Raw genomic sequence first — 72,089 nt, forward strand, 5'->3', positions numbered from 1 at the left:
AAAGTCACACTATAGCACGTCGTCCGAAAAGTGGTCAAAAAGTCATACTATAGCATGTTGTCCAAAATGTGTCCAAAAAGTCATACTATAGCATGTCGTCCAAAAAGTGGTCAAAAAGTCATACTATAGCACGTCGTCTGAAAAGTGGTCAAAAAGTCATACTATAGCATGTTGTCCAAAATGTGTCCAAAAAGTCATACTATAGCATGTCGTCCGAAAAGTGGTCAAAAAGTCATACTATAGCATGTCGTCCAAAAAGTGGTCAAAAAGTCATACTATAGCATGTCGTCCGAAAAGTGGTCAAAAAGTCATACTATAGCATGTTGTCCAAAATGTGGTCAAAAAGTCATACTATAGCATGTCGTCCAAAAAGTGGTCAAAAAGTCATACTATAAGTGGTCAAAAAGTCATACTATAGCATGTCGTCCAAAAAGTCGTCAAAAAGTTATACTATAGCACTTCATCTAAAATATGATGAAAGAGTCACACTATAGCATGTCATCCAAAAAGTGGTTAAAAAGTCATAATATAGCATGTCGTCCAAAAAGTTGTCAAAAAGTCATACTATAGCATGTCGTCCAAAAAGTGGAAAGTCATCATATAGCAATTTATTTTCATATTGTGAACGACATACTTTCGTCTGACTTTTTATGAATTTTTGGAATATGACCGACACCATACTACCAGAATAATACGTTGTCATCAGTTTCTTATGATTTGCTAAACTTCAATGAAGAAGCTGTACTAAAGACGAACCCAAAATAGCAGGCAGATTTCCAAATGTTCAAGGCATGCTCAAGAACAAAAGCAACATCTGCATTTTACTGAAACGTACGTTGCTGTCAGTTTTAATTGGAGGATACCTTATTACGAACTTCAGAAACATTTCTTAAATGATAAAAAAGAATGCCCGCAAGGCTGAACGTTTCCGCCAAACTTTCTCGTATTGCTGTGCATAGTCTGGGCGTGAAGGGAGCAGTTGCAAATTTGCAAACAGCAGAACGCGGTGAGGAATAGAGCAGTGCAGGTGAGGAGAGGGGAGATAAAAAAAAAAAAAAAAAAGCTGACAACGTTAATATGGAACCAAAAGGAGGGTGCAACCTGGCAGTCACTCAAATCCTGCACCTGCACCTTTATAAAACAAGCTCTCCGGTGTGCTTCTCCGGCTCCCTCTCTCTCTGACTCTCTCTTTTTGCTTCCCTTCATTTCTCTCTCTTTCTCCCTCCTTCTCCCTTTCCTTTCCGTGTGCTGTGGCTTGGGGCGGTGTCATTTTCGGCATGTTTTCTCTACACCGTGCATACACCGTGCACTCTCTGTGTGTGTTAATTGCGGCCATCCTTCGGGAAGGGAGAACGATGAGGAGGAACCTGTTTGAGTGCAGCCGTGCCAGGTTCTGCGGTACGACTCAGCGTGGAGCTGCAGACACCTGGTCCGCCTGAAGGGCAAGAGGAAGGTAGACTTGCCTTTTCTCTTCTCCCTTCTTCTGCCCTCCCCTCGCTTTCTATTCGACCTCTCTCTCTCTCTCTCTCTTTCTTCCGCTCACTCACTTTCACACGTACTCGCTCTGTCTCCGCTCTCCTCGAGCTCGGAGAAAACAGCTGCTGTACAGCCGGCGCACTGGGCGTCGCACCTTTACGAAGCCCAACCTGTGCCATCAATCATGGCACACTACTTACCGCAGTTTGTATGGATGCAAGTGTGCTACAAAGGGAGAAACTTAAAGCTTTGTGGGTCAATGACTTTGAAACAATTCATCCAGAAGGCCTGGGGCCACCATGCCGGCTGAAAATGCTTCGTAAATTACAACAATACATCATTCGCCATTCCTCAGTAACTCCTGATCCAAAGTTACGCACTCTGGAGCAGCCACCGCCCTCTGAGCCGATGGGCCAGATTGTTGGTTTCACTTAAAGGACAATTCTGGTTTATTAGTCAAGTTGTCTCGGTGGTGTTAAACTTTACTTACTTTGGTTGAGCAAAAAGTTAAAGTGAGTTCACCTAAAATGCAAGTAATAATCCCTCTGCATCCTCAGAGCTCAGGAATTACAGAAATAGTGGTTTGCTTTGTTGCCGAGAGTTACATAAGCAGATTAATGCTGTGTTTGTTTTTGCTTTTGAAGGGGTTATCAGCCAAAACATTTGTTGTACTTCTGGATAAAAAAAAAAATTGTCTTGTTTTTATTTTGTTTTTGTTTAACAAATTAAACAAATGAGACATAATGTGTTGCTGGTAGGTGAATTTTGTTACATCTGAACAGAGCCAGGTACCTGGGCAGAGATATGTATTTGTACATGTATATCTCCCTAACAAACATTCACCAGAACCCCCAAAAACATAAGCGGAATTGTTTCCCAGAAAATATTTGCAGAGCGTTTTTCTGGGAATGTGGATGAAACGTCCCCTAACAAACATTTGCAGAATGATTCCCGGGGAATGTTCCACGGAGCGTTCCGCAACGGACTGTCAAACTATTCTTTAGCAAGGTGAGCACAATTTTTATCGTAACTAAAGTTAACAACGGTAAATTTGCAAACAGAAAATCCAAGTTGCAATTAACTTGAATTAAACTTGAAGCAGATAACAGCAAATACGGATGACTGTTGATTGGTGGTTGATCAGTTTTACCTTCTTATATTCTCTTGATGCAAAACAGTATTTCAGTGTAGTATACACACACACACACACACACACACACACGGAGATTTATAGTTGATGTTACATCTGTAAAATAATCTTATCTAACATCAGGCTGATAATTGGACTGGATACAACTGGATTGTGATCTGTGCCTGTCACCACAGTGTGGTGCTCCTTGGCCTTTCCGCTCAACTTTGACATTCACCGTCAGCTTTGTGGCCATATGTGCACATGGTGGTTGAGTGATGAAAAAGTTGCCCGTTTTCATATTCAAGTCTGACATATTGAAAAATGGAAAGATGCTCGTGGAGCGCTTGTGGGCAAAGACAGTGACATACGGACACAGTTTCTCTCTCCCTCTCTCATACACATGCGCACACAACTCTTGGTCAGCAGCACAGATGAGTTCTGGGAAAACAAGCAGCTGCAGGAGGAGGAAAGGACCATAAGGCTGGACGGCTTGCCAAATTTCATCATCTATTATGGATTGCCTGAGATGCACACTCTACTGCAACCAGGGGCATGTCTCAGATTCACATGCAATCATAAATCTGCGTGTACGTATGTACTTTCACATGCAAACCTTTAGATTTACCGTGGTGCTGCATTTCAAACCCCTAAACCCTTTGCAAACTGAAGTTGCGGTACTACACTGACAACATAATGTGCGACAGGATGTCACCTCATTTATAATAATCTCCTAAGTAAAGTTCTAGTCTTGGAGTTTACGAGCAAAGCCAATCTAATTTCTGTCACCAGAACAAGTGATTGGCAAATGACTCCAATTCTACACAGGGCCTTGAAGTGAAAATGAATCATTTCATTCAGCAAATGCAACACAGAATACATGTCCAGAAACACAACTATAACTAAAGGACCACTTCACGCAAAGAAATAGAACAAACACCCACAATTGTGATCGTGCCAGATGTTAGGAAACCAAGACAATTTGGCGACGAGTGTGCGACTCGTGGATAAAGTTGTTGCACTTCTACAGTGACAACAAGCCAAATGAGAAAATACATGAGAAAAAAGATAGGTGGGAACTGTTGACTGAGAAGACCAGAGTCGAGAGAAGACCGTTATCACTATGGATGGGGTACTTATAATGCTCTCCTGCAAACGTTATAATCACTGACAGACGCTAACTTCTGCTAATATGTAACTCAAAGCCTGTTTTACTAATCTTCACATCACAGTTACTTTTATCTGTTCTAATATTTCTGTTATGCTGTTTGTGCTACTGCAACTCAGCTCGTCTTACTGCTAACTTTCAATTTGTCCACATCGTCTGTTGCATTGGTTATTGTTGCTATGTACCAATCAGTGAAAGGAATTTGATTACTTTAAGCCGTGAATTGTATTGCATTAAATATGCTGGAGTTTATGATTAACTGCTTTATAGTTAATGTGTCTGATTCTCCTGCTGGATGTCAGGTGTATTGCTGTGTCAATTCACTGGATGGTCCGTACAATGGTAGCCGAATGGCAACATAATGTCTGGTGCCCAGTCCTCATGCAGAAGATGCTGGCGAGATAGTGTATTATCTTCGTACCTAACGTGCCACATGACACCCACATGGCAGCCGGAGCCCATGCAGTCCACATGTAGTCGATTCTATGGAACAGATATGATCAAACTCGGTATCTAATATGGTTTTGTACTGTACTGATCTCTGTCTATAGTTGCTCTGTGGGATGGAGTCAGATCCTAAACACAAAAACAATCAATTTAATATATATATCTGTTTTAAAAATAAGTAGTGTATCAAATAAATGAGTTAAATCAAAATTCGCTCCCTGTACAGTTGTCATGAACAGGGAAATTAGCTACAGAGACCCAAACCGGGTTTTTTTGTTTGCAGTGACTGAAAGGACTCGATACCAAACGTTAATCACTTTTAATTTTCTAAATCGTCCAGAACAAGTGGTCGCTTTTTGATTTAGAACTGATTTAAAGCATCTTATCTGCACATTTGTACGGCATCGACCCTTTGACTCGTACTGACGTTTTCTAAAACACTGATATATATATATATATATATATATATATATATATATATATAGTTCTTTCTTCCCCATTGTAAGCAAGTCAGGAAAGATTGCTGGCAATTTTTTTAATGGTATAAAGTTTTATTTGCTTGGCTCTTCGACATTTGAGTCAGTTGTACGTTGAGGTGTGTAGTAGATTCCTTGTGTGTCTCAACAACGCACTTGCTCATACTGTGGTTACATTTTATCAAGTGGTCTTGGCATTCTTGGGCCCATCTTCAGGAAGGGAAATGGGAGAACTTATTGTTGAGCATGTTTGTGTATATTTTCAGAGGGAACACTTTGGCAGGCACCATTACCGCCCAGCAGTAAATTGCCTTGTAAATTACAGTGCCGGGGTAATAAAGCCAGATTTGTATATCACCGGGAGTGGAGACTGTGTCTGTCTTGTAAATTTAATTAAACAGCAGGTGCAAAATCAGGTCATATGGCTTTGATGTGCCCCATGTGAGAATGACAACCAGACAAAGATTCTAATACGAGCAGCATTTACATATTTTTGCATGTGGCGGGCGGCTTGTACGGAGGTAGGGGGAGCCTCGCCTATCACCTTGTACTGTATTACATTTCTCCCAAATTAAAGAGGATTTAAATTAGCTGTCACCTTCAATTTTAATAGATCTACAGCAAAATAAATGGTTAAGCTCTTCAAAAAACAGTCTCTTGTTTGTTTAGAGTGCTCATAAACGCTGCCATTATCAACAAGCGGTGAAGACTGAAACACTTTCAGACTAATTGGCTCTTATTGCCTGTCTACTGTACATTGCACAACATCAGCACTAACCTGTTAGGATGCAATTAAAGTACTTCTCAAGAACTTGAGTTATAAAAAAAAAAAAAAAAAAAAATCTGTGGTGATTTTCTAGCCAACTAGAATTGTGTTTTAATATAGATCTCCTTCAGCTTGATGTGCACTGAAGCCAAAAATCATCCTCTTAGGACTGTGCTTGACCCGTGACACTGTCAACGTGGCATCTGGGCTCTAGAGGGCCCTTCCCCTTTACATCGCTTTGAGCTCTCTGCCAGAGAGCCTACGAACATGTCAGCGGCATCAGTTGACCTGTCTGCAACACCTTTGCGTGTTCCCTTTCCGTTTTTTGTGTGTGTTGTTGTTTGGAGGAAGTGGTTGATAATTACCACCTAGGATGTAGCCATCTGTGCCGCCCTTTCACGGCCTGTTAAGCTCGCTTTTCAGAAAGTTTACTGTTGACAGAGGGCACGCGAGAGGAGCGAACGCCAGAGCGTGTTAAAAAGACTGCACACTCAAGCAATATTAAAAGCAGCGCTAAGGAGCTGATTTACAGGCAGACGGTGGAGAAGGAAGCAAAGGAGGAGGTGCTAAAGTGGGGAGGGGGTACGAGGAGGAATTGTCAAAGGGTGGGTACTCTTATTATTAAACTTGCATCGAGAATAGTAATCCTGGAAATTTACATGAAGTGAGCATTTAAATGGAGTCAAGTTCACAATCCCTTCCTTGCTTTCGTCCCAGCGTGCACACTTTCCCTCTTGTTCCAGCTCTGTAAGTTTTCATCAGACCCGTCCATCACTCACAGCTGCCTATTGTCATCAGCCATGAGGGACACCTGTGTTTCCCCAATAAGGCAGCAGTTATCATCAAGCTGTCGGATATCTGTCACTGTGGCAGGTTCTATGTGGAAACCTTCGCTGTCAAAACCTGTCAAATTTCACTGAGTCTTTAATGAGAAAAAGCCAAGTTGAAACCACAGGCACAGACGTACGTACGTGTGCGAGCGTGCGTGCGCGTGCGTGTGTGTGCGTGTGCGTGTGTGTGTGAGTGAGTGCTGGCTGAGGGAACAGGTGCATGGCTGGAAGCTGTGGTGGTGGTAACAGCAGTAGGGGCTCAGTAGAGTACGTCATCTCTAATAGCTGGCGATACCAGTCCCACTAATCAAACACACATCAACTGCCAGTGAGTAAAAGACACATGACTGACATTACATAAGGAGCAGTGGGCTGGAAATTGATCCAACTCCATTTCACAAACTTAATGTTCAAATCACAGATGATTTTTTTTTTTTTTTCTTGTAGCCTCAGGCGTTTAAAAAAAAAAAAAAAAATCCTTTCTGAACTGAAAAAAAGTTTCTTGCTCAACCAAATGTGAACAGCTCTCCTTACACCTGTCCTAATCAGCTCGAGTCTGTTTGTATTTAACAAACATTCATTTTCAAACAGAATCCCTAAGGTTTTTCTCCTCACTGTTCTCGGGCACGTCATCATGACAGAAAACGGAGTTTGTTAAACTCCCCTGCGGCCCTCAGCGAACCGTCCTCCTCGCCCGGCAGGCCCTTCGGAGGCCAGGTGAGGAGGATCAGGTGAATGACCCCAGGGCAAACATTTTTCCCAGATAAAGATCGAGAGAACGGAGGGAGGGCGGGGAACGAGACGGGGGGGAAAGCAGTTGTAGAGGAAGAAATGGAACGAGGTAGATGAGTTTAGGCACAAGTCCCAAGTGTGGCAAGCAGAACTGAAGGTAAACGGAGAGGAGGTGTTGGTGACACATGAAGAGTGGCAGAAAGAGAGATGGCGGTGTGCAATCCAAACTGTCATTGGCACTGACAGTTGGCTTCATGCAGGAGTTTCTTGCGTAAATCAACAAAAGAGTAGCAGGATAGTATTTAACAATCTGCCATACAGGATTAGTCCTGGCAAAGTTTAAATAGTGTTTACTGAAAAAAAGTTACCTTTTTACATTTTCATTTCAGATTGAAATGAATTCATTTTTGAAAACCCACTTGTACCGCTTGTTTTTACAGGAATCGTTCAACTTTTTGGGAGTCGAGTTCATTGTATTTCCGAGTTTGAAGACAATATCGATACCTCACATGTCAGCAGCCAATTAGCTCAGCAAAAGGACAGCAAGCTCGGATCTGTCCAAGGGTTTGTTTAGTGCACACAAAATTCTACAAGTAGAAACAAGTTGCGGGTTTAAAGGGAGCAACAACAGTGACTTTCTAGAGTTTATGGTTGCTTGGCGATCTCGCCGTGATGACTAGAATCCCAGAAGACACTGTGGGCTTTTTTGTGTGCAAATTACATAAATGAGAAATAACGTGCTGACGAGTGAGCCGGTACGCTTTAAAAGTTCTGATCAGAGTGAGGCTAGCCGTTTCCCATTTCCAGCCTCTGTGCTAAGCTATGGTGACCGTCTCCTGGCTGTACCCACAGACATTCTCGTCTAACTCTCGGCAAGAAAGCCAATGTGTTTGCCAAAATGCCACGTTATTCCTTTCATCTGATCATATTTTGAATCATTCCAGATGTCCAGTATGTACTTTACCCGACTGCTACTCGCTGGAACTGAACTTTTTCTCATCACAGTTGAGGGAACTGATTTCTAGAATATCAACAAATAAAATGTACAAAATGTTTTGTCGATCTGACAGGCCAGAGTCCATCTTGCTAAACCACGGGAAGCTAATGAGAGCTAATAGGTGCCATAGGCTTTAGGGACAATGAGCAGCACAACTCCATGCTGGGATAAAATACATCAGAGGCGGGACTCTGTCATCTTATGTCAATCTCTGGCTGATGTACAATGGCCCCTGGTCACAATTAGAGTCCTGTATGCTGTGTGCAAGTATAAGTGAATGCACATGCCTAATATTAACCCTTCACCCCCATTGAGAGCTGCTAGGGAGCTCTTCAGTCTTAATGTCAACATGTATTTACTCCATTCTTTCCTCAGTGGGAGGGAGGGAGGGGGGGGGATCGCTGCCCGTCAGCGTGACATGTCAGCGTGACATGTTACGACTGGGCAAGGAGCCTCGACAGTAAGCATCAAAGCTCAGTGGGACAGAAAATCATATATAGTTGTATAGCACACTGAAGAGTTTCCTTTCCACAGTGACACGTTGCAAAAAAACCAAAACAAATGAAATGTTGAACCACATGAATGTGAATGAATCCCAGATCTAGTCAACCCGAATTGATTTGAACATTTGTGGCAGCCTTGTGCAGAAAATATAAGAATAGATCTACATTTATGTAAAGTTGCCGTGTACAATTATTGACAAACAAGATGTGCTGTTTTTTTCTTTTACAGCACTCTAGTTCCCTCTTCTGGTAAGCAGATTTACTATTAACATAACTGTATAATATTACTTTGAACGCTACAATGGAGTTCTAATGTTGTACGTAGTACACATGTGACTTCACCTTAATGCTTCGTGCTTGGATGTGTCTCACTACGCAACATGACTCACACGAGCCATTAGTTTACACTCGATGATGACGACAACAGTTACAGTATAGCTAACTTCATGAACGTGTTTTTTTTTTTTTTAAGGCAGAATACTGCCTGACTTCCAGGAAATAAGGCTTTTTTTTTTTTTTGTCTCTGTCAATAACGTCTCATGAACTATAGATCAGTGGTTCCCTATCTCTCCACAAGAGGTCACGAGCTCAATGTCAGGGGTCATGTGATAATTCCAAGGGTAGGAATAAAATTTACACAAATAAAAATCGTTACAAATCCTGAATAGTTTTTATCCTGCGGGACTAAAAAAATATGGATAAATAAAACAATCCAATGGGGGAAAAGTCCTGTTGACGGATGTGCTCGCAGTTCAAAGACCTGAAATGTTGATTCATGGGTTGGCAGTCACTGGACTAAACATATTCTTAGCACGCTTACTTCGTCCCCGCTCTGAACATTTAACCGTTTCCAGGTATTTTACACAAAAGTTATATTCACTTAAAAAAAAAAAAAAAAGCCTATATAACTTTATAACTAAAATTTCCGATACTTCCGTGCAGTGATGTTTTAGTATAAAGAGTGAAAGGTTAAGCGTTTGTAGATTGCTTTGCAAGTACCGGGCATCAGAGGAGAGGATGCTGATGGGGAGCAGGAGGGCGACTTGGCAGCAGGGTGTTGGAAGGTAAAGCCAGAGCAGACCAGTCCGATGGGCCTGCAGCCAGCACACGTGTGATGGCAGAATGTTGCGTCTGTACAGAGCAGGTGCAAAGGCCTCGTCTCTTCTCCTCATATCCATTCCTCCTCTCAACGCTGGAGCTTGGCTTTCCGTCTCCGGTTTCTCCGAGGTTCAGCTCTTTTGTCTTCCAGGTGAGCCATTCTCTCCCCCCCCCCCCCGTCTTCCTGTCCATCTCCATCCCCGCGCCTCCCGGCTGGCAACGCTCTCCCTGCATCATACTTCATTTGCTCCAGATAACACATCAGCTTCAGCACCCATCCACAAACCCTGTCGCCATGGTGCCCACAGATGGCAACTTCCTGTGGTCCTGCCCGGTGATTGGTGGAGAGACTTCCAAACAGAGAACAGCTGGTGAGGGATGATATATCACCAAGCGTTTGCACTTTCATTTTCAGGGTTGTCTTGTTAATGCTCCCAATCCAGCATCTGGCAGGAAATAGACACAAAGGCAGAGCGAGGGGGAGAACAACCTGTTCTTTGGCAGACCTTAACAAAAGGCTGACACATGTCTGATGAGCACAAAGAGCTGCAGCGGAACAGACAGAGCTGCCGTGAATATGAAGGAAAGATGCCTGATGCAAGTTAAACAAAGGCTAGATGAGAGGATGTGAATATTTCTTTCAAAAGGTCACTGTTAAAAAAGGATAAAAAAAAATAAAACAGCATTCAAAATGTCACTTTATGATTCAAGTTATTAATCTGTCCATATAGGAAGACCAGAACAGTTTCAAAAAAGATAGTTTTAGGATTGGTGACAAAATCTATTTTCATTTTAGATTTTATGATGGCACGTTGTTTGCTCGACTCTTGTTTGGTCATATTTAGTCATCTTAATAGCATAAATGCAAGACAATTATTATAACTTTATTCTTCACGGCTAATCTTTTTCCAATTTAAAATGTATGATTTCTGTTTTCAACTGATTTGATAGTCTTTTACTACTGGATGTCTCCCCGTCACAAGGACAGATACAGGAGATCATTCCTGCCGACCGCAATAAGTCTGTACAATAACTCACCTCTGGCAAAATCCATCACACAACAATAACACTGTTGTCTGTGTTTCTTGGTTGTTTGTATATAATATATATATAATATATACTGTACTGTATATACTGTGCATTTTATATTTTATATTTTTTTACTGATATTTTATTGCTTTTTATTTTTATTATTATCTTATTGCTTCCTGTATGCTGCTGTAGCGGAAAAAAATAATTCCCCTTGGGGATTAATAAAGTAACTATCTACCGACCTACCGTTGATGAAAATGAGCAATATTAACTTTGAACACCAGATGGAGCCATTTCACATCTTGGAGGTACGTTAAGAGATGCAGAATTGTACTCGAAATTTTGGTGTGAATAAAATAAGAAAACAGAATCACAAAAAACAACAACCTTTAATACCTGGTGTCACAGTGTTAGTGGAGCTGTAGATATACCGAGATGCCAAGTCTAAAGTTGTACAGAACTGATTCAAATAAGCCATTTCACAATGCTGATATCTCCGTTATCACCCAGGTCAGTTCACATTCAATTACTGACATAGTTTACCAACTCTAAACACAGAAGCCTTTTGTCCAGACAGCAATTGCTCTGATGATAATCCACTAACCGAAGTGACTGATAACTGTTGTTAATGGTAATTAATTGACCAATCAGGCATGAAGAATCCCTCTCTTTAAACGGATAATACAAATACAGAAAATATGATGTAACACGGGTGTAAAAAAAAAAAGAAAGAAAAAGAAAATCTACAAAAAAGTAGCAGACACATGAAGCCCACCGACTGAAATGTAGGAAGGCTGACCAACATTGTATATCATATGGCTGAACAACCGAACGTAATTTTTAAACAAAGGAAGAGAGAGAGAGAGAAAAAAGAAAACTGGATGACGAGTTTGTCAATGCTACCATTCCAAAGATCTTTAGAAGCTACAATATTGTAATAGTTAACATGTACAAGTCAGAAAAGTTCATGCAGCTTCATCCATTGACACAACAAGTTATAAAATATAAATTGCTGCTTGTAACCAAACTTGATCTTAGGATAGTTGCAAAGAAGATTTTGGAAAATAAAACTACACCTGGCTTAAAAGCCAAATATTAGAACTCAAATCATTGTATTCCCCCCGACACCTGTGTAAAGTGGTTCTACTCATAGGCCTTCATGTCCAGCTCTGAAAAACAAGCAATGAGAAGTTGAAGTGATTGTAGTGTTTGCTGTTTGGCCCTTTTGTTTGTTGCATAATATATTAACTACCTGTTCAGCGGTGCCAGTAAACATAATTAAAGACAAATGCACTGTAGTAAAAAAAATAAATGTGGCCATAATTTGTTGGTTTGTGCCTGCTGAGGACTTTTTGTGTTCAAATGAATATTTTTTTTTTTTTTTTTCTAAGCTGGTAATATCCAACCCCCGACCAATCAAAATTGTGGAAACGCTTGAACAAACTACAGTTGCAATCATATGTATTGACTTTTCTATTGAGTTGACATTGATTTTTAGCTGCTAAACTCCTCCATTAAACACAGCAGGCACCATTACCACACACGTCACAGATCATATCAAGAAGTAAAACAATGAAACCCATATACAGTGCAGCGCTTACGCAAAGAAGCATTAGAATATTTTCCACCCTGTAAAAACTGTTAATACGTTACAAATACATGGTCAAAATGCACATACGTTAGACAGCTCAGTTTCCTTATCCCTTCCAGGAAATCTGCTTGGCACGATTGTCATAAAAACAACGAAAGCTTCGGGGATTCAACTATTTGTAGGGACGGAACTACACTTCAGAAGGTAGAAAATCAAACCGGCTTTGATATCAAACTATCATGCTCATACAGTCGGTGAGGTCGGTGAACGCAACACAAGCTACAGGTAAAATTTAAGGCTACTAATAATGGTTAGTATACTGAATATCAGAGCTGAATTTGTGAAGGAGTTATCGATGATGGCTACTGTTTAGCTTAGATTAGCTACTCCTGTTAACCACTGAACACCTTTTCTTTTTTTTGGTAACTGGAGCCACATGTCTAATGAGATGCTACATGAACCCTGGTGGACCGTATCAGAAGGGAAGGGATAAAGTAAATGGCTTTTTTTTTTTTTTTTTTTTTTTTTTAAACATTGGAATGGCTACGCGTGGTAGCAAAACTTAAATCTGTTTATTCTGACATGATGACAGGTTGATAAGACAGACCTCACACAGGTAAACGTTTAGAAATAATATGTTTTACCTTGTTTATTTTTTACTGACTGAACAAGGAAGGACTGGTTTTGTGAAAATGTAAAAAAAAAAAAAAGGAGCTTCAGATTCTCCGGGAACCCAAAGACATTAACGAATGAAAAATGGCCAAACTCTGTCCTGCAAACCGTTACAAATAGGTAAAAGACAAATAAATAACAGCCACAAATGATGACAATAAAACGGATCTTTTCTGAATAATTCCCTGATTAAATTAAAGCCATGATATGCACTTGTATTTTAACATTCTGCAGCTCTCACTACATGACCCTTCTCATGACGTACAGTTAATTATGACCAATTGAAAACCTAAGAATGGTAATGTACAAACTTGCATAGATAAAGTGATATAGTAGAGAGCAGCTCACTGTTTATGTGCCCAAAAGTGGAACATTCTTTTATATTTACGCTATAAGCTTTTTTTTTTTTTCTACCGTCCCTGCAAGGAATAGCTGCTTGTTGTTGGAGGTGTAACTACCAACCTTACAAAACATCGACACTCGGAACACTAACATATGCAAGTTTGCAATTTTGGGTCAGCAGGTATTTTGTTAGGTCTCAAAAAGTGGCAGATCTGATTTGAGCCCTTAAGCTTCAGATCCTTCATGTTGATGGTTGGACGGATGTTGATCAGCTCTCCTGCTCGAAGAGGCTTAGAAAATACAGGCCCTAGATCACAGAGAACATCATTGTAGGACTTCTTTTTTTTTTTTTTTACTTTTTTTTTTTTTTGCAGTATGGCTATTAACAGAGCGTTAAATGGACGACATCATAGAATCATCTGGATATAAAGGGCTTCTCTGACTGTCTGTAATGCTTTAAAAATGCCTTTAAACATGCTTTCCCTGGGATTATTTGGATTTGACTTTTTACTTTTTTTTTTTTGTTTTTTTAATGCACAGGGGGGAAATGCCTGATTTTGGCTATTCTCAATTTAAGGCTATTAATTTCTATTTGGCTGAACCACCACCTAGGGACTGAGAATTACAGGAGTGACATCTCTTTTGGTGAAGTATTAAAATGCTTCCACAACATGTGGATACAAAGTCCTTTGATGGACTTCAAATGACTGATTAAACTTAAAGGGGACCACCACCGTATCTGTAAATAATCAGCAAATCAATATCCATGGAGGCGTTTCAAAGAAAATCCATTCGAGGCAGTACCAAAATGAGGAACAAAATAATATTCTGGTATAAAACATGAGCTCATAGTTAACCAAACGAGTCACCGTTGTCATTTTGCCCCAAAAAAAACAACAATAAAAAGATTAAAGTGGCAATCCCCTTTAATACGTCTGCCTAACAGTTGGAAAACACTCAAAAGTACAACACATAGACACTACTCTGAGCACAGTTCTATTGAAAGCGCAAGATTATAAAACATTGACATCATCAAGAGGACGTGCTGTACATCGAGTCGAGAGTGACAGTAGCCTCACATCTCTACCTCAGTCGCGAACATGACAAGAGAAGTCATGTTCTGTGTGCAAATCGAGTGAGCACCAAACATGCGTGGCGTAACTCTCTTATGCTACTGACTGAATCTGTAGAGCTACATCGAGTGTGGTGGTGTGTGTGTGTGTGTGTGGGACGGGACGGGGACGGGGCGGGGGGGAAGCTTTTGTTGCGTATACGACAAACCAACAAAACAGAGCGGTAAAGTAAAAGTTCCTTCTCGGGTGGCTCCTGCATGACGTTGTCCATAGAAGAGGGAAAAAAAGCATTTCTTAGCGCTTTTTTTTTTTTTTTTTTTCCTCCTTTGCTTGTAATGACCCGCCAAAAACACGACCGTCACCCACAGCCGGAAGTGCCGCACTCATCCGAAACGTCCCCAAACCAACCATGTCTTACAAACACGGACGCGGGGGTCCCTCGGCAAGTCTGACCTCCACTGACCTTTGACCCCGCACCTCTCCTCAGACCAACCAGTACAGTCGCTGTTCTGCCACGCCTCCCCCCCCACCCACCCACCCCCCATGCAGAGCAATGGATCCTAAAGCGGGCTGGGGCTGGTAGAGGCTCAGCCCCCCCCCAAAAAAATGAAGCTCTCGAAGCTGGTGGGAGGAAAAGAATGTAAAGGGGTGAAAAGGACATTAAAAAGATGGCCCATCCGTGAAGCGGCTCTCCGCTCCAACTCTGGCGGCGGGTTTAGGTTGGCAACGGGTCGTCGTCGCCTTTGCTGCACTTGCACTTGCAGCAGAGGACGATGGGAGTGGCCAAAAGGAGGAAGGGGGAGGCGACGAGCAGGAGCAGGCCGAAGCCAGCGAAGATCCCCACAACCTGCGGGGGGGGGGGTTACAGAACCGGAAAATAATAAACACTTCAAATGTAGAACAAGCAGTTACGCGTTAGGTGTAGTGATGTTACATTTTAGGCAGACTACTTAACACAGAATCATCCTGTAGAGCACAGCAAAAAAACAACAACCAAAAAACACACACAAAAGAACTCTTTTTACATTGTAAGTTACCAAATTAGTTATTCTTTAATATTGTACCTATTGGGAGGCAGGGTAAACAGCACACATTTGACTGTTAGGTCCAAATCTAACAGTCACATTTGTGCTGTTTCCCACCCAAGGCGTGGCCTTAAATTCTTCCAACACATTGCAATAATACAAGTTGGCCAGCAGATGCCACCCAATGCCTTAAAACAACAAACGGCACAGTTGGTTTGAAACAGGCTTCAGAGAACTTGGTTTTCCTCCAGCACATAAACAAGGTTTTCTTTTTCTGACTCCCTCTCAAGGCAGCAACATGACGTCACAATAATTTGGCAGATACAGCATCCCTTTGTCAATTTGGGAGAAAACGAAAGTGTACCGAAAATACGGGAGGAGACGGACAAACAGTCGAGATGAAACACAACGCAGATCAAAAAGATTGTGAAACACCTTCTGGAAACTACAGGGAGTGGGAAAAAAAAAAGTTGTACTGCACTGTGCAATATAAAAAGAACTGAATACTTTTTATTTGACATCTGGCAAATATCCTATGTATTATTTGCCTTCTCAAACAAGGTACTTTTTTTTTTTTTCCGTTAAATAGTGAAACTGCTCCAAGCAAAGTCCCACATCTTCACATCACACAATCGTACAATTCTCAAATCAAGTGTCAAAAGGATGGTTACATTACAGCAGCACCACTCTGTGGTAAAGTTACATAACTTGATCGTAAATGCATTTGTGATTTGGGAAATGAACGCAGGACGTTTTAAATACCAACACACCCTCACTGTCTTTAAAAACACGTGGTGCTTTGCAAAACAAACTGGAAAGATTTTCCTATTATTTCCATGCACTCATTTTAGCATGGCAGGCGACTTGATTCACCACAAGGGGGCGGCAGACACCAGCAAATTCCAAGCCATCAAAATGGAATATATAACAAGCAGTCACATGCAACAGTGACTTATAATAGCACAGTAATTTTCCTCTTGTTTTCAGGGCAACGAGACGTGTTTTGGGGGGAAAAATCAGTTTCAAGCAGATTTTTGCTTGTTATAAAAAAAAAAGATAACTACAAAAAAAAAAAGCAGTGCTACATTACACATTGTTATTTTTACATTTATCAAACAGGCTGTTCTGCAAAGGGCCGCACAGTTTGTGATGCGCCATTTGGTCTTTTTAAACACGTCCTGACTGTGCTTTCTTGTTCAGGGTAAAACCTTCCTTCTGATAAGTGTGAATCTGGTGGAAACATAGACCCCGATGTCATCACATAAGGATGGGGGGGGGGGGGGGCATGTTCTTTGCAGGATAGGTTTGCCCTGGTACATCTTGTATTTATGAGGACGTGAGAGGGAGGCTTTTTACATGAAAAAGAGCACAAAAAAAAGGGGGGGGGGTGAAGTGAGGAGAGCATGGAAGGCACAAAAACACACAGAGCAGTGAAGCTATAGCTGGCTTCCACCAGCTGAACTCAACTCATATGACTCAACCTGCCCACGAGGCAACAGATGTCAAAGTGTGTGCTAATGCTAACAAAACAACTGACATAATAAATATGATACAACAAACGGACGTGCCACCCCATGTTACCTTAAAGTAACAAAGGACCTCGGGTGTCTAAGCCTTTCTTTTTCAAGTGAAGGTGTACGCAACAGCCCCAGTTGACAACATCAGGACACTGACCCGGAGACGACACTTGTCTCTGAAGCCGTCCTTCTCCTATTGCGCCGTCAAGATAACACTAGCCCGTCACTTAAATGCAAGTGTGAGCCAAAAGAGAGAAAAGGGGGGGGGTGGGGGGGGAGGCAGAGGCAGAAGCAGCGAGCACGTGCACGGCCACATGCAGCAGCATGGCTAAGAAAGGGGAGGGGAGGAGGGGAGGGGGGGGGGGTGCCGAGGGCGACACGCAGTTGGGAAGGTGGGCGTTCTCACCTGTGTTCTGTGCCAGATAACAGACGCCCTGGAGTGGCCCAGTTTGTTTCGACAGGGGCCTTTGTCATAGTGGATCAGGAGAAAGTCATCCTGGCACACACACACACACACACACACACACACACACACACACACACACACACACACACACACACACACACACACACACACACACACACACACACACACACACACACACACACACACAAATTTGACCATTAGCAGTCTGAAAGACACGGCCGGCGGTTCTGAGAAAATTGTTTTATGGACGACCTGCGTGGTCCGTTGGTCTGTGCCGCTCACACAATTAAGATTATATAAGGCGGCGCGGCGCATAAGTCGGCCTGATCCAAATTCAGCTGAGGCTGCCATTTTCATCTGTCTCGTGATGAATTTTAAACGAAAGAAAATAAATCTTATTCCTTCCTTATCAAATCCCGAGGTTAAGCTACACTTTCCTGATAATGAAAGATATTTCTGTCGCACGGAGACAAAATGATGTCCAAAATGATCACACTGCGAACGCACTATTGTAATGTTAAACCGGAGAGATTTTCAGAGTTGGAATAAATGTGTGAATCCCTGTCTTTTTTTTTTTTTTTTTTTGCAGTGAATATCAAGGGGAAAGAAATAATAACATCTAACTCACATCCAAGGACTCCAGGCAGTACCAGCAGAAGGCATGTTTGCAGTTCTTGCACATCATCTGTGCACAGCCCTCGTCCCTCTCGATGTAAACTTTACATTTAGGACAGCGCTTGATTGGTGCATCGTCCTCTTCGTTCTTATAGAAAGAGCTGGGAAGAAGTAGAGAGACATGATTTAGGTAGTTTTTTTTAATTTTATTTTTTCAGATTCCAGATGACATAAATCCAAAATCATTTAATGTTTTTTTTTTTTTTTTTTTTTGGGGGGGGGGGGCAGAACAAGACAGTGCATAGCAGGAGTTCAGGAGCCAATAATTGTTTTAAAACTAATTCACTAAATGGCCTTGAACTCCCTCCCAGCCTTTTCCCTCCCGTTGGTGTCACTTTGTGTGTATCCACTTTTTCCTATTTCTTTCTTCAAAGTGCCACTTTTCACTGAAGTGAGCAGGAATCCGTCATTCTGGGCATCATCCTAAAGACGGCAAACAAGCCCGTTGATTTTCAGAACAGTTATCCACGAACTGATCATCCCGAGTCTTTAAGCGGAGTCCAGCACATTCTGAACACCTCCACCGCTCCTTTCAGCTGCTCTGAATTTACTGAAGAGGGAAGAAGAGAGATTTTTTTTTTTTTTTTCTCTGCATGTAGACCATTACTTGTGTTTGTCTGTTGTAAATTAAGAAAAGGCTCCAGTGGTTGGTAGACTGTTGACAAATACATCTGTCTGGGGAGAAAAACAAAAACCTGACAGGCGGAGAGAGTGTGAACTTTTAGCACAAGTATAGCCTTTTCGATCAGATATAGAAGAGGAGGAATTCAAAGGAGGAAGTTTGACATTGTGCCAGTCATCTACCTCAAAGTACTGACAAACAAACAGGGTGCAAAGCATATTCAGAATCAAGCTTTCAGAGACATCCTCACAGTGAAGGAGCGTAGTTCAAGCACCAAGGCTTTTCACAACGAACGGACCTTTTAATCCTCTGAAAATCCTGTATGGCCTCTGAGCAAGGCCCTGAACCTGTGCAGGTAGAAGACGGCTCCGCGGAGCTAATGACATGTCCGGAGTAAGAGGATATCATAAAGAAATGGGTCAACTGCGTACGTCTCCGAGCGGCCCTCTCCGACCCTCACTGGCAGATCCTGTGTCCTTGAAATGAATAATGAACCCGTCTCAGCCTGCTTTACTGCAGTTTAGTTTCAGCAGATTGGTTCATATCTACTTATTAATATGTGCATGACCCCTGGCTGATGCTCAGATGGCTGCAAAAGGACCCACTGAAGGCATCCTGCCGCGTCACCTCTATGTCAGATGAGCTGACGTGGAGGCTGCTACGACTACAGTTGCGGTAAAATTGAGGGAGCAAACCTGTTGGGAGCTAAATAATCTGGATATTTTGCTGACAAAATGCATTTTTAACTGAAGATGCAAATACCTAGGAAGACTTTCAATAATATTTGTGTAATAGTTAAAAAAAAATACACATTTTAAGTTAGCTAATAATCACTTCTACAATATTTAATAACTATAATCACATGTTTATTTTAAGAACAAAATTGAAAATGTCAAAAATAAAGTCAAAACATTGAGTGTTTTCAGTATTAGTGCTAGGCTTATAAAATGTTGACTTTCTTCTCAAAATAGTATTTCAGTTTTAGCCTCTGTTGTTTCCTCCAGTGACCCTAATAGTCCTTTTTTAAATACAAGCTTTGCACCACAGACTGTATATGAAAGTGGATGTGGCTTCATGGTGTGAAAAATGAGGCCTATGTCAGTGTCTTAAACTGCAATACCACCCAGGACCACTCGGGGTTTGCCCCAAAAAGGGTACGTCTCCATAGACTATCGACTCTCGTGAAATATTAAGTCAATACAGTTTTCCCACAAGTCCCTCCTTATTAGTTTTCTGGCAGTCCGTCTGAAAATAATCCCAACATTAATTACATACTAGCCCTCAAAAGGCAGCATTTATGGGTTTGATTTGATTGACGGGCCTGCGGTGCCATCAGGTTTCCGCTATCGGTGGCCAAGCATAGTGTCCTCGGTTTCCAATTGGATTAAGTCCGATTTAAAGTTTGTTCCAACGGGTGACGTCACTGCTGCTTGCTGCTTGGTTTGCACCTAATCATTCTTTCTTCATCCATTCATTATCTGACAAATATTTTCTTGATCATAAATTGGCAACAGACTGAATGAGAATTTCACACAGAGCTATGAATACAAATAAAAAAGCAGTACCTGTTTTCTCCGGGTAGGAAGGAGGTAATGGGCAGGTTGTTCTCCTGGCAGGCCTGCCCGGGATGCCAGTTGGCCTTGCAGGCCGAGCAGAACTCGAGGGCACATACAGCACACTGGACCAGCTGGGGCAGAGCTGGAGAATCTGCTTCCTTTAGTTGGCACACGGCCTGGCAGGTGGAGGAAGGGCACCACGTCCGGCACGGGTCCAGCAGCACCTCTGATGGCACAGAAGAAGTGTCAGGTCATGGACAAGTGTTTTGTTTTTTAATATTTATTCATAGATTTCATTTTTTTTTTTTTTTTAAAGGGTCAGTTCAGCTGAAGCTACAGTTTTCATTGGGACAGTTATCTGGGTAGCATTTCATTTTTCAAATGTTTTCCAAAAATGTTTAATGTTCTGAGTTTCAGAGGTTGATATCTCAAAATCCTACTGCAGTAAATGAATACAACCTGCAGGGCGAGTTTTACGCGCAGCGACAATCAACTTACATCTAACATGGAAGTAACTTTGCAAACTGGTAAAAGGGCTTTACATATTTTATATATATTGTCTCCAAGGATCGCAGTTGTATCTGTGGACGCTGGAGCAAACCCTTTTAAATATTTGTTAGAACTTTTTAAGGTGGTAAAGAGACAAGTTATTTATTTAGTTACTTTTTTGCCACCACATAGCGTGATGCACTTGCCTTTGTATCTTTGTGTCCTGTCCTTCCTTCCCCTCGCTTCTCTGCCAAGAACCATGAGCACACATTCCACATGCACAACTTGGCTCAGCCTGAGAAATATGGAACGGTTACAGCAACTGTTCTGCGTGACTGGACTGGGACATTGATGAGACGGCTGACTGCCCTTATTCAGGCGGAATCAACAGCTCTCTCTGACGATTTTTTTTTATTAATTAACAGGACCTCCCCCCTGTGCTCACAAATATATGTTTGTCTTTACGTTCATGCGTTTGTTCCTGCGAGTGGGATCTGAATGTTGTGCCTCCGTGTAGGTGGAGAACCTGCAGGGTGAGTACCATCAAAGAGTAATGGCACAGCTCGGTTACTGCTGTCGCTGGTAGCACTGAAACTCTAATATTACCGATTAGCATGTCCACACTTAACAGCATGGCGCAAAGCGACACAGACCTGCCATTATCTGTCCAGCACTGAGATCCATCCTATTTATCAGCAGGTTAACATCTATTACGGACAGTATAAACTGCAGACATAAAACAGGTAGCACAACACCGAGGGAAGAGAAGAAGGATTTTACGAAACTATCTTGCAATTACAAGAGACCCACTTCCATTAGAGTCTGGAGTCGAACCGATAACCAGGCCGTAAATGCCGTCGGATCCAAAACTCAGACCAATTTGTGTTTAGTTTGTGCGTGACGAAATGCATGCGAAGACACCAGAGAACTTGACAACATCTGTCCGTGTTGAAGTTTAAAATGTATTGACCAAACAAGGATTTCTCAAATCTTTACTATTAGCTGTCCACAGATACCCCGTGGTGTAATTCAAATGAAAAAAAAAAAAAAAAGATCCACAGGGGGTGAATGACCAACAGCAGATAGAGCAAGCAGCAGCTCAGCTACACATGCGACAGGCGATTGTCGTCATCCTTCTGTGTGTCACTGTAAAATACAGCATCTGCGGACGACGGGAGGGGCCACGGTGTCCACGACTGACAGTAATTGCCCACGCATCATCCACTTAGGAACTCAGGAGCTCTCTGTAACATATTACGGCTGCTTCAAGCGTTGACTCACCCCTTTCAAACTGGAGCTTCTTGTATCTCTGCATCATATCCGTGGCCACCATGCACTCAATCTTCAGCGAGAGAGGAGAAGAGAGGTGGGAGGGAAAGAAGCAGGTCATTGTGCATATTTATAGACAGGAGCTGCGAGAAGCAATTATACATTCACAATGTGAACTCCACTTCCAGAACAATGTCAAAATCTAATTTCTACAAGATCAGAACTTGGCCACTTGCTTACCAATAAGGCCCTGAATCTCTGTAAAAAACAAAGTATTCCAACATCAGATGTAGTCAGGTTACATACACAGTGAATGTTCTCATTTCATGGGGCAATGAAATGAGCATTCAGGCTTTGTACAAGATGAGTCAATTACAAGGTGAAGGCACTGCTGACAGAATAGAGAGGGATGAGGAAGGCTTTGCCTGATTGGCAGGAGTAGCTCGGGTTACATTAAGGCCCAGTGATACCAATTGATTAGAAACATAATGCCGTGGTGTGCTGAACCATGCTGTGCCTATGGGACTCCAAGTGAAAGTGAGTGAACCCATCGACTAAACAGCCTGGACGAGGAGGAGCGCTCTGCCCTCTGACTGACTACTGCTGCTTTCAATGTGTATTTTTATGTGGAGGGAAAAAAAAAAAAAAAAAAAAAGGAAAAGGAACACAGCGTGAAAACAGGACGTGCACGACAGGGGGGAGAAAACAACAACAACAAAAAAAACGTGCCTTAACAGTTCTGCACGTGTTACATCTACGGCTACTGCACTGGACTTCATTAGAAAGGATAATGAGCCTAATGAGCTGCAAGTCACGTTGTAATACTGCCAACCGATCACCCCCTGAAGTGCAAACCAGACATTTCCTTTTATCAATACCTCATTTTCCTGCAAGTGTCCTCTTTTGGGACAGGTGGAGTCCGGACAGCTAATTGCAGTTTCAAGGCCTTCTTTAATCAGGAGCTCCACGTACTGCTTCAGGCACTGAGGAGAGAGACGGACAGAACGAATGAAACACTGACCGATCAACGTGTCCAGTCTGTCAGCTGGACAAGACATCTACAACGGAATAAACAGGCCGCGCACCAGAAAAGTTGGTCAACAAACACTGTTCAGTCTGTTCACTGTATCTGCCTGTTGCCTCACAAAGAGAGGCAGAGGAGTACGTGTTGACAGTATTTGTTAAAAGGCTGAACTAATCAACATTGCCGACAGTCACTTTGCAGCTTCCTGCCGCTCTCATCAACTCCATGTCCAACTGCAACAGTCAACTCGAAGCTTTATACAAATTAAAAAAAAAAAAAAAACACTTTACATGATCTGTCTAGTATCATGCAGCAGGCAGACAAACCTGGGGAGTAGATGGTGAAGGAAGTTGCCATTTAACAGTTAAACAGATGTGAAGAAAATTTGACTCAAATGTGTCATGCGGACAGAAACATGACTCAAAATGAAGGATAATGTTGTTTCAAGTCTGCTGGATAAAGATTTGCTACAACTATATAATGTGGAAATATATATATATACAGAGCCTGCCCATTACTGGATATGTCAGGCTGATACCCATATTGATATATCTACTGAAATGTGGTCATCACACTCCTGTAACAAATATATGTCATGGAAGCAGGGTATTTTAGAGTTTACGATGAACTTCATTGGTCAAAACAAGGAACTTCACTGGCAATGTATTCATAACTTACAAAAGAGGTTGTTGACCTCTGGAATAAACTGTGCAAACCGAACTTTGGTCATTACATCCACCACCCACACAGTGTTCTAGGATGTGGCAGCTATTTTAAGTTGCCATTCCTCGGTATTGTTTCCTCATCTCAGGACTTCATTGGAATCTGACAGCCAGTGGGTGGATTGGAGATTTATGACACATCCTAATGTCATTTTTTATTTCAATGAAGCGAAACTCAGGCGTGGCTTTGTTTGGGTTAAAGTCTACTGGACTATCAGGTTGACGTTGCGACAGACCTTCTCTGAATTTGTAGACTGCATATAACTGGGACTTGTTTTCTTTAACGTACACAGCGTTTTCTTTACACCAGCTTTAACTATTAATGATTCAAATGTATTATTATGCGCGTCGGATGAACTTGTTATGCAGATCATTTATTGCCACTTCATACAGTATTTTGTTGACGGCTGCAGCAGGCTCGTTGACATTTGTGGAGTGTAAAACTCACCAGTGTACAGAAGACACATTGGCACTGTGTAATGGTGGTCATCTGCTCCAGAGGGAACTCTCCAAGGCACAGCTTACATGAGACCAGGGGGTCCACGGCCAGCTCCCACGTGGGACGGTACCGCGCGGTGGTCATCTTCACCGCCACAGAGCTGAAACATCAAGGAAGAGGAGTTGCAGTTAATGAAGCTTAATGCATTCGGATAAAGAGTGAGGCAAAACGAGGATCAAACTGAGACGGCAAACACCGCTGGTGACAGAAGGAATAAGACAAAAGAGAATGTATGTGGCTCAGTTCTGCTCGTGTCTTTTTACATAAAACATCCAGAGACAAAGATGTGCTATATTTGCAATGACACAATCAGCATGATGGCATGAGCACAGACTGAAAATGCATTGCGAGTGTTGTCCAGTGAGGGTGCGCACACACACACACACACAAACAGGCCTGCTGTACGCAGGACGACACCAGCTCTCTGCCTAAATGGCCGTTGTCAGCTGTGTTTGTATTTATTTCAGGCGTCATGCTTTCTGGCATGAAAGAAAACACAGTTGAGAGGCTCCTGAAACTCCCGTAGCTTTGAGCTATCTCGGCTCCCTGTGAAATTTTCACTTGGAATGAAGTAACACTTTCTTGTTATTTTTTTTTCCGCTTCCCTGCACGTCATTCTGTCTCTTATGAGAGTCAGAACGGGTTATTTTAGGCCGTCTCGTCTCAATCTCTCCTTCCCTCTGTAGCTGAGCGCAAAGAGAACCCACTCGGCTGTTTACAGGAAGTAGTCCCACACACACACACACACACACACACACAACGCTGTAAAGCTCTCGCCGTGCTGCCTAGCAACCGGCTGAAGGAGGATTTTGGAGGTGGGGTGTGTGCGCGTGGAGAGGAGGGGGAGAAGCATGGCAGAGGCAAAGAGACAGAAAGAGTTCACAGTTTGTTTTCACTGGTCACACAGACCGCCTCAATGTGCAGCTGCCTGTTTGCGAGGAGACGACAGCGAGTGGGAGGCCAACGGGTTGGAGAGTTCACATGTTCGCTCCGCGGACTCTTGTGTTGTCTGCATGTGCCGCCCAGAGAGGGGAGTGGAGAGGGACAGCGTGTTCCAGTCTCGCAGAGATAAGCACTCACTTCATCAACCTTCTCTGCAACACGTGGACTCTTTTCAGGAGGAGGAAACGTGCAGGCTGTTGAATCCACTTCACGAGGCTCAATGATACATGCGAGGACAATAAAAAATACAAATGAAACGGACACCAACCTGTTAATCTGGCAATTCTCTCGGTGCAGACTTGTGCCTAAACACGGTTTAGTCACAGTGTTTTGATCAATTAATACTGGGCACAATTTCATTTTCCCAACCTAAAACCATTTGTGAACCACTTCGACAGAAAGCGAGACAGCCTCGTCGTACTCCACGTTATTTATAAATTAGTTTGACATGAAGAAACATAATTAAGTGCACAGGCAAACATTTTAAAAACCAATTACCATCGTAAAATGCTTCTCAGAATGTGCAGCTTTAAGTGACAAGATAGAAAATATTTAATTCTGTTATGTTACGTAAACAAGAACTCTAAAACTCCCCAGCGGGGCAGCTGTTACCAGTAAATGATTGTTAAGCCATCTGATGCTTGCCTGGGAAATCACATGTCATTCGATGAAATTAGATTGCATCAGTTATTTCTCCTTCGCATGTCTTCATCGTGTCTGAAGTAGGAGGTGCCGGGGAGGAAAGTGCAAAGTGAGAAGAAGAAGAAGAAGAAGAAGAAAAAAAAAAGCCAGAGAGGACCACAAAAAAGAACAAAGAGATGCACCGCATGTCTGACTCACTCGCATCTCCTGGCGTTTGTCCATCTATCCGCCATCCATCACGCTGACCAGAAAGCACTGAGCGGTGAGGGAGCTCCATTATGCAGCTGCTGAAGTCATTTACAAAAGCTTAAATGACAATTTGTTATCGGGATGGAGGCAGCCAAGAATTTACAAACAAGATCCTCCAGAGAGTGTGTGGGAAGATGTGTGCTTCAGGGGCCTCCTCACAATCATACTGGCCAACGTATAAAAGATCTCGATGAAAACATGATGTACTTCTTTGTGTTCTTGGTTTATAATTCTTTATATTTGAGATCCACATGTGAATTTCACATAAAGTCAGAAGTCGGGAACGGTAGTATTTATTTTTAATTGATTAATTGATTTTAAATGACTGAAGACATTTTGTAACTAATGTTTAAATAGTCTATCTAAAATTGATGTGGATGAAATTTAAAGTTGGAGCACATTTGAAGGGCTATTCTGTGACGAAACTCAACTTTTATGGATCTGTAGATAATAAGTCGTGATAAATTATGATTTTCAAATAGTCATAAAAGTTAATATGACTGTCGTCTTGTCTTTCCCCCCCCCCCGTGTTGGTAATGGACCTAAAATCTGTTAGCCGCCTGCCATAAAATAACAAAAGAAGAACAGTAAAACGTGTTTGCCGCTGCGAGATTAGATGCTACAGTACAAACATCAAAAGAAATCCATCCCACAAGTACGTTTAATGTTAGACGTGCGGCGCAAACAGCGGCCCTCATTTCAAAGATGACAGTTGAAGGCTTTTCCTCAACTCTGACTAAAAAAAATCAAATAGTTTTTAGTAAATATGGAATATTGGTTTTGCTTGAAATGACCATCCCTGGTAGATACTCCGAGTCATCAATGTGGATTGCAAGATGGGACATTATGTTTCAGAGTTCAAAAGTAGAGTTGGTGTTAGAAGAACATTAGTCATAAAAAGAAAAAAAAAAAAAGCATCGAAAAGATTGAAAGCAACAACAGGAACAGTCTCTCTAACCTTGGTAGCGTTATTCTGCCACATTGGACAAACTGCATCAATAAAAAGGAAGCAATTCAAAGCTGAAGCTCTCACAGGACCGGACAAACACTTCTCTGCACAGGTGTTAAACACTAAAAATCTGCAGCATGCAGAGTAAAATCACCACCTCTGGTCTCAAAACTGTAAAAGCTGATGACTTGAATGACAGCGGGTCCAGGAGGACTTCAATTTATCCGCTTGGTTTTCTGTTTCTTTGACCGAGATACTAAAACTGACGGTAAACAGTAACCCACACTGGACAGACTTCCTACTACAGTGTGGGCTTTCACACTTGAATCCGTTTCTCTCCTCCCGGGCTTTACGTTGGTTGTGCAAATAGTGACATACTGGGTCGATGGGGACAAATGAAATAGTTTCGTGAAGACAGCCGGAGGAGGAGAGAAGGAGCGAGCCGGCGAAAGAGAGGGAGCGACAAAGGTAAAATGAGTTTTCATGGCGAAAAGGTGGCGCAGTGCGATCCCTCTGCTGCATTATTAACTAGATGGTCCATTATCACCGAGAAACACACACGTATGCAGTGTATTCTCAGCCATGGGACTGGGCTCTCTGTGAGCTCATTTTCAAATATAGCCTTCCGGAGTATTATACGTCTGAAAAGGTCAGGTCAGACCGTTAAAAAGTCAATGAGAGGAGAGTAAGGAGTCAAACATCCGTTCTGAGCGGTGGTCACCGTGTGTCAATCAGCCTGAAAGGGCATCACTCATTGCTCAACTAGCAACAGCAGCAGTCTTGCTATAATGACTCCATATAAACACACACAGATACAGAGGGAGAGAGAGAGACACACACACACACACACACACACACACACACACACACACACACACACACACACACACACACACACACACACACAATTCATTGCATAACGGGGGAGCAATAGTCACGGAGGAGCGAATGACGATGACTTCTCCACAGAGGTAGAAATGCTGCAGTAGAATGCATTATAACATCCATTGAAGTTTTTATTTTTTTAAAGATTTTATATCACAAGCATGTGTAAAATAAAGGTCAAGCGTACTAAACCTGGGACTAGTAGTCTAGTAGAACACTAGTAACAGAAAAATATAACTTTAGCACCAAACCTGAGGCGAATTCTAATCTATAAAAGGCCAAAACCTCCTATCACACACTTTAGGGATGTCGAGCTTTCAATGCTACCCACAATAGTTTACTTGTACAGCTAATTCGGATCATTTATGATTTTTTTTTTCAATCCATAGAAGCCATTTGAGAATTACTTGTAATTTAAAAAGCAAAATTGACAAAAATGAACCTCATCTAAAATGTGAAACCTGGCTTTTTTTCTTTTACATGTTATTGTCAGTACAATACTTTTGAGTTGTTTTATTGTTGGAATAAAACAAGCAACGTGAAGAGATCTTAAAAACGGACCTTTTTTAACTATTTTTGGGCACATCGTAGACCACTATTAACCAAGTAACTGAAAGATCAATTGATACCGAAAACAACCTCGCACCGAGCCTAAGATTTGTAATTACATAAAATACGAACACGATTTCATCACAACGCTCTCAGTGTTGGTTCTGTTACTCTGTCCTTTATCTGCATCCATGCAGGTTCTGCTTCTAGGCCTGTAAAGACTGATAAAAATGCTCATGCTCGCCACGAGAGCACATGCTACAAAAATGAAGCCTCACGCTGCACAGCAACGTAAGCTTCACACTCATTACGGATCTGAACTCAACTATCAGGTGTCGTTGCGCCAGTTGCGTCCAGTCTCTGCCTCGTCATATGCCGCTACGGAGGAGATTGAAAACTGAAAGGGGTCATCTTTCGGCTCTCCATTTTGTCCCGTGGTGACGGTTGCTACCATTTGTAATTACGTCACATTATTGGATACGCCTCCATTTATTGACTGCACCTCGCCAAATGAATAAATGTGGAAGAAAGCCAGCGACACGCTCACACGCGTATAATGCACACGCGTGTAATGCACACATGGGCACTCTTTCAAAAGAGATGTCCTTCAGCTGATCAACAAGAATCTGCTGTCAACCAATTAAAGTAGCAGCGAGTGTGACGAAGGCTGCTCCGTCTTCAGATAGAGGCGGAGGAGAAGCTCCAGTAGTGCTGATGATATTCTACATGGTGTCTGGGGACAAGCCAAAGCGGTGATGTTCACTTGTGTAATTATTTGCAGCAGCAAAATGAATGTAGTGAGAGGCATGATATGATACCAGCTGACACAAACAAACTCGGTTCCGGCTGGCCTCATCAGCGAAACCCGATCTGGTCTCAAGTTGACTCTTGTCAACATTTCTCTGTGGCATGCGGCTGCAATAACTTCCTCGGTGTCTCACTGGACCCTGCTTGTAATTGTATTTTTCTAAAGTGCTCATAAAGTATGGGATTTATTACACCTCCAAATCCACACATGTTGAATCACCTGCAATCGTGGCACAATGAACAGCAGAGGTAATTTGTGGTTAAGTAAAGGAAAAGGAAACTCAGACCGGCCTGTATGCATTCATGAGTCTTTAATAAACACTTAAGTGATCCTGCCCCCCCCCCCCCCCACGTTCCTTCCAGCCTGTCCTCCCTTTAAAAAAAAAAGCTCAACCCTGCTCCTAGTGGCCGACTAGTGGGGCGGTAACAGTTTTATTTACGTCATATACTCTCCGTGTCCAGCGGAAAGAGGCTGGGGGGGGGGGGCAGAGAGGGAGAGTTACGACCAGCCAATGTTGCCTGTTCTCCAGACTTCCTTGGCCCTCACCTTTACTGCCCCGACATTTCTTCTTCTCACCTCCTTCCCGAAAGCTCCTGGCTTTCGTAGTCTGTCCAAACAAACGGGCATACGCGGGGACGTGACTTTGAACCACTGCATACACAGAAAACTGGGCTTGTGAGGGAGCAGATGCCAAAACAAACTTCACGAGAGAGTGAGCACACCCGCATAGAAAGTCTGACCCGTGTGTACAAACAGTTTGGAGAATGACTGGGGAAAAGGGCGATACGGATGGTGGTCAATTTCATTTCATTTCATGTAAAAACTAAACTAAACCAACTTGCATCTGTGATTCTGTATCATATTATTAAACTACCGAGCACCTGACGCCGACACACTCGGTCCCGGTCGGTTGTGCAGCAATGCACTCAGGCAGCAGATTCTGCAAAGTCTGATCCGCTTTGCTCCAACTGCAAACCTTATTACTGTCAATCTCAGCCACATTAACAACTCTGCACCACCTGCGATCATCATCAACTGGGATAATGAGAGAAACGATCATTTATTACATATGGAGTGAGTGACTCTCCCAGATAATAAACACACACCTTCATTCCTGACTACTTGGTCTCATTTTGCGTTCTGTCCTGTTTGGAGCAGCCGTCAGCTCCTCAAATTTAGCTGTATTTGTAATACTGCCTCCATTCTCCACTGGTCCAATACAGACATCAGCATTCATGAGGATTTTGCATTGACCATTTTTGATTAATTGTGGCAGTGTAGTGAGTATGAGCCTTGCCAACATGCAGACACTCCCCAGCTGATTGTGATTTATGAAGGAAAGTTTGCTTACAGGTGAATTGTAAACTTCAACTTTTAGTGTGGCGCGTACGCACGTATCAGGAGGAAACACACACACACACACACACACACACACACACACACACACACACACACACACACACACACACACACACACACACACACACACACACACACGGCTATCAAAATCATACTGCAGATGGATCGACGTATACTGTAGACTGAAGCAAATAATACAATTGGACAGGGAGCCTATACTATGTTTCCCCCTTTATTGATCATCTGTCATGTGATCAACAATAAACTGATCCTCAAAAGCATATAAAATACACAATTTCATGTATGAAAGCTTTGTCTAAAAGTAGAAACATGTGCTATGCTGGCCTTTCAATCATTTCTTAAGGCTGTGTCGGAGGTTGGTAGTCGGTACCAACTTCTACAGTGAATATAGAGTACGCTCCGATAATTGTCAGTTTTGCAAGAAGACCATTCACAAACATTGGTGTTCGTTTAAATGACCACTTCATGAAAATCAAATTGTTTACCAGAATATTAACTTGTCTCAGAAAATGCATTTTCTATAGTTCTTTACCAGTGCCAGTAACTGATGAGTATCAATGTTGTGTTCCAGTTTGATGTTTACCACTTGTATCCCAACCTACGGCACAACCATGCGCTTGGAAACAGATCAACATCAGTATCTGAGGCACAATTTCTGCCCTTGTCTGAACAGTCATCAACACGCTCTGCATTATTCACAGTTTAATACACGATTCCTCTGGAACAACTAAACCAAGAAGGCAGCAAGTAAGCCTCAGTAAACATTAAAATGAAGAATCGATCAGTAAATGCACAGGGGACAAATTACTGCTAACATTTCCTGGTGAAAAAAAGAACTGATTAATCATGCCAGCGTCTACTTTGAGCATATTTACTGTACGTAGGATGTAGGTCATGTATCTATATGGGCCATAGGTTGATTTAGACTTCTGACACAGTATCTCAGTCACACCGTGTACAGTCAACCCACATACTCAGGATGGCCGTGCCTGTTGTTCTTTCAATCAAATATCAACTAACCTACATTTATAAGCCAAAGCACACATACGGGGACTTTATTTTTGGACAGCTCACTTGCTGAAAGTGAAAGGTGACATGACTGCGTTGACGGACAGCGGTTGGGGACAGCCGCCGTCTGTCCTTGACATTGAGGGGGAACGCTAAGAGGGTAGCTGAGAGTGGTGATGGGCCTACTTCATCCATGCCCTGAGGAGTTACACAATCACCCAAATGTATTTTGGCATAGTGAGTGTTGTGGGAAAGTTTTGTGTGTGTGTGTGTGTGTGTGTGTGTGTGTGTGTGTGTGTGTGTGTGTGTGTGTGTGTGTGTGTGTGTGTGTGTGTGTGTGTGTGTGTGTGTGTGTGTGTGTGTGTGTGTGTGTGTCATGGTGCCAAGCAACTCAAAGTCTGACAGTGGTCATGCAGCGGTATGTAGGGCAAAAAACTCGTGGTGTCATGCCTACTTTGTGTCTTCCCATTTTTCTACTGCAACTCAAGCTAAATATCCACTTAGGATGGTTTATGTCTACCATTATTTTTTGATAGTAACGTATCATTAGTTGTTGAATTTTGTCATTTTCAGCACATCATGAAAATCAAATTGTTTACCAGAATATCAACCTGTCTCAGAAAATGCATTTTCTATAGTTTTTACCAGTGCCAGCCAGGAGGTGGCGGTGATACACTTTAAAAACTGTTTTCCAACCACCATTAAGCATAAAAAGAAGAAGTTGTTGCTACTAGGCTCTGGTAAAACGTGTGTGGCGCTGGGAAATTAGATGCTACGGCACAAATAGGATCACACACGAAACAATGAATGCAGTCGTCAAAAAGGTTTGCTTGGAACTCCTTTAAAAAAAAAAATTTAAAAAAAAATCAGGTGCGGTGCCCAGTGAATAGGAAATGCAAAATTTGTTTCTTCTGATCTCACAAATATTCAAAAATCATGTATAGTGCCACCTCACGGGACAGTTCCTACTCGTATATAGTGAATGACTAGTGTACACAAGAAAATAACCAAAACGGCAAGCCTTCTGTCAATTCAGTGATGAGTGACAATGGCTTAATCATCACTGAGTGGGTCACATGCCATTTGCAACACTGTCAACAACAAGAGGAAACTAACTCTGAGCTCTGCTCCACCACATTTGCCAGAAAACCATGTCAGTCAGGGAACAAAACGGTCTCACGGTCTTAAAGCCACCCAGTCTAAGCAACCATAATGTTTCCCTATGAGACGAGAGAGACATAAAGCAGAGCGAAACAGACGAGTGGCATGGGATGGAAAAAGGAAGAGGAAGGAAGACAGGAATGAAAACATGGTGATCATGGAAAGGAATGAAATGAGTGAAAACAAAAAAAGGGGGAAATAAAAAAAAAAAAAAAAAAACATAAGATTGAGCACAAGAAATTATGTGAAATTGTATTAAGAAAAAAAAAAAGTATTTTCCAGACCGCTGTAAGTCTCCTAAGTGGATCATTAGGCAAACAAGCTCAGGCAGTAATGACGGAGTGTAAATATTCATGAGATTCTGTAGCATTTTAAAACGCCGTTGTTTTTCCTTTAGGTTGTAAAAAGTCCACATTCAAAAAAAAATGCCCTCACTTCACTCCATGTCGGGCAGCTCTTCTCAACTTCCTAAAGCTCCTCTTCCATTTTGGCGGTAAACCATTTTATTTTATTTATTTTTTTATTGCAGGAACGCGCTAATTTCTCCAACCCAGATGATCTCTCCGTACCTGGAGGAGAAGACGCACCCGGCCGCTCTGATCTCAGAAGCCAGAAAGAGGCTCCTACTTGTGAGCGAAATACACAGAGAAAAACATTCAGCAAGGGGCCGAAGCGAAGGGGCAATCGCTCGCCCACAGAGTCTTATTGTCCGAGGTAACGGCACGACTGTACCAAACAAACGGCAGCACACAGTTCGCCGCAGCACAAAGAGCAATCGAGAACAGTATAAAACAAAGATGAAGCGGCTCGAGCAATGTTCTTATTCGAGACGCCACAAGAAGGTCACGTCTCGCCAATTCCTCGAGTGCTTAAAACAAGGCTCCGAGCGGCGACGATGAGCTCGCTCTCGCCTCCAAAAAGCCATTCGAGCTCACATTTTTTTGTTTTTTTTTGGTCTCAGAAGCTAAGTGAAGACGACAGGCGCGCCACGTTGAGCCTATTTCTATTGACAGATGCAGAGAGGCCGGGCGAAGGGTCGACTTTGCTCGCAATCTGTTGTCACTCACCGCTTTATGGATTCGGTGATTACGTTTACATGCGCGCTATAACCGCATTACAGTGGATAATCAGACTAAACTCTCAGGTCACTGCTGCGGATGTGCCGATATGCCGGTAAAATATTTCTGTCTGTATTTATGGGATCAAGTTGGTGAAACGCTCTCGGCTTTAACTGAGAAAGAACATTTTTCTTAGGCCGCAATGCTGCGCAGCTGGCTGAGAACACTTTTGGAAACCAGCGCTCTCCCGTTTGTTTAATCGAGGGGAAGTTACTCCCAGTTTGTTATTCAAGACATCCAGAATTTTCTTTGTACTTCCATCCAAAAAAAACAAAAAAACATCCAACAAATATCAGCTGGCAAAAAAAACAAAAAAACCACTCTTTTGAAACTCAGTCAGTTTTGTTGGTTAACAGTTGTTGGCTTAATTGTCTGCCAGTTTGTCTTATTAACTTTCAATTTATCTTTGAAACAAGACTCATTAGAATCCCTTGTGATTTTTAATCCTTATCAAATTGTCGGAAAAATACCGCAGTATATTAATGGTGACTGAATAAATTCACTAAGTGGACAAAATAGTAACTGTCATGAACACAGCGAACAAGCACGAGGACACGCCGACTTGAAGGCAGCAGCTCAAAAGCAACAAATGAAGGCTGTATTCACAGGCTGACTCAAAGTGACTTGCGGGGACATTTCAGCACACTTCTGGCACTGTTTCTGAAGCAAAATGAAGATGCCTGACAACAACTGCATAGAAACACTGAGGAAAAATGTTATTTTTTGTTCAACTTCATTTTAACTCGTGTAATTTGAATTTGCGCCACCACCCGCCATGCTGCTGTTCACATTTAGCAACGCTGCAATTTAAATCATTTACTGTAAATTAAACCACTTGCGACAAATTTGATCGTTTCCGAATTTTGTTATGGTTCCAGTTCCTGTCTTTATTTGACTTTCGTCGGCCGGTTAACGTGAACATTGCATTTGCAGCTGGATCGACAGTGTTTCCGCAGTGAGACGAGTTCAGATGAATAAACCAATAACACGGTTTGTGTTCATATCATGAAGCGTCGATGTCATCAAATATAACGGCATGTCTCTTTCATGCGTTTTGAATATTTCTTAAATATTTCTTTGTGACAATTGAGTTCTGTGGCATGGAGCCTTATCAAACTCTGGCAACACAGTAAATTAGTAGCGTTATTCATTTTGATAGGTTTATTTGTCCAAAATAACAAAAACAAAAAAAATGGCAGTATTATCCTTTAATCATGAGGAAGACATCTATGTTGGTTGAGGTCACTTGAAACATTGTGTAAACGCTCAGAAATTAGCACGTCATTGATTTCCACTCAGCGTCACATGAAGGTTGAACATTCAGTGTGTGATTGGCAGATCTTCATTTCAACGTACAGACTGTCCGATTTGTTCAGACTTACATCAGCTTCATCGCACACTGCCCTCGGGACAAATCCACCGTGTCGTGGCGCACTACTAACTGTTGTTACATATGTTGTGGCAAGAGGAACTGGCAAGATTTGCAATAAGGTTACACAGAAGTAAGAAAAACCCAACAACAACAGTATATGCAATGAGAGGTGGGCGATATGGCCCAAAACATTAAAAAGGACAGTATTTCAGAGGATTTTCGCAATCACAATGTTTTTTTTTAAGATATGAAAAACATTCATTTTTTTGGAATAACAATAGCAACAAAACAAGTGTTATAGTAGAACAGTATATGGGACACCCCTATGTGCCATCTCACCTCAGTTTATCTCAACTAAAAGTGGCTGAATAAAAACCGATCGAGACACCTCAGTGGAGTCGTGCCTATCAACTTGTTTTATCCTGTCGCTGAAATCACTTTTAAAATGACAAAACTGCGCAGCCGGTCCCAGAATAACAAGCGTGACTGCTGTCACTCCGCCGGACAATACGAGTTTTCATGGTCACGGGAGGAGAGAGAAGCCCTCCAACAGAGAGGCACTCACAGTCTAATCTGTGGGGTATAGAGGCACTCTCAGCAGCAGCGGGACAAACAATTCACAAGCAATTCCAGTAATCGCTGAGTAAGGGCATGCAGACAAAACAAAAGTGTAGAGACTCAGTGTTATCCCACACTCTCATGCACCCATTTGGCCATCACTCCTCCCTGGAGCCTCTCGACGCCAGAGCATCTTCCCCAGAGAACTTTTTCCACATCATCTCGCCACGACAGCGCACGTTTACCGCTGCGCCCTTTACCTCGCTCGGTGTTGGTGAACTGCTGCCTTGCAAAGCAAACCCTGTGTTCTCGTGCCATTGAACTAACCTGGGAAGGAGGAAGCCCAAAAACTACCTACGGAAACGCACCGACATCCTGTTGTTGGTTTTGCAGCAGATACACAAAGGATGTGAACCCACGAAAAGTGAGGAAAGAGAACAAAACCTTCAAAAGGCAGATGTCTCCGTGTGACTTCACACATCAAAAGACTGAGGGGGAAAAAAAAAAAAAAAAAAAAAGACAACACAATGGAGACGCGTTTAAAAGGACATGCTGTGAGCTGGGGACTTGTTAAAGACTTTATAACCAACTTTTCGACATAATCTACATGAATTCATTCATTTTCACACGTCCAAATCCATCAAGTCAGACTGGGCTTCTAGTTTTGTGTGTAGGTCATATTGCCATCTTGAGAAGCTCACTGACATAATGGATTTCACTATCCGACAGTAATAAGCAAAGGAGGAAATTGTTATCAGAAATACTGATAATCTCTGCTGTTTTCAGATAACCTGACAAAGGAGACATCTTGTTATCCTTTTATATATAATATAATAAAATATAGAGGATTTTCATGAAAGGCAAAAACAATGTTTGTAACGTGGACTGTTAAAAGTCTATATGTTCTGCATTCCAATGTATTTACATTTAAAATGTTTGTTTTTATAAAAATGTGTTGATTAAAATGATCCACGCAGTAGTCTTGGAAGAGCCCGTACTACCCGATTTAAAGTACCCACCTCTTCAGGAGGGATACGGAAGACAGTGGTGCATACGTTATCCAACACGTCGATATCAGCCTTCCTGTTTACTCTTTACATTGTAGCAGAATTAAGTTACTGGCAAAACACATGAAAAAACATTCAACTGACCGCACAGGCTTGTTTTGTGAAGCAAGCCACAGGAAGCACTAATCCTAACTGCTAACCGGAACTGTGTCTACATAACAAGACAAAAGTCACTTTTGGTATTTTCTAAACAGCAGATCACCGTCAATTGTTCAAAGGGTTGAGTGGTAAGCTGCAAATCAAATTCATTTGAACCAAAACGCCAGGGTTTGTTTGGCTGCGCTGCGAACAGAAATAGAAATGGTTCTTTTGTGTTCCCGACAACATAACTGCTCCTGAACTCCAGTGTTAACCACGCTTGCCGTTACCACGGTAGCGACAGGTGTTGCCAAACCAACTAGGCCCACCATCTTCAGAATTACAACCCAAGTTTCAAGCCTTGTTCAGGTCTTTTAAAAAGGTGAGACAAAGTCCAAGCAAGAGGTTTCGATTTGTATGAGCACGTGCCCAAAAGACCGAGACCATAATGTAATCCAACATCTCCTGACACTGGTATTTTGCATACTCAACGTGCAACTTTATGCTTTATGAAATGCCAAGTTCCAGCTTTTGGCTCACGACTGACAACTCCCGAGATCGCGGCCCACCTCCCTGACTCAGTTAGTGATTTCTGAGAATAACTCTCAGCAGAGTACGAGCCGGAACGCGTTGTATTCACTGGTTCCGTGCGTAGGTGGAAAGCATCAGCGATAGAGACGGACGTAGTAAGAGCAAAGAGTTGTTTTATTCCCAGTCACGTCGCTAAAGTGCGAGTTGTACCCCATTAATGAGCACGAAACGTGATTTCTTGCTGAACTACGGTCGGCTAACACGACCGCGGGAGGAGAAACTACCGTCTACTCTTGACACAAATCTTCCTTCCTGACCCTTTTCCAAATTAGCGACTTCAGAAAGACGCACCAAAATTTTACAAATATTTTAGTCGGCTGATTGTCTCCCTTCTGTAAAGCTGCGCTACAGCTGTGCCGAACATATCTCAACATAACGATGTTACATCATCGATTTTTCAGGCCATTTTCTGCAGGAGTCAGTGAAACCTACAACCTAACAACAACAAAAAAAACAAAAAAAATGGAGGTAGAATTGCAGTGACAGCCATTTTGGCTGTGGTCCTCATTAGAGAGTCAGTGCATATCGGTGGATGGTGCAAAAAAAATCTCACAGCTTGAAGGTGTCAAGTTTCCTATGACCACAGAAATGGCTTTTTGTTGCAGGGTTTGAAGGATATCACAGAATTGTGAGCTTGTGTGAAATCCAACCATTTAAAAAAAAAAAAAAGAAGATGTTTTTCCAATCAGAAACGAACTGCGTTTTGCTGCTGGCTCGTGTGAGACTCACTCGACCCCTCAGGCGAGCTGCACATTGTAATGTACACATTACCGAAACGCTAAATCTTGGAACGTGTCGGACGGTCGGCAGATTCTGCGGTGCATTGCATAACAGGGTCTCGTGAAAGCCCTACCTGTCTGCGCGAATGGAGCCTGCAAGAACAGTTCAAAACGCCGAGCAAGCCGTCTGGAAGCAGCACGGCGCACACGGGCGGGCGCAAGCCTAAACGGGCTGGATGCGAGCCATAACGCACCGGGTTCCCCGAGCAAATGAGCATCATTTACGGGAGCTGTTTAAGTCTCAGCTGATGGCATTGTCGATTGTTTAGTGTGTACACTGCCCTCCCCACCTTCCCCGGGCTCTACACACACACACACACACACACACACACACACACACACACACACACACACACACACACACGGTACACCTGGAAAGTGGCACCAACCTGAACACTCGCTGGCGACCGCCTGCTGAAATGGCATTTAAGCTGTTGCATAATCCTTGGCGACCTGACAGCACCGAGGCAGACCGCAGCCCCCGAAATCAGATCACAGCAAAATGACTTAGTCTAGACGTGTACATGTTACCAGAATAAAGGAGTGATTTAACAAAAAGCACACTGCACGGCATGTCCCGTGTAACCGAGGAAGCTCAGCGTCCTTAGAAAGCCCGGTTACCTAACCACGATAGTTTTACACTCCGCGTTGCCTGCGCCTGTCGAAACCCTTCTTAATTTAGTGATAGCACTCCGACAAGACTTTAAAGCCTCTCAGGAAGTGACAGTAATTGGACTTTTAATTACTGGTCCGGTGTATTTGAACTGAATGGATGTCCAATTTTCTAGATCAAGCCCATCTCAGGCAGACTAATCTCCTTAAGGTGCTGCTATGTGACCTGGAAACGACCAGAGTTCAAACAGCCTCTCCAGGATATTCGTCTCAAGATTGATTCAGGTCTGGAAGGACCCTGCCTGTTTATCCCCCCCCCCCACACACACACACACACTTTTGTGATGACATCAGAAAGTAAAATGACACATTACAAATAAAGGACCAGGAAGTATTGACAGCAGACACACACAAACAAGAGGCCATGAAGATATTGCAGTCACTTACCACCAAGCACATCGTCGTAGTGGGTCATAATGAAGCTATAAAACTAGATTGCTTGCATTAACGATCAAACGGCCTCCGACAGACTTTCCTGAACAGTCACAATATCTTGGAGGTTTATTAAAGGGCCTTCCTTACAACAATAACATATTCAGCAAAGATATTTTGGCACAGCAGTGGTCAGACAGATTAGAAAAACATGGGAGTCTGTACTGACAGAGGTCCAATCATAACCCCTCCTCGTCTATATAAAGAAACCAGCCAAGTAAGTGACCTTCGTCCGTGCACGGCCGTGGACATACAAGTTTCCATGTACATTCGAGGGTGTGTATTTCTAAATCTAAAGACTTTTAACAGCATCAGACCCTCCTTCCCTCTCCCTCCTAAAGTAAACTCCTCACCACTGTCCTCAGGGAGCGGGCCCGACTGCCTCCGGTCATTCTGAAGACCGTGTTGCTGTTTTGTACAAATCTGGAACAGCAGAGTTGGAAAAAAAAAAAAGGGAGTAGGGGCTTGATGCACTTATTCCTCGATGGGATCGAAGAACGGGAGGGGTAAGGGAAAGGAAAGGGAAAAAAAAAAGTGCTCCAGAACATCGCCTTACTGTCTGTGAAATGCACAGCATTCCCTTGTGTGTGTGTGTGTGTGTGTGTGTGTGTGTGTGTGTGTGTGTGCGTGCGTATTTACGCGTGTGCAGAAGAAAAAAAACAGCCGACGTCTCAACATGCAGCCCGTGTGATATGGCTCGAAGCATGAAATTGGAGTGAGAATCAATAGCACTCGATGAGAGGGATCTTAAAAGCCTGTTTACGGCAGGACAGACGTCATGTACGTTCCCATTGGTATAAATGTGTCTCGGAACCAAAACCAGGCACTGCAATCATTTCTCTGCACATGCTGGCGCTCGTACTTTTGGGCCTTCCTTTGGGCAGGAACGCTCTGTTTGTCCATCAGCCTTGGTTTCATAGCCGTGTCTATAATGTGACTGTACCCTGAGGAGGGGTTGAGAGGGGGGGGGGACCCGCTGCTTAAAATGGCACTAGCAGGCCACCGAGTGACCTTTCGGCAGCTCAGTGGAGCGATCCACTCCGTGCATGTTGCGCTTGGGAGTTCAGACGCAACAACCCTTGCAGCTGCCGACGGGAGACAGATAAGATCGACCATTACAATCATAACTGATCAGCGGCAAACAAAAGTCAAGTGTGGGCACTGACAGAAGAAGAAGGGGGAAACAAACAAACAAAAAACAACCCTCACTGATGTCATTTTGAAGCAGCTTCCTGCAAGCCACTGCTGAGACAACTAAAGCTGTTCACTGTAAAAAAAAAAAAATTAAAAAAAAAAAAAAAACCAGGCCCACGAAGAGTTGAAAGGCTCCAGAAGAAGTCGCATCGCTTTAACACAGTCAGCTGTAGTTACGCATCTTGCCGTAACAAGAGGAGAATGGCGAAAAATATGCGACAGTAGTGAGTGAGTGAGTGAGTGAGAGTGAGAGTGAGGAATCCTCCGCCAGAACAGCTCCCGCTGTGTGACATGGAATCAAAACGCAAAAAAAAAAAATAAACAATCAAAAACCAACAAGCCTTACCTGGCTTTCTGAGACAGCGCCGTCTGTCTTGATGGTGTAACCTCAGGAAGGGTTGAAAAGATGATCTCCCTGAATTGGATTACCGAAGAGGCGGCCAACCAGTCAGGCGGAGGAGGAGGAGGAGGAGGAGGTGATGGTGGAGGAGGAGAAGGAGGAGGAGGAGGAGGAGGATATCTCTGAAGGGGTGATGCCCGTGTCCATTATGTATCTCTGAAACGTCGAGGTGGAAACATTTGACCTGCTACCGTCGCCTGCAGCGCCTGAGTTGGGGCCCTGGTTGAAGCACGAACAGCAGCGAGCATCGACCAAAAGCCAGAATTAAAAAAAAAGACAATAATAAGCAAACCAGCGGGAAGCACGAGCTGCAGCTGACTCTCCGATCTGTTTGGCTCGACAGTGGGATCGTTTGGACACCGGGTGCCGCTCTCGATTACCGAAGTGTGCGCAACGTCCAGCCTGCTGCTCAAATCCTGCAAAAAAAAACAACCAAACAAACCCCAAAACAACTAACACACTATCTTGTTGCAAAGAAATCCGGGGGCGGTGTGTTTACCTCTCCACCGTCCCTGCTGCTGCTTTGCTCGGTAGGAAATCAGCTGCTTCGCAGTGGAGGGACGCCATTTGTCTGAGAGAGGCTTCCCGTCCGCTGTACTACGCCGCCCCCTAGAGGAGAGCTCAGTAACTGCCGCCTTCTTACTGACGAGAGCGCCGCCTGCTGCCGAACTACTGTCACCTCCTTTATCTCGGACGGAGGGAGTATACGGCTCATTTGCCCAAGTAAAATATGAAAGTGAAGATTTTCACTTTCATATTTTAACTACATTTTGCTAACAATAGCCTGCTTTTTAATGTTGGTTTTTTTTCATGCATGACTTTTACTTGTAATGTTTGATTTAGGTATTTTACATTGCTTTATTGGTACAAGAAAAAGTTCTTATCTACAAATCTGTTTTTCAGTTTTTACTCTCACTTTCATTTTTTGCTGAGACGTTGCATCAAAACATGCTGTCCAGCAAACTAAAACTACACCTAAAATAATGTCAAAATCAAACATCTGGCACAGTCCACACATCAAAGTTTTATTTTAATCAAAAATATTTTAAATATAACATGTTGCAACAATTCTGTATAGTAATCATAAGCAATATAACAATGATAATAATAATGCTTCAAATAAATGTAAACAAAACAAAACAACCTGCATCCTGTTCAAATCTGTATAGATATTTAAGTGAATCCAAATGAGTTGAAGAATCTCCAGACTTCACCACTCTAACTTCATGTCAGCTTTGCTCCACACATATTTCCCTCCTCTCATTCGAAACATTTTTTCATCGAAGCCACTGAAGCAAATTGCCTGCTTCACACCAACATCGAGGATCGAGTTGGATGGGTCCTTCCTTCCCTCTCGACAGTCCAGGAAACGCATCTAAAAAAAAAAATGAAAAAAGAAGAAATCAGATGAGGTAATCTACTACTGCACTGAATACTTGTAGATTTTTCCTCAGCCAAAAACTTTAAAAAGGTGCAAATTTAAGTGATTATGTCAGATGTACGTCTTTCAACTCAACTCCAGCAATCCCCATTACTAATTTATGACTGTTTCAAACTAGGAAAAGATTTTTTTTTTACTTCAATATTACTAAACCTAAAAGCTCTGTCCCTCTAACAGCTATGAACATAATATAAAGCACTTACATATTCATCCAGGATCAGGTAGGAGTTCCTCATCTGTGAAGACAACAAACATCACAAAATGTAGATTTTGTTGGGCTGCTAATTTCCAGCTTTGTAACATTACCTACAATACAAACACAGCTGGTGCTATTATTTTTAAAGTGCAGGATGGACTGCAACTATACACTCTGATTTGGCCTTGACAGAAAGTCCAATAAATATGACTGATAAAATAAGAGTAAGAAGTTCCCTCTTATTTCACTTCTACAAGGAACCTGGAATCAGATCAATCCGGTTTGAAACTGAGTCAGTCTCATTACCTGGCTTAGTGTGCGCTGCAATGATGAGACGTCTGACTTTTTTTGTTGCTTATATTCAAACATGTATTATCGCTTTCTGTTTGAGAAAAATGTTGTGCTCAGTGTGATGGGTATGTTTGGATGTTAGCACATCAATTTAACTATTTCCTGTTACTGGGATTCATGCTTATTTTCCCATTTGTATCCCGGTATTGTTAACACTCAGGGACACGTTAACTATCTGACAGTGGAAAATGAGCTAGAAAGTTATTTTTGTTTTTTGTTTGTTTGATTAATCCCGCATGACATTTTGCCAATTTTTAGAGACGACAGTTATGAGTGATACTATGCCAATGTGATATTTTTCTTTGTGTAGGATACTCTATGTGGAGAGAAGATCACTGATGTTGTTGCACCTGTAGTTTAATTATGTGCCTTAAATGAGAGAAACTCTATAAAAAAAAAAGAAAACTGGCGATAAGATGTGAGGGAAAGTTACTTTGGATTTAAATGTATCTATACCCTCGTACCTTCTCATTAGACTCGGGAACAAGGCAGGAGACGCTGCTGTGTCTGTCCAGAAACACCTGAAACTGTTGGTCGCTGATGACAAACTTCTCTGCCTCTTTCAGGGCGTCCTCTCCGGAATTCTCGCCGTCAATCAGCAGACACTGGAACACCTAGGCACAAGAAAGATGAGAAGATGAATATTTATATTCTAGATGAACAAAAAAACCTACAAACACCTATTGTTTCTATCATTACCTTCCAGCGGACAGGGTTAAGCTCCATGATGTGGTCCGCCATGTCCTCATCAATGTTGAAGGTGTTGATGACCGAGTTAATTTTGAACGCCACTTTATACTGCTGGCACCAGTTGCGGATCTTGAAGAGGTTGTCAACGTGGCTCTTCTTGCCCTGAGCTCTGCCAATCAACTGGTTGGTTTCTTCATCAAAACTGTCACAAGAGATGGCCAGGATGTCCAGATACTCACCTAAAAGAGAGAAAATGAAGGTATGAATTATAATAATTTATATTGCAGCTGGAGTACAATATGGTAAACAATTTTTTTTAAAGAGTTAAAACACAAATAATGAATTTGAGATCTTACCATATTTCTGGAACCATTTTTCTTTGATCATGCTTCCATTGCTGACAATGCTGACACTTGGGAGTTGGATATCCTGTTTACAGTACTGAACAAGTTCCCCAAGGAACTTCCCCCTGTCCTGCAAGAAGGGCTCTCCTCCAGAGAAGTTGATCTTTTCCATGCCTAATAAAAAGTTGCAGAAATTCAAGAAAAGGTTGGGCACACACAAAACAAATTAGCTACGACTTCTTTGTCAACTGTACCTGCTTCCTTAAGGAGTCTCAGGCCCCGCTTGGCTTCCTCCAGAGGCAGGACGAAGGATGTTTTTGCAGTGTGGAAGCAAAATCCACATTTATAGTTGCATTGACGCGTAAAATGATAGTTGACGCTTGTTGGAGTCGTTGCATTTTGCTCATTATTTTGGTCCAGTTTACCGTCACAAGTTAGGCCTCTTGTTCCTTTGAAGTTTTCTGCTGTCCAGTACCAAACCTTTGAGAAAACGCTTGTAAAAATGCAGATGATGGTGCTGACGCAGAACTTAAAGACCCGCTTCGGATTCGTGATCGCCAAAGATAACAGCATCTTCAAATGAATAAGTATAACACCTTGCGATGAAACTTGAACACCTTGCGATGAAACGTGAACACCTTGCGACGAAACGATAAGACTTGAAGCGCTGCAGAGCGCACCTTAAATAGGCTGCAGATGACAACCGCTCAGCTGATCGGGCCTTAAGTTTCTATTTACACACAAAAAACAACATTTTCGCCTAAACGCAGGGAGGCGGGGACAACGAAAGTTTCGTTTTCCCTCTTGAGCGCAGTTACTTTCGTTTTCTCAGCAGCTTTTTCTGCGTAACGCCTTGAAGTTAAATGGGAAACTGGTGCGTGCGTCTGGTGTAAAAGATGGCGAGACAGATAATGTCTCCTCTTTCGCGGTGGTCCTCTCGTATTTTTTCAGTGGTGCTGGATGGAGTGCCTTCCTATTTTACAATTCAAGAAAAGCAGCGGGGAGAAGAAGAAGTGCCTCGGGTATTCTCCAAAGTGCAGAAACACGACAGGTGCTACTCTCTCCTCGTCTGCAGCGAGGACCGAATCAAAAGGGCCAAGTTTTACGCGCAGCTGAAAGACAAATTGCTGAGACACTTGCCTCCGGAGTGTGATTTGTCTCCCATGTCCTCATTCCTGCCAAACGTCAAGGATTCTCTCGTCAAGGGTTATTTCTTGAAAGGCAACTCGGAGACGTCCGACCCGATAGAGCGACTTTTGAGTGAGTTAATACGGCATGACCCAGTGTTGGTGTGTTCATACTTTGGCGGTGATGGTCAACCGTGGACTCAGCATATGTGGTCACATGCAGAGAGCCTGATGGAAATGGCAAAGACATACTATGTGGTACCCTCTGAAGAACCAGAGTATCACCCATCTACTCTCAACATCATCAACTCTGACGTTTTCTACAGCTTGGACGAGGCCTGTGATGTTTTTAAAAAGGTGCGTACTGGCTCATTCTGACGTGTGCAGCACTTTTACTCCTACATTCGCGGATAGTGCAGAAATATAGTTTTAATTTACAGGATTTGGCAAACTGACGCACTCTTGTGGTGGAGGAAGGTATAGCAGCAGTGTATACCAGGTGGCCCAAAGCTCTTGTTTCTTCCATTTATCTATCAGTGCCAGGTGGCCCACAGCAGTGTGTGTGTTCATGTGCACCGCAGTGTATGTCTCCCTCCTGCCTCCTCTCACAGCAGCAAACTGATTTTGTCTGTTCTGCAGTGCGGTGACATCATCCCAGAGGCCATGTCTGTACTGGAGCTGCTGCCCAGCCGAGAGGCGGCCAGAAATAAACCAGACTTCCCTGTTATCATCATCGAGGGCCTGGATGCCACAGGTTAATGTTATTACTTCGTAAATAAATATGTGATCAGTTTGATGTATAGATGTCTCGCTGAAGTGATGGCCGGTTGTTCGCTGCTAAAACCGTTATCTGCCAGAGCTTCACCTAATGGAATATCATGTATCATGACCTCAGAAAAGTTACATCACAATCAAAGTGGTTTATTGAATAGCTGGCTCATCTAATACTCCACCCAAACCTCATGAAATCTCAACCATGTAGGTCGAATGGAAGTTTTAGGTCAACTTTTCAAGTGTCACTTTATTCTCTTACCAGATTTAAAGAAGAAAAAAAGGCAAAATCTCCTCCCGTGCTTTGAAAAATGTGCCCAGTCTGTGTCTCTTTTCTTTGTTTGTGAGGTGACTCTTTCTCCTACTGCCCCCTTCTTGCCATCACAGGTAAGACAACTCTGACTGAGTCTCTCAGGGATACTCTGGGGGCCACTCTGCTGCGGTCCCCTCCACAGTGCCTGTCACCCTGGAGAGCCCGCTTTGATCAGGAGCCACCCCTCATCCGCAGGGCTTTCTACGCTCTGGGGAACTACATCACAGCAGGACAAATAGGCCAAGAGGCCATGAAGACACCTGTCATTGTTGACAGGTAAAGACAGCTGAGCTGTTGTGGAGGGAGTGAAGTCTGTTTGTTTTGAGACCTTTTTTTTTTTTTTTCTCTCGTAAGAAGTTGTAGATCCTACAAGGATCAGCAGATACAGCTTAATGTTTAATGTCTGTCAGATAGCACATCCACGCATCACTCACCGCTCAATCCACCATCCATTATCTGCCCCCAGATTTTGGCACAGCACAGCTGCTTATGCCATCGCCACAGCCGTAAGCGGCCCAGTGTGCAACCTTCCACCAGAGGGTTCGGAGATGTACCGTTGGCCCAGTGACCTGCTCCATCCCAGCCTGGTGGTCGTACTCACCCTGGACCCTGAGGAGAGGAAAAGGAGACTGAGAAACAGAGGTCAAGTAAAGACTGATGAGGAGCAGGAGCTGGATCACAACCAGCTTTTCAGACTCAGGTGAGATAGTTTGAGTGTAAGTACATAATATGTCTGTTGAATACTTACAAGTTCAAATTTATAATTTGGCATTGAAAAAACTGGGAAGGGCTGCAACTTGTGATGATTTACATAATCAATTATTCTGTCAAGTACTTATTGAAGTTTAGAATTAATCATTGAAATAAAAAAACACATCTTTCTTCCACAATTAATTGATTTTGTTGTTGGCATTTAATTTCTGGTGATTGACTAATCCATTAAACGACAGTATTACTCCTGGGATAAGTTTTTGTAAAGCAAGTAAAAAAAACAACTGGCGGTGGTTGATTTCGTTTTAATTGTTTCCAGCCAAATTCACCAGTTAAGGAAGTTCCTTGAATTGTAATGGTCATCATACCAGCAGAGTTGCTAGAAAATTCCTCAAACAAGTGAAATTGTACCAGAAACAAATGTTTCATCTAAGCTTTCACCTGTTTTAGAAAAAAAAATTAAGTTTTAAGACTGAAAAATCACTAAACCACTGAGACTGAAAGCCTAAATAATCTCTCAAGAAATCAGCATTTTCCATTGGTACACATCTGTATTATTCCAAATCCCCCAAGACAAACATTGTTTTTTTTGTTTTTTTTATAGGAGGCATGCATTTGAACTTATACATAGTTCTTTGGTTTTGCATTATGCCTATTTATATCAGTCTTTGATTGAGGTACAGTATGATGATACTTTTATATATTACCCAGAGTGGGAAGTGACAGACAAAAGAGAAAAAATGAAAACGTATTCACGTGACGTGTGAACAGATGTTTCACACTCTTGATAAAAAAAATAGAAAATAAAGTTCTCTCTGAGTGCAAAAGCATAAAGCCACAGATAAGTCCAAACTGTACAGCACGTTCACTGTCAGGTCAGCTCAGTCCTACTCTGATCCATCAAATACTTAACAATCAATTACTGTCCCATGGGGGAACCAGCTGATGAGAAAGAGCAGGTGATTAGTTGCTGAGCTGCTGTGCTCCATTAAGCTGGTCAAAACTCGCAGGCTCTGCCGGCCCAGTTAGTCGTGGCTCAGACAGGTCGATGGCCACTTCCATTCATCCTCTATCCTGACATAATGGTCTTTCCACACGGGACAACCAGATGTTGGGCCAGCAGAATTAGAAAACGGAGGGAGTCGACGGTTTGCTCCTGAAAGAGTGAGAGCTTCTGCAGACAGGGTCAATCACCGTCACAAGGACAAGTCGGAGGAAATAGCTGCTCTCTGAGCCATCTGTGTTGCCGCTCATAGATGTTGTGTATTTTACACCTTACTGTGCTGCAAAGCTGTGAGCAATCAAAATACTTCAAGTTGCCCTGCGTTTCTATGCTTGTTTTCCTCAATTCAAGACCAATGTTTATGTATGTGTGTGTATGCAGAGTGGAAGAGGCTTATCGGAGGATCAGTGGCCCAGCTTGCGTCACCGTGGATGCTAGTCCTTCTGCAGACCAAGTGCTCCAACAAGTGCTGCTTTTAATTAGGGGCAAATGCCACTTGTAAACAGTTCTCCATCTCCCCTGCTGGCAACGAAGCATCAAGTGGATGCAGTATCTCCTTTCACCACTGGGTGCCAGTCAGGTGTTGTGAATGTGATCTTGGGAGGGATGGCGGCCAGATTGGAGTGAGAAGAGATTGTATTCACAATGAGTAAAGGTTGAATGGCCAGGGGCCAAAACCACATGCTACAATCAGAAATACATATTCATGTAGACATGCGCACACACACACACACACACACACACACACACACACACACACACACACACACACACACACACACACACACACACACACACACACACACACACACTGAAGTATTGTCAAGAAGAAGTGTGCATTTAACTGCTGTTGTGACCTCTCAGAAATCAGAGACTGTGCAGCCTTCAGACACAATGTGGCGGCACTTTTATTCGACGTGACACTGTGGAAGTGGATTGAAACATTTACATAAGCACCAGTCCAGTGAGTTGGATTACATTTAAGTGCACAAACAAGAAAATCCAAATTTCGAAAGATACCAAAGACCTGCTAAATGAAAATGTGTAAAGTAACTGCAGAACCCAATCTTCAGAAAAAACACTTTTAATATGTTAAAAATGTTTAAAATTAAAATAAAATTACACTACACATCTGTTTGTGGTCTCTGTCTTATACAAAAATATATATTTATAACAGCATGTTTGTGTTCTAGCTTGTTATTTAAATGCATATAATTCATGTGAACACATAGTTTTGCCATTTTTACAAAAACATACTTTTTGCAGTGCACTTTAGCTGTCGATTGGCTTTAGTCTGACACAACTGATGCCATTTATATTATTGAGAACCTGTGTGACTCATAGTGCAACCATAGAGTACAGTGAGGTCACATAGTGCTGTTTGTACTGGACGTTCTCATGAGCACATGCACATTTACCAAGAGCACATACTGTAACTCATTTATATAGGGAGGAAGTGTATATTTGGCCTATGTGATGGGAAGATTAATTGGGGGTTTCAGTAATTATGAGCTTGGCAATGCTGTGGGGCTGGAGAAGACAGAGTGACCCATCTCTTTTACTGTGATGCATCAGCAGAGCGCCAACCAATGCAGACCCTATTCATATGGCAATTAATGGAGCGCTGTATATCAATGTCATTCCAATGCTCCCCCACATAAGAGCACAGATTACTCCTACTACCAGTTATAGCAATGCAATGTTTTACTGAGTGGAGAGGTGCTGCGGATGCAAATCTCCCCATCGCATGTCGTCACATAAACTCAAGGTGTCATTATGTTTATGGAGTATGGATTCCTACATGAGGTACCTGAATACAGTTTACTGAATTCATAACCCCCCCCCCACACACACACACACACTTTGCTGCCTGGTGATTTTGTGGATGTTCTGTATGTCAATGATAAAATGAATGCAGCACAGACCTGTGTGGAATTTTGATTGTCATTAACACAGAGAGTCCGGAATGTATAAAGTAGGAGAGCAACGCGATGAGGCATTAGACCGCATATCATACCTGAATGCAAAGTTGTGTGTGCCATATTTCCCCGTCAGATGTTGTTAAGCATTGATATTCTTGGCAGAAGAAAGTGAGCAGTGATATCATGCCATTACAGCCCCTCAACACGACTGGAATATGACATTAATGGCCCATAATCACAGCGCATTACACATGCAGTGAAAAAATTCTCCTCACATTTGTCACAGTGTTTTTCCTTTTGGAAACATTGGGTGTTTCTTCAGTTGTTTTTGTCAGATTGCCCGAACACACTCAGAGATCCTAACAAAAACAACCACACACACAATCACACACTGAATGTCGGTTGAAAAACTTGAACTGAGGTTCGAGGCAAAAGTTAAACAACTAATGCAATCTGCTTCCAATCTGCGACTTTACTGCTGAAGTTGCAAGATAAAAGTCCAAGCTACATGTAGTGAAACACTACGATCAGTCTGAGAACTCCTGAAGTAACTCAGCCTCACACAGTCTGTACATAGACACAAATACACTGTAGATTTACAAAAGCACAGGAGCAAAGGAGCAGACGAGCACAAGTGCATACACGCACACGCACACACACACACACACACACACACACACACACACACACACACACACACACACACACACACACACACACACACACACACACACACCTCCCCTGCATGGGGCCACTTTGCACTACACTCCTCAACTTCAATATTTCATCTGCACAACAGAGAAGGAGCAGCGGAGAGGAGGAAAGCCCTCCATGAAATAATTAAAGATCCAGCAGGGATGCAGCAGCACAGCAGTCGCCGTCCCATCCTAAGTAATAGATCAAATGAAAGCTGTCCCTCAGATCATTAATAATGAGTATGGTATGGAGACTGAAGGGGTAGAGGTGGGAGGGGAGTGGGAGGGCACGGGGCTGGTACAGGTTGGGGGAGGAAGAGCGGGCATCGAGGAAGCACAAGGTGTTTTTATGCGTGTGGGTGCATTAAGAGTGTGGTTGGGTGGGGGTGGGGTGGTTGAATAGTAGTCTGGGTCTCCTGGCAAAAACCCCCAGTGAACCTGACTTGGCAGCCACATGAAGCGGCATGGCAAGAGGAGTCATGCATATGATTTGGCACCAAGTGTCTGCCAAAGTCTAAAGACCCCACAGCCATGTCTATATACGTACATCCGCTGTCAAATAAGCAGCATTCTACACAGTGAATGGGCAGGTTAGCAGGAGCTAATAATGCTCCTTTCAATCAGTGGGGCCTCAGAGTGGGTGACTGGATATGATGGTGGATTTTGGAAGGGTTGAGTTAGGCACGGATGGGTTGCCTGTGATGGGGGAAGGGAGTTCGGGGGATAAAAGAGTGAAAAAGAGCCGAGGGGGGGAAGACTGTAAAAGGAGGAGAGGATGGTGGATAAGGGGGTTGAGGGTGGCAGGAGTGACAGGAGATGCTGTGTGTATTGTCATCTGCGGGCTCAAGTCCCTCCTGATTCCTCCAGCTGGCAGGTACAGCGTGTTTCCTTTACACTATCCTCACGCACAAATACAGGATGTAGCGCTCCCTGAGCACCTTCAAACACCATCCAAGGCTTTTCCTTAAATATTCACCGACCTCCTTAAAAAAAACTGTGGGGTTTGGTGTGTGAAGGCATTACACCAAATTGGATTAAAAAACAAGAGTTGCTGCAAAAACAAAACTCCAAAGTATATTTACAAGGCTCTTTAAAACCTAAGACTTAAAATTGTCTGCTTAAGTAACCTCATATTTTAAAGACAATTACAAAGGATTAGCAGAAAATAATCAGATCATGATTTTGAGTTATCAGACTTTATTAAAGGGTTTAAATCTTCTGCCTTTTCTTGCCCCTTATTTCCTCACCACATTTTGTCCATCCAGCCCAATCTCCAATCTGCAGTCACTCCTCCAGCGTGCCACCCCCTTCGCACACATCCATAATTTCACACATAAACACACCGCGCACGCGCACACACACACACACACACACACACACACACACACACACACACACACACACACACACACACACACACACACACACACACACACACACACACACACACCACCACCACCACCACTGCTCTCTGAACACAGCAGGTGGCAGACACCCCCAGCACCACTCTCTGTGAATGATGGGCGGTGGGATAAAAACGTAGAGTGTTGGAGCTGAACTGATTGTTGTTGAAATGTTTCTCCAAAAACATATAGCAAGACTCAAAATGAGGTATAAAAGGAAAAGCAAGGCAGAGACAGGGGAATTACTTTGTTGGGGGGGGGGGGTAACAAAAAAAATAAAGTTTTTAAAATATCCCATCAAAAACCAGATGTATAATTCAACATCTTTTCATCATCATGCTCACCCTTTGTCATGGTGTCTGAATGCCTATTTGCAGGGGCAAAGGCAGAATCTCTGTCGATAGGTGCGGGTATTAGGCACAGCAGGCTGTGTATTCATAATGCCATTATGCATTCAGGTTGTGCTTATTTTCTGATGTTTTCAGGGGAGAGGTTCTGTACACTCTGTGATGATTGCATGAAACCTCACCAGTTTTGCCTGGCGGCTGTTGGGGAGGCTTCACCAGGAACGGTTAAATATTTAAACACTGCTGTGAGATCTCATTAAAAACGGAACATCAGCCCCCATAAGACCCCTAGAGCACTCCCTCACACGCTCCCGAAAACCCAGTTAGAACTCGGTGGAGTGTGACAAAACAGTTATTGTCTATTTACTGTGGAGAACTTGTGATAAATCATCATATCCTGTCAAAATAAGGCAGCTGGCAGTTGTGTTGACGAGTGGTAAGTCGTCATACTGGGGAAGACAATGATTGAGATTCAGTTCTGTTTGACAGCTGCAGACAAGCAGAAATATGCCAAAAACAAAATAACATGACAACTACACCAGACTAATATTTCCATAACACACATATGAAAACAAGACGGAACAAACTTCAGCTCTCTGGAGTCTTCTTGCCTTCTCACAAAATCTGGGCAATTAATTCCAACACTATTGTTTGGGGCTTCCCTATTTTTAGCCTGGCTGCCCTCTCAAATAAATTGATTTCCTGTGGCAAACTTGGAATGTTCCTTGTGTGCCATGTTTTTTTTTGTTGTGTTGTTTTTCTCCCCCCTCCAAACACACAAATACTGTCCTTCTTCCCCCAGAGGAATAAATCAAAGGCAACACTGCCAAGTTCTACGCAGCTTTGTATATGCATCTCTTTTTACACTTGAAAATGGTTTATTTTTGTTTCAGTTCCATTAATGCTTTGGCATGTCTCCTACATCATCAGGCATCGGCAGACAGCAGACAAGCTGCTTGCTTGACAGGCAAGTAGATGACTGATTCTCAAAATACCTAAACTGACTGACTCTCTCTCTCTCTCCCCTTCTATCTTTGCTCTTACTTTTTGATTCAGTCTCTTGTGAGACACAGAGGTCTGCTTTTTTTGTGGTCCTCACCACAGAAATAATGGCTGGGTCAAAACAGACTAAGCTCTCACATTGCAAGAAGATATTTAAACACCCAGCCCTACACATAAATAAAAGTAGAGCAACTTGATCCTGGATTCTCATTCCGGTGTCAGGGGAGGCACTGGTCTTTGATGAACACTACCAACGACAGATGCATGGCGGCTGGGGGAAGCAGTGCTTGCAGGGAAAGAAGAAATTACAATGCACAGACTGACAAAGAAAGTGAGAATAATACAGAGGGATATGAATCATTAAGGAGAGCAAATGTTTGCTCAACTTCAGCGGGACAACTCTGTAAAAGTGCATCATGTCATATATCAATTTACTTTTTATTTAGAGTGCTGTTAAATCAGTGTACAAAATGCTTACTTCAGTTGAGTGTGTATTGTGAATTCATGAGTGCACTTTCTAAAAACAGATGACCGGGGATTTGGTGAGGCTTACGTTTCATTTTGTGTTTCCCACTGTCCTTGTCACAGACTGCAGTGTGAGAAGTGAGGGATTGTAAATAAGGCCTTTGGGGTGTGAAAACACATCGTGATAAAAAAAAAAGAGAGAGAGCGGAAAGAAGAAGAAGGGGGAGAGGCAGAGGCAGAGGCACAAATAAGAGAAAGATCCCAGTTCCTTATCCTGACTAAGCCATCTGAATCCCTCTACACCCATTTAGCTTGCTCACTCTATGGCTCTCCTGTGTGAGAGCCGAGGCATTTGCCTACTTTACAGTCTTCTCACTTCAGCATGGAAAATATTGAGTTTATAGCTGCTCATCTCCATAATCAACTCCATATACCTAGCAGCCGAAAAGAGGGACTGTGAGCTAACAGGGGAGAAGGATTCATACTGGCTTCACCTCCCAACTCTTCCCACAAGTCACTCCTCCTGCCTTCCAAACAGATTTAGTGAGCAGTCCTCGGGGCCTGGTAAGAGTAGAAATGATTTTCTAAATCTCAAACCTACCCACTTTGAAGCACTTTTAAAACTGTTCATCTCTGATAAGAAAACTTTCGATGTCAAACCATGTGTAGAATACGAGATGGCGCATAGACACGGTTGTAAAAGGGCTACCACTTGTTCCTTTCGGTGTTTTGTGTTTTCAATGTTTGAATTTGTAGCTATTAAAAGATACAATACGAAGTCAATTCTTCATGTCTGAGATTAAAAATGTACCACGACAGAAGTTCCAGTAAACAAGATTGGTGAGAGGAATATCTGCACACAGGTAAACTGCACTATAAAGAAGCAAACTAAAACCAAACCAGTGACCGAAAAAACAAAAAAAGACAATAAGAAAAATAAAACTCTTGCCTTTCTAACACTCTCTACAGAGCCAAGTGATGATGTAGCTGGCTAAAGCCTGGCTGGAGCAGTTATCCATCTCGCCCTGTGCTGCCAGCTGTCAGAGTACACAGCTCCAGCTAGCCGCCGGTGGCAGGTGTAATCAATATGGACTCCACAGAGAGTTGCACTACCAGAGGCCAGTCTCCACTCTCTAACCCATCTCTGTCTCTCCAGGGGAAACAGTAGGCAGGCGGGCAGGGAGAGTACGTTTGATGTCTCCTCCAGGCCAAGATGGAGCAACACACTATAGCTCTGTTGCAGGGAGATGATTAATCCTGTCTATTGGATGCAGCATCATGTTTGAGTTAGAGCAGCCTGTTTGTATCTGTCTGCGGCGGGTATTGTGCTCCTGCAAGAAGTTGTAAGTCTAGACATACTGTATGGTTTCGCTTCCAGTGTATAAAGACAACTAGAGGGTTACATACACGGTATTACCAATAATTCACAATAATCCAGTTCATATGAAGCAAAATCAGTAGTTTTCTTTGTGATTCTGTTGTCAAATGTCATTAATCTGGGAATATTTACATAATTTGCCCACAGAAAGCAACATAAACGCCTCAAATAAAATTTGTAGCGTACGTTTTTTTTGTAAGACGCTGAGCATTTCAGCATTAAACATTAAAGTTACGACCTAAAACATTCATATGAACAATAAATAATGTCAGTAAATCTGTTTGCAGGTTTTAAGTTTCTGTACACACCTTATTTTGTATATTGTAAGTTATCCTTCATTTATGCTGTTTTGACATATTGATGGCGATATACACTGACAACACTAAACACTTATCAATTTGCGGTGCTGTTAAGTTGTGTCGGGGCTTTGACTGATGCATCATTAACATTAATTTGAGAAAGGGACAGATAGTCTTATAAAACCACTCACATACACACAGCAGCGCCTCTGGAGGTATTCACTTCTCCACCTAATTTAAAACGTTCTCACAGCGCAGCAATGGAGAAGAATAAACAGTGAATTTAAAATGATCTTTCATTTTAATGACTTGTTGTTGTCATCTTTAAAATATCATTTTCTGAAATGTTTTCAGGGGCTCTGTGGAGGAGTCAGCTAATTTAAAATAGTGTAGATTCTTGCCTGAAGACAAAAATCATTTGTATTTGCATGTACTATGCATTTTGTTCAGAATCTTCTACTCCATATGCACATATAGAAGCACTTACAGGAGTGAAATATTTAGGCAATGGAGCAAGAATTTCTTTTCCAAATTCTCGTGTCTCAGAGGCATTTGTACAGTAATTACTGCGTTCTTGGTTTTGCTGTTTAGCAAGAAAGTTACTTCTGTTTGGTGTAGAATTATATTTTTATACACAGCTTGGTAACAGCTGTAATAGTTTTAAAGCTGTCAGCTTTAACGTTTACTTGCAGAGCAAATCAACCTACAGTAACACAATGATGCATCGTTCGACAAGCACGGCATTAGGTCAAAAGCAATTGAATCATGTTCACAAAAGAGTTGAAGGAAAACGCAACTGGTAATTCTCACAACCACCTGACAAAGACTGACCTCTGGGTTACCCTGAAGGAAGTGGAGCAACAAAAGGCAGAGATACTGTTACAAGGTTAGGTCTATCTTACAGATGCACGCCTTGAACTCCACATGCTCGCACAGATACATCGACACAGGCGCACATTCATAACAGGGGAGGAAATCTCTGTGACAAGCATTCCTTTCTGGAATACACTCGTGGAGATGGAGAACAGAATAAAATAAAGGAGTGCTAATGTTGGACATTGATGTAAGCAAAACCAATTCCAGATCAACACTCCTACACTGAGGTAAAAAGGAAAGGGAAAAAAACAAAAGCAAACTTTAAACACCCTTAAGGAGTATTCCTCTATCTTGGCATGATTAATATGCATAGTGCAGCATTTTAATTTAAAAATTCACTGGTCCATTGGATTTCTCTGTTACGGCCGTGTCACCCCAGAGACACTCGCTCTGCTCTTCAGCAGCATCATCATGTTGTTATGGCCAAAAAACAATCACGTATTTTCTCTTCAATCTGTTGTTTCTAAACCCTCCCTGTCTGTGTTGAAGTCCAATATCGTCTTTCTGCTTTGTTGTACAATAAAGTATCAAAAGAAAAAAAAACTGATTTATGACTTACTTTGGCAAAAATGGAGGGTGGGGGGAAGCAAAGAGAGACCGAAGTGTTGACTATCAAATGATGGAAAGTAACCTGTGTTACACTAAAGAATATCGATCAACTCTCTGAAGTTGTTTCTGCTTAGTTAAGTTGTAGCTGTTCAAAGAAAAGAAGACAGGATGACATTTTAACAGGGAGTGCAAGTTGTTCTTAAAAATCTGATTTCAGCAGGAAGTTCATTACAAATTTGTCACTGCAAGCCATTAATACTGAGGTTCTGAATTTTGTTACATTTAATCCACCACCAGAAATCCCTGAAGAAAATTCGACAATGAAGACAACCATAGCCATGTGTATATGTGAATGTAACGTATCTGTCTTTCCCTCACTCTCCCTCCTGTCATCCCACACTGCCTTACCACCTTCCTCTTTCCCTCTGACCTCGATTTTCTGCCCCCCTAAACGACTGATCCTTTTCTTCTGACCTCAAACTAGTCAGACTTCTCCGAGAATGATGGATTGGTGCAAAACGGTGGCCCATTTAAAGTTAACTCCTCTACTTTACAGTATGTCTGATGCAATGAAACGCTGTGCCTTGCAGTATGCAAGTGTTTCAGCTCCGTGCATTCAAAGACTCAAAGCTGTTGCATTTATTTAAAATTCAGACAGAATTCATAGGCTGTTATATACAGCTTTAAGAAGACCATGATTTGGATGTACTTCAAGGAGAATGTGTTGCTGCAGCCCGTAGCAGAATCCGAACCTTGATGTCTCTTATTACTTCTAACAATTGTTTGAAAGCAGAGAGGCAGAGATCACACCTGTTCACATGGTGTAAAGAAGGCTTACTGGAGGCTTGTTCCTGACTCTAATGTTTATACCATCCTGTGTATCGTCCCCACAGGCCATTGAAAACACTGTGGATTATTTAATAGAGCCGTATACTGATGGTAGGCTACAGTTTCACTGCCACTTTATGATCCAAAGCTGGGAAAGCTATCTTTCTGTTGAAAATATGGAGAATGCATGAGGCATCATTCATTGCCGTATGGTGACGCTTTGCACACGTCGCAAGTCCCTTACTCCATTCTGAGGTGTACACAAGTCAAGGGGCAACACAACCTCCCTGTGCACATTAAATCCGGGTTTGTAGACAAATTGGTCAGAGCTTGGCCGGAGATTGCTTTGATTTATGGTGTAATTACTGAGTTTTGCTGCAGCATTGATATGCCGGGCTGTCTGTGCTTCGCTTCTCGCGTATGGTTAATAACAATGAAGCTGTCAGGTCTCAGAGGCAAGCAGACAAGTCTGATGTTACCGGTGGTATGATGTGTGTGGTGGCATATCTCATGTAGCAACCACAAGTCATATAGAGGCATGTTATATTACACTGCAGTCTCCAGTATGTCTGCGCATCCCGGCTGAGAGAGTAATCAGATAAGATAATGTAGTCAGGAGAGAGAGAGAGAGAGAGAGAGAGAGAGAGAGAGAGAGAGAGAGAGAGAGAGAGAGAGAGAGAGAGAGAAAGAGCAATAACTATAACACTCACTGTCAGGATGGGAGTGCATCCCTGGGAGGGAGGATCTATCACTCTCAGCACTCACACACACACACACACACACACACACACACACACACACACACACACACACACACACACACACACACACACACACACACACACACACACACACACACACACACACACACACAGTCATGCCTGATGCACACACTTACACCCACACTCGTACACCAAGTTGAGCTGAAAAGACGAGGCTGTGCTCACTAGTCATAGACAGGGAGGATGTTTATAAAGCTGCCGGGCTCAGTGCATCTTTCAGGTCACATTATGGGTGCTATCCTAATTGGTGGTGGTGGAGGCAGAGGTGGGCCTCATTGGAGGTTCAACCAGAGGCTAGGAGTCTCATAGCATCTCAGCAGCTCGTATTTCACTGCACTCGGTGTGCTCAGAGGGTCACACACATATGTTCGCACACACACACACACACACACACACACACGCACACGCACGCAGCACACGCAGCGCACACAGCGCACACAGCACACACGTGTGTGAGTGAATATACCTGTATATATGCAGATTTGCAAATAAAAGTTAGCTGCATGATGATATTATGCAGGGTCGTACACCCGACACCACAGGCTTACGCAATAACAAATTCACACTCTTACAGATGAGCTGTGCTTTTGCCAAGATCCACATATGAACACACATATATATACAGGCACACTCAAATTCCCAAATTCCTTCCATTGTAAGCACTTCAGTGATTTAATACCAGAAAAGCTAAAAGATCAAATAGTCATATAAGGATTTTGATACATTTTAAGAAAATGTATCCTCAAATCCTCACTAGGTTTTGCATTTTAATCTGTTGTGTGTTGTGTTTGACCCCATATTTATAACAGGAAACAGGACTGTATGTGTACTCTCTTGTTAGCTGGTTACATATGAGATAATAGACTGCAGTTGATAGCTGAAAAAAGTCTCAAAATGCAGATTCAGAGCAAAAGCTTAACAACATGGTGTATGAGACTTAGTTTTAATGCGGGATTTCAGTGATGGAATTTCACTCGTTGTTTCTGGCTCGTGTTTTTTTTTTTCATTTGTATTAAGTTGCTAGAATTAGAAACACAATATAATACGCATTATAAAACAATATAATATTCTACTGTCCTTGATGAGAGAAACAACACTTTTCTAACTGACTTTCCAACACTGAGTGATATGATTTGATGGGACTTATATAGCCCTTCTTTGTGCAACAGATGTTGTGTTGTCACAGCTCCATGAAGATCCATGGAGATTGAGATGATGGCAGTCATATGACAGCATTTTAGATGAGGTTCCTTTCCCGAGTCTATGCAATGATTTTAGCCCAACTTTTTTGGATTGATCCACTCTTATCAGTGCTTCTCGAATCCCCATTTTCAAAGATGGACGCCACCTCAGTGTGGGTATGAACCGGCATGAGAGAACGAGACATGATTTAAAAATTGACCCTGTTTGTGTGTTTCTAGCCTCTGAGTCAGATGCCCACTTGTAGCAAAAAGACAACGCATACTTTACTTTTAGACTTCTGGCTATGTCTCTCACTGTCTCCTCTTTACTGCCACTAGATATGGAAGAACTTTGTATTAAATGTTGCATCTCTTCTTTGCGTCTTCCACCCATCTTTCCGTTTTTGTCTACCAGCAAGTACTTTGCTCTGGTGCGAAGTGGCGAGCTCTGTCTGATCACTGGGCTGAGCAGATCCCACTGCGAGGGACTTGAGGGGCTCGACTGTGTGATTAAGCAAGCCTTGGTTCCACCAGAGGGCCACCGGAGCAGATGTTCTCATTAAAAATGCAGACTCTGTGAGCGAAGGAGATTGCCTTGTTCCAGGCAAAACCTGGCCGGAGGTTTAAAGCTCTCATTCCTCTCACTTGTAAGGCCAGCCAAGTTCCAATGCCTATACACCCTTTAAGCAATGTAGCAACCACAAAAAATGAATTATTCTCACAGCATCATGCAATCTTGTGTTATTCTCCTTAGTTCGCTGTTAAAAGGGAAAAGGGATCATTTCAGATTCTGTGTTAAAAAAAAATAATTTAAACTGCAAGCTTGTGGTTTCTGTGTCTCTGGCTTCTTCATTTACAGAACTCAGTAGGGTGCAGTTGTTGAACATCTCATTTGGTGACTGAAGAAATGAGAGGCAAACAGTTTTGCATTTTTTTCAGCTCAGCAATAAAGGACAGATGACTAAATATGAACACTCTGGGTTTTGGGGCTCAAGAACAAGCTGCTGATAACAGCTTGGGATATTGCATCCTTTCCAGCTGGCATCTAGATGGAGCATGGTACAATTAACACAAAACTTCAGTGCACTAAAAAGTGATGCAGCACTCCAGAGGGTACAACTACACCTACAGTACACAGCTGCGTGATAGAATCATGGGATATCCATCAAGAGCTTGTGTAAACCCACAGCGAGATACCAGAGGTCTAAAATCTTTGTTGAACCCCAAGGATAATCCCCGGGCACTAAGTATTGTCAACACAGGCAGAGTTCGGCCTATAATGCTAAAATTGTTGGAAAGTTAAAGGGATTTGTTTGATCTAGTGGGGCATTCTGGTTTTCATCAAACAGCAGACGCTGGGCTGGAGTTAGATGCCAGCGTTACATGAGCATGTCGGTTTATGTGCGCTTAAATGTACAGATGCATTCTCTGCACTTGGCGGTGCGGTGTCTATGTGGGAGGAAAGGTTACTGATGGATTATAGCCCTGCACCTTTGAGGCTGACCCCATTACCGCCCTTCACCTCACCCTCCCTTCACCGTCCTCACCACCCTTTATCCGTCTGTTCTCCAACATCATCTCTTCTCCCTCTTCATTTCCCAATACACACTCAAAGAAACTTTGCCCTAACAGCCTCACCACACATATGAACTGTTGGGTTGAAGTGTTGGGAGGCAGAGCACATTCTATTTAACTTGACATGCATACCAAACAGAGGTCCTTCCCTGCTGCTGCTGCTGCTGCTGGTGGCTGCAACCCAAAAGAGGCCTCAAGCATATTATGTCCTGACATTATTTCCAAAACGGGTAAAAAAAAAAAAAAAAATGTACAATGACGTACCCCTTGCTATGTTCCCATTTAACATAGCTGTCCAGCTGAGAACGGTGTCAAAGTTCCCGCTACATGCCACTGACGTTTCACTTACACGTTAGAAAGTGTCTGGATAAGGCCCACAGATATTGTAGTCTGCACTAATGAAAGATACAGAGGGTGAAGCTAAGTTCAAATGCTGTCAAGCACTTCTTCTTTTTTTTTGCGCGCACATTGGTTGCCTTGTTTATTTTGTCTCCAGTTATTTCTAGAGAGCATTCTGGGAGGCACTATCATACGGCAGAAAAACAAAAGTTATTGGGAAACGCCTCAATCAAGGTTTACAGAGAAAATAAATCGTTGGTTGGTTCTTGTGAGGCACACGAAAGGTCGCCAAAAAAAAAGCTAATGACTATATAAACACTTTTCTTTAGCAGACTCATGTGTAACTTGTCCCAAATTGGCAGATAGTGGTGCAAAAGGAAGACACATCAGCATCATTAAGCAATGTTTCTGAGACTAGAGCACCGTCTAATGGTACAAGTGCTCTCATACACACTGGCATATGCACGCATGTACACACAATTATAGGCACACAGATTTATGAAACATTCTTGTTTGTAGCAGCAATCTCGATGATGCTCTCTAATGATTTACCACAGCAATATGAGGTGGGAAATACTGCCAGACATTTTACATAATTCACTTTTTCTCCCCTTAAATATGGTGCTGATGTCAATTTGTAGATTATTGTGGAGGGAGACGGTTCATTACGCTATATCTCTCGGTGTCTTGTCTGTTGCTTGCGAGTGTAACTCTCCAACATATATAGTCCATAAAACAAATGGCAGTTGCGTAGAACAGATTGTGCTGTTAAAGGAAACATTGTTTGTAACATTCAAAGGCAAGCAGAATTTCAACATAAAAAGTGCAATAACCTGTGTGCTACAAAGATTTATGCATCCCTGGGTGGCGTGCTTCCTCCATCCTGAAGATCGCCAGGTAGTAAATTAGGAAATGCCTTTTGGCAAAAAGTGTACCTTCACACACAAACACACACGCACACGCACACACACACACACACACACACACACACACACACACACACACACACACACACACACACACACACACACACACACACACACACACACACACACACAATGTAATGTATGCTTATTACTATGTTCTGTCACAGACTTAAGCTGCAATATGTGGGGTTACTGATATATTCACTGGATACATGCAGGATCCCATACAGTGACGCATGCATACACTACAAACAAATGCTAAAGAAACCAGATTCTCACTGCATCCTTAACCGCAATATCTCCTCTTGTGAAATGATTTTAACAATGCAAGGTTTCATTCTTTTGGTTAAGGACCCCTGACATCACTAAAAGGGGGCTTAGAATCACAGTCTGGAAAACCACTCATTCCTCACTTGAACACACACACACACACACACACACACACACACACACACACACACACACACACACACACACACACACACACACACACACACACACACACACACACACACACACACACGCGCGCGCATGCACACAACCCTGGGAAAGAAACCATTATGACACCTGATAGGTGAGAGAGATGTTAGTGACACTTGGTCAAGTCTTAAAGAGTTAATGTGAGCTGAGAACTGTTGTCTGTCACATGCACCTATCCACACACACGCACAAACATAAACACACGTGCACACTAATTCCCAGTATGACTATGCTTTATTGATGGAGAGACAGGGCTGCATATTTAATCGCAGTAGCGAGAGAGAGAGTGAAGAGGCTGCCGGGTATGATTCATTTATATGCATGCTAATAACAGAGCACATTGGGCATGGGACGAGGAGAAAGACCTCTTTATAATCGACCATCCATCATTAAGATGTGACTTTCCCATCAGACACAGCGCATCATTACTCTGCACACACCACAGGCACGCATACACACCCACCAAAAGAACCACTTAATCTACAAATGTTCCTTTCTTTCATCACCTCTCCACACACTGTTGTATTTGAATCAAACGAGAAGGATCAGCTGCACCGACTGGAACTAGTGAAAGTTAACAAGCTTTAACATTGGCACGACTCTGCTCAAAAGGCTCTTTGTGAGCCAGACTTCTCTTTCAGTAATGAAGCATGTGGCAAAAGCTTGCTCCCCTCTGTAAAAGACAGTGACCTGAAACTACACACACACACACATTTGTCCGCACACGCATACAGCATATGAGGTCACTGACGGAGCTGTGAATTCCGCCGCACAATAAATGTCATCCCCGTGTTTCAGAGCGAGGGTGTCCTCAGGAGTCCCGCGGTGGTTTGGGGAGTCATCGCTGAGGTTAGGGCAGCCGGTCTCCAGAGGCCCAGTGTCAAACCTCAGCTCTCACGGCCGCTCGCTGCTCTCTGAGGAAGATCTGGGTAGCCCAAAGGAGTGAGAGTACTCCGGGGCCCTTCCGTTCTTGGAATGCCACTTTTTTTTTTCTTTTTTCTGTTTAGCCACCCGGTTCACCGCACCCACCAGAAGAGAGAGAAACCTAACAGTGCTGGATTAAACAAGCATAGTTTGAGTGTGATTTCATCCCTTTTACCGAGGCTGGTGCCTGTTGCTGGGCTCCTTGTTATCTTTTACAACGTAAAAAAACTTAATTCATGGAGGTCATTATACAACTGAGTTTCCCAAAAAGTTGGGACGCGGCGTAAAATGTAAATAAAAACAGAACGCAATGATTTGCAATTTTGCACACAAACAAAATTCCATTAACCTATTCTCAATTTTCAAATTAAGTTTTATTGCTTCAAGAGTTTTTTTTCTTATTTGTTTTCCTTTTTGGATTAGATCATTTCTTGGTTTGAGAAATCTCAAGGGCAAACGTTTTTACTTGATATTCCATCAATTGATAATGCAATTCTCTTGATTGCACAATATTTTTCTTGTTAGTAAAAGACACTTGTGTGCTCATTCTCATCAACTCCCTGCAGCATGCATCCACAGGCATCATTAAAACACGGGAACTCACATGCACACAGTCACACAACTTGCTCACACTCACTCACAGTAAGACCTACATATGGCAGACTGCGAGCAGGCGAGTTGGGCAGCTGGCCGGTATTAAATTGGATCCCTGGGTTCCCCACTGTTCAATGGGACTTAAAGCCATATTAAAGGCATCTCCTACAGTCCTGCCGCAGTGGGAAATCATGGACAGTGGCCAAGGAAAGCAGCCCAGTGCCAGCCACACCCTTAGTGGACTGCATCTGCTTTCACTCTCCACCGTGGCCCCTTTATGTTCAGCGTGACATATCGTCCCGTGTGCCCATATGCCAGTCGCACCAGACTACATGTACTCTAACACAGGACCATGACGCTCCTCGGGGGTCGTAAACTCAAATGAATGCATCTCTGATTATGTGTATCAGTATATAATGTGACTTTATGAATGTTTGAGATAGATGGGCCTGAGACAGAGTGCGTGTTTATACATGCAGGAGGCCACCTTAATCAATTTATGGGACGTCATATAAATGATCAGGTCACTCTGTCTGTTGAGGTTTGACTCCAAACTAGTGGTCCTCCCTCTTCTTACTTTTAGAATTTATGTTGGGTCTTATTTAATCTGTTGAAGCGTTAGCAGGAGGGAGTGTGTTTGTGCTTCCAGCGGCTGCTCGGGACCGGACACTTGGTGTGGTGCAGATTGCGTAGGCAGATGCTGCTTTATGTGCCAAGCTAATTTTTATCACCGGGTTGTACTACACACCACTGACATAAAGCTAGCAGTGCAGTCATGCCTGGAAAAAAGTGAGAGGGGGTGCTTGTGGAATCATTTCCCTTTGTATCTCGCACGTAATTGAACTGATCTCATTTCCTTTAAAAACCAATACAGCGGCTACATTTCAGAGGTGATTAAAAATGTCCTGTGAAAGGGCAAGGATGCTCCAGCGAGTGAGTATTATTACAAACGACTGCGGTCATATGTTTCTGGTTCCATCCAAAAAAATAAACATGCAAAGGTGCAAATGTATGCGGCTGCAGTTGCAGAAATGCTGTCTCTCAAGCTGCCACTTTGGCGGTGGCCCTGAGAGAGCGGGAAGCATAATGGGGGTAGTCTAATAAGTTTGTTTGGCTTGTTACTGTGATTGTTTTCTCACCAAGCTAATTAACTATTTTGGGCCCCAGGGACCCTCCATTCTATATCCCACTTTCACCACCCAACCACACACACCTACACACATATATACGCATTCATCCATCCGTCCCCACCTTGCTCACCCTCTGAGCCGCCTCCTCTCTCTCTCATCCTCACCAGCGACAGTTCTGTATCTCTCTGTCTTTGGATCCTGTCATGTGTAAATTGATGGAGGGTCTAGTGATTGTCTGTATGGTCCCAAGGTGCCTTTCCCTACTACACAGGCATCCTCTGGATTCTTCCTGGTCCACAGTTGATTACGATAAATCAATCCGAGGGGTCAAACACTTGGACTGAGGCACCGTCATCTCCAGAGGCTGTGGGGGTAAACCGGCTCGGGATAAGAGGGCATTACCTGGAACCCCTGTCGCCCCCTCGACCACTCTCGTTTCCGTGGTGAGACCTTCATTAAGGGACAAATCTGTTGGAGGAGTTAAAAGGAAAAAAAAGAAGAAAAAAAAAAAAAAAGAGGGGAAGGGAAGGGATGGAGAAAAGTGGGGGGATGCTCTTGTTTTTCATCACGTCTCTCTCCTCTACCTCTGGTGTCCTTATTTCTCCGTCTGGTCGGGGTGGAAAACTGACAGGTAACGGCAGAGCAGAGCAATAATGTCATCCCCCTGGCCTGTATAGCAAATAATGCCGGAGATTTAATCAATGGCCGAGAGGAAAAGCAGGACCAAATCAATAGAAGCCTGGCTGTTTGCTCCCCAGCTTTGAAGGTGAATGCGGGCCTTGCTACATAAATTGGACTAATTGAAGAGCATGCTAGGAAACAAGCCCCTTACAAAGCATGTCTGTGTCAGCATGATACTTGTATGTGAAATTCATCAACCTGGAAGTGCAGGGGGCTGAGATAATAAGCTGCCATGAGCCCGGGAAGAAAAGTAGAATATTAGTTGCATTTCAGCTGATAAAAACTATCCACATTCATAAAGGCGATAAGCGTGGGCGTACTGCAGCATCGACCAGTTGGTTTGGATTATGGAACTAGAGTTTACATTTTATTCTTAAGTAGTATTGAAGGGTAAGTTTAATGGTTGTATGTACTGTATGAGGTATGTTCTTCATTTATCTATCACAGAGGAGCACCAATGATCTATGATTTCATGCAGTACAAAGCGTGTGAGCGCTAAAAGGGCCCCTTGCATGCTGAGCCGAGGACAGTGACAGTGATGCATGTCATCAGCAGAGACAACAAATTAAAAACACTCACCCATGAGACACTGCTGTTCAATAAATTGGCCTTATTTTCAGGGAGAAAATGGGGCATTCTCCACACAAAACAATCAATCAAAGCAAATGACCCCGCTGTTCACAAATCTGTTACAACCGAGCATCGCTGTATTAACCATCAGGCCTATCTGCTGGTCAAGTTGAGATCTTCCCCGAGACCTCATTCCATCTCAGGTCTCTCCTGGGGGGTGGGCCCCCGAGGTCTTCGGCCTCAGGTCGGCTTTAATTAATAAGTTTTGTAGTAATGGCGAGAACAACAGGAGGTGTTAACCCTGTTAGCTGAGTGGCATGTTATAGCATTAGGCTCTTCTGAGGGGAGGAAGGGAAGGTGGAGAATTAAAAGATCTGCTGCGGATTGGCTCACAATGCAGCAGGAAAGAGATCTGAGCCTAAATGAAATGATTGTATCAGATAGAAATCGATAGCAATCCATGCCTTCCTTAATCCTGCACTAGCTCCCAGATCACTCCCTGGCTCAGGCAATCTCTCAGCCATCATTACGACACGCAGATCGATAGCGGGCAGCAAGGCCTCTGGTTAAGTTTCTGGCTACACTGCAAAAGTATAGGAGAAGAGTGTAAAGGAGACGAGAGACGGAACAGGACGATGAGAGAGGCCAGCGCGGCTTTGGGTGTCTGACAATGTATAACCGCACTGCTGTTAGAGGTAATTAACAAGAGAAGACAGCAGAAAACAGGTAATCTACCCGGCCAAAAAAAACTTTAAATCCTGCCAAAGCTCCCAAGCACAAAATCTTCTGTTGTGTTATTATCTCACAATGGGAGACTTGAGTTAAGCGCCAAGCATATTCCGCTTCAAGAGATGGATGATGAAGCTTGGAACTGTGTTTTATGCTTGTAATCAGAACAGGTGCACGTCATCTATCAAGGCATAATAAAATTTTACAAAGTGCTTTCTTGTCTGCAATACTCCTGACATCCTGTTTCAGTTTTATGCCACGACCAATGAAAGAGACCATCTCATATGTCTCGCTGGCGACGTCTCATGGGATCTGAGTGAAGAAAAACAGGCTTGAGTTCATACGGGGGGATTTTAGTCACGCATTCATTGCATTCATAAGATGTAAAACAAGAGAGGGAAAGACCATGAACCAAAACCTTTGCCGATTCGGAGCAACACCTTCAGAAAAAGTCTCATGAAGTAAATTAAACCGCTCTGATGAGATGTTTGTAACACAAAACTCACAGGGTATTTGTCACGCATTTTCTTCTTGAAAAGTTAATTGGTTTATCATTAACACTAGTGGCCTTAACAGCAGGAGGATCCATCATTAACACCAGTGGCCTGAGCTGCTGAAAACACAGAGAAAACGCCTTCAGGTTCAGCCTCTGCTTTCTGTGTTTTGTAGTCAAGTCACAGCATCTGTTTAAAACCCCTCAATTAAAAACGACGAGTTGGGCGCTGCTTTAATGATAGCTGTGATTTTAATCAGGAGCACGGTATTCCTAGTAGGTCCTGGAGGTCCGGAGGCCTCACTGCACACATCAACTTATCTCTTTCTTAAAGCTCCCTTTTTTAATTTCCCACCTCAGTCAAAGTCTGCTCGGCTCTCCCAGCGCTGCGCTCCCTCCTCTTCTCTCCCCCAACAGACGCTCGCTGTTAGGATGCACACACTGAAAGAAAGAAAGAAAGAAAGAAAGAAAGAAAGAAAGAAAGAAAGAAAGAAAGAAAGAAAGAAAGAAAGAAAGAAAGAAAAAGCACACCACAAGTAATTAATTCCATTAGCATCAATATTCTACTCATGAGCAGCAAACACAGGCAGGGAGAGCTGGTACAGGAAACATAGTAAGGGGATATGAGTGGGAAGATAGATAGAAAGAGGGAGCGAAGGATTGTTTACTCTCTCTCTATTCTCTGTCTCTGTCTTATCGTCTTTTTTTTCGACATCTTTCCCCCTCTCTAAAGAAGACTGCTGGCGCAAAGGAACTTCTCCCAGCAATTAAGAGGGGCCGCAGACACTCAGCGTAATTACTGCCGCACATTGCTGCTGTCACAAAACTCAGCTTGCCCTCTGGTCATGAAAAAACACACTGAAGAATATTTAGAAATGAATTATTCAAAGTGATTGTTCGCACTCAATTATTCATGGGGCCCCGGCGAAGGGAGATTTGCATCTCAACGCTGTAAATATTATTAATCTTGCCAATTACAAAATTCTCTGCCGCTCCAAATTCTTCAAATGATGTTCCAAATGTGTGCGGCATTTTATAGCCTTTAATGTTTAAGTGGCTTGAAATGAATGTCCTGCAGCTTTTACAAATCATCTGGAAAACAAATCAAGTTCTCTGGAATGAGTGTGTGAGACACAGTTACAAAATCAAACTGCCAAATGTTAACAGCTCAGACTGAATTCTGCCCAAAGACAGCATGTCGGCAGACAATCCTCCCCTCTGCCCATACCTGTTGTTGATTAAAAGGGAGTTCTAATGCCATTTGTACAGATACCATCAAGGACGTGATACGACACATGTAATGCTTAAATGGCGTTCAAAACTAGTGCTACACGTAAAAAAAAAAAATCAGATAACTAACTTCATGCTGGTTTTCTAACTGTCAATCATATTGTGAGAGTTCAGGTTGTATTATTGTTTCTGCACCTTTAAAAAAAACCAAAAAAAACTTTGATTCTCGTTTCTGCTGATGTCAGCAGAAAGTATTTTATCCCAGCGAGAGGTAAAAATAAAAACGTCTGGTTATATTTTGTTTTTTTGAATATAAACCCAAGAGGATATTTTGAACCTGGTGATCTGTTCCGTTGGTAAAACAAAAACAATTCTCAGAAAATCAAAAGATTTAAAAGCTCATATACTCATCAAATATCTTCATCAAATTCACTGTCATTTATTGTAATGGTGCTCATCAGTATGATATGTGTCATGGAACTGACATTAGAGAATATACAGTATTCACAGTTTGTAAAGGCAGTCTTAAAAATCAAACAGGTGCCGATACGAACTTTGAAAACTGTTTTTTCTTGCTGTAATTATTCCTTCTATTCATACTGGCCATTAAAAGATCCCTATGGTAGACCTGGGAGCTCAACACGCTGCTACTTGCGAAAACTCAAAAACACGAGCTAATTAAGAAAATATCTGCACCAATTTGAAAACACAGGTGCAGCATTTAGAAAAAAAAATGCTGGTAATACAGAAAACATTTCCTACTATGTAAATGAGCTGCAAATCACAGACTACAACAGGAAGGTTTCAATTGGGGCACTAAAAAGGGATGGACATGCCTGGACAACCTGATATCAGGTCAAAGCCTGTAATGCACCCATCAATCGACTCGATGAGATCATGACAGTGTCACGTTTTGCCTCGCCTTGGCGTAGAGTTACCTGAGGTGTTGGCACCGTCATGGTTTAGATAAATGCGAAACGGTTGCACCAAAACGTCTTGGGTAGAGTTTCGATTGGTCATTGTTTGGGTTAGGATTAATAATTTCACGGAAGTAACGAAACGTATCACGCAGGTCAAATACATCCTACGAAATATACTCATGTTACTTCAAGAAATCCACATATCAACCACGTTAATCAGCCAGTAGCACATGCTTAACAGAATTAGACATATTTGATAACAATTGAATAACGATGTAGATCCTTTGAAAGTATTCGCTTGAAAGATATTAGTACTTCGTTACTGTCGATAACCCTGTCTTTTGAGCTTTAAATAATGTCGGTAATCAAGGTTTAATCTGTGCACAGTGGCAGATATGTGCAAACCCATCCTCTGCCAACTCTTATGAGTTTTTGAAGCTTTAACTGTGTTTCAAAGATGATTTTTGATTTCAAAACTGTCCAGAGTTTCACACCACCTGCTAAATTGTTAGTTCACCCAACACAGTTCTTCTGGAGGAGCAACATTTTTGTGTGATAATCACATGGGCCTGTTTTGCAGGACCAGGTGCATAATCTTCAGATATAATGTATTCCAATAATTAAATCCACAACATCAAATATGGTGGATTAAACTCTGAAGTTCGCAGATGCAGATCACCAGTGTAGTTCACAATGAATCTAGCACAAATGTATTTTTCTTTTTTTTTAAACAAATAAGAAGTGAGACAAAACACTTTCCGAGGGTCAAAACACATCCTGCAGTGGTCACAAGTGTTATTCAATTACATATATCTGATGTGTTGGACTAATAAACTGACCTTGTCGTATAGTTGATTTTAATAGGCTCCCCTGTAATACAGCACAAATTGAAATTCGCTCTCAGCTGAGGAGGAGTTCCTCCCGTGTTGAAAGATGAGGATTTCAAACAGATGGTCATCACATCATCTCAACCTCCCACCCTCATGTGACAGGGCCACGGAGCATTTATAAACCTGCAGTCCTCATGGGGTGAAAGAGGCTTTCGGAGTAACTGAGCAGAAATATCTCTACACACTTGATCCTTGAAAAAGTGACAGCAGGTTATATCATCAGCATATGTAGCTATCAATAACTCTGACGTTAAGGGATGGAAAATGAAAGCATTACTCACAAGAGCAGCTCAAGTGAGTGTTTAGTTTTAAGGTATTTGAGAACAAATTTGCAAGCAAAAGTAATCCATGTTATTCTGTTTTCAATTACTTCCCTTTACTTAACGCCTTAACCATCTGTTTTATGTTGTCCTATATATACATGGAACGCTGCTATGCATTATCTTTTATCTTACCTCTTTTATTCCCTGGAAATGCATGATAGAACGTATAATTTAAGAAATGCAAATTGAGGTCCATGCACAGACCCTTAATTAAATTCATGTCAACTTTGATAATACAGTGAGCCTTTCTGTTCTTGAACAATGTCACAGATTGTGATAAATGGAATACATGCCGGTCTATAGTAATAATCTGTCCGGGCTGGTAGGAATTTCATTGTATTAGGTGAGAAGGTTATAGAGGTCTGAAAGTATGTGCGACTCAAACTTGCTGCCTTTAAATAAGTCTCGAGAAGCAAATTTCATGGCTGAGTATGAAATCCTTAATATAAAAATGTGCACTTACATTTTTGAACCAACTGCTGAAAACAAATATATTATTTTTACTTCATTTCTTTCAGGGTAAATTCCCCAAATTGTCAACAACTGAAGACATTTCCTAATAAAACTATGAATTATATTTTATCCCAAGTGCCTATGTGCTTTTATTACACAAATACCTC

The 72,089-nt window shown here is 42.6% G+C and overlaps 3 protein-coding genes across 4 annotated transcripts; 1 reads left to right on the forward strand and 2 right to left on the reverse strand.

Annotated features, from left to right (window-relative positions):
* Positions 1–11,024: 11,024 nt before the first annotated feature.
* rnf144aa (ring finger protein 144aa) lies at positions 11,025–41,137 on the reverse strand. Of its 2 annotated transcripts, XM_069719030.1 has the most exons (9): positions 40,938–41,137; positions 24,107–24,257; positions 22,791–22,895; positions 22,153–22,170; positions 21,925–21,985; positions 20,164–20,380; positions 17,930–18,077; positions 17,281–17,370; positions 11,025–15,179 (listed from the first exon to the last, which is right to left on the reverse strand). In XM_069719030.1, exons 2-9 carry the CDS (start codon positions 24,239–24,241, stop codon positions 15,048–15,050), a joined length of 906 nt encoding a protein of 301 aa, XP_069575131.1. In that variant the 5' UTR covers positions 24,242–24,257; positions 40,938–41,137; the 3' UTR covers positions 11,025–15,047. The 2 variants fall into 2 exon arrangements, with proteins under 2 accessions (XP_069575131.1, XP_069575132.1); XM_069719031.1 differs by lacking the exon at positions 22,153–22,170.
* Positions 41,138–41,995: 858 nt separating this feature from the next.
* rsad2 (radical S-adenosyl methionine domain containing 2) lies at positions 41,996–44,681 on the reverse strand. The gene is made up of 6 exons (XM_069719029.1): positions 44,268–44,681; positions 44,026–44,187; positions 43,679–43,908; positions 43,444–43,593; positions 42,636–42,668; positions 41,996–42,366 (listed from the first exon to the last, which is right to left on the reverse strand). Exons 1-6 carry the CDS (start codon positions 44,584–44,586, stop codon positions 42,202–42,204), a joined length of 1,059 nt encoding a protein of 352 aa, XP_069575130.1. The 5' UTR covers positions 44,587–44,681; the 3' UTR covers positions 41,996–42,201.
* Positions 44,682–44,832: 151 nt separating this feature from the next.
* Positions 44,833–49,069, forward strand: cmpk2 (cytidine monophosphate (UMP-CMP) kinase 2, mitochondrial). The gene is made up of 5 exons (XM_069719028.1): positions 44,833–45,497; positions 45,780–45,894; positions 46,299–46,500; positions 46,691–46,924; positions 48,320–49,069. The coding sequence occupies exons 1-5, from the start codon at positions 44,910–44,912 to the stop codon at positions 48,438–48,440; spliced, it is 1,260 nt and encodes a 419-aa protein (XP_069575129.1). The 5' UTR covers positions 44,833–44,909; the 3' UTR covers positions 48,441–49,069.
* Positions 49,070–72,089: the final 23,020 nt, after the last annotated feature.

This window comes from Brachyistius frenatus, unplaced genomic scaffold, assembly GCF_029030835.1.
Source record: "Brachyistius frenatus isolate BFR_SWC_R1_liver_20210118 unplaced genomic scaffold, ASM2903083v1 Contig_204, whole genome shotgun sequence".
NCBI classification, from domain to species: domain Eukaryota; kingdom Metazoa; phylum Chordata; class Actinopteri; family Embiotocidae; genus Brachyistius; species Brachyistius frenatus.

What these genes read in the sequence shown, in the direction of transcription:
- rsad2 (XM_069719029.1), bottom strand. Translation starts at nt 44,586, where the DNA reads ATGCTGTTATCTTTGGCGATCACGAATCCGAAGCGGGTCTTTAAGTTC. An exon ending in AAAATGGTTCCAGAAATATG is followed by an intron (nt 43,909 to 44,025) that starts GTAAGATCTCAA and finishes TCTCTCTTTTAG; the next exon opens with GTGAGTATCTGGACATCCTG. An exon ending in ACCTGATCCTGGATGAATAT is followed by an intron (nt 42,367 to 42,635) that starts GTAAGTGCTTTA and finishes TTTTTTTTTTAG; the next exon opens with ATGCGTTTCCTGGACTGTCG.
- cmpk2 (XM_069719028.1), top strand. Translation starts at nt 44,910, where the DNA reads ATGGCGAGACAGATAATGTCTCCTCTTTCGCGGTGGTCCTCTCGTATT. An exon ending in CCTGTGATGTTTTTAAAAAG is followed by an intron (nt 45,498 to 45,779) that starts GTGCGTACTGGC and finishes TCTGTTCTGCAG; the next exon opens with TGCGGTGACATCATCCCAGA. An exon ending in ACACCTGTCATTGTTGACAG is followed by an intron (nt 46,501 to 46,690) that starts GTAAAGACAGCT and finishes ATCTGCCCCCAG; the next exon opens with ATTTTGGCACAGCACAGCTG.
- rnf144aa (XM_069719030.1), bottom strand. Translation starts at nt 24,241, where the DNA reads ATGACCACCGCGCGGTACCGTCCCACGTGGGAGCTGGCCGTGGACCCC. An exon ending in TTCCTACCCGGAGAAAACAG is followed by an intron (nt 18,078 to 20,163) that starts GTACTGCTTTTT and finishes ACTTCTTCCCAG; the next exon opens with CTCTTTCTATAAGAACGAAG. An exon ending in TTATCTGGCACAGAACACAG is followed by an intron (nt 15,180 to 17,280) that starts GTGAGAACGCCC and finishes CCCCCCCCGCAG; the next exon opens with GTTGTGGGGATCTTCGCTGG.